This window comes from Xenopus laevis, chromosome 8L (genome assembly GCF_017654675.1).
Source record: "Xenopus laevis strain J_2021 chromosome 8L, Xenopus_laevis_v10.1, whole genome shotgun sequence".
NCBI classification, from domain to species: Eukaryota; Metazoa; Chordata; class Amphibia; order Anura; family Pipidae; genus Xenopus; species Xenopus laevis.
In genome coordinates this window covers 123,798,370-123,870,458 of record NC_054385.1, presented here as the reverse complement: position 1 = coordinate 123,870,458, position 72,089 = coordinate 123,798,370, and the positions used below count along the sequence as shown (strand labels likewise).

The window sequence follows — 72,089 nt, the reverse complement described above, 5'->3', positions numbered from 1 at the left end:
TACCCTCCATTGCAATATCAACAAAAACAAATTCTCTGGAATTTTGTAAATAAATTGTTAAAATACTTATAAAATTAAGGTAGGAACTCCATGGGGCGGCTCGAGACAACACGTCGCCATGCAACGAAACGCATGCGACATGCCAGATGTTCTGAAGATACAGGAAGTAAAGGAGAAATCGCAGCTAAGAACTACATTTATCCGACTGAAAACGCAGCGTTTTGGCTCGAGCTGCACCACAAGTTCCTTCCTAACACATTATCAGAAATCTTTCATTGAATTTTTGAAATTGTGAGTCACTTGCCTTGCCTACTGACCAGTCACTTTGTGAATTGCCATTATACAGGTATGGGAGCCGTTATCCAGAAACCCGTTATCCAGAAAACTCTGAATTACAGAAAGACTGTCTCCGATAGACTCTATTGTAAGCAAATAATCCTAATTTTGAAAAACATGATTTCTCTTTTCTCTTAAATAATAAAACAGTAACTTGTACTTGATCCCAACTAAGATATAATTAATCCTTATTGGAAGCAAAACCAGTCTATTGGGTTTATTTAATGTTTACATGATTTTCTAGTAGACTTAAGGTATGAAGATCCAAATTACTGAAAGATCTGTTATCTGGAAAACCCCATGTCCAGGTTCTGGATAACAGGTCCTTTACCTGCATACTCAATCATAGAGCCAACTAACTTATTGCTTGTACCCACCTAATGATACAAGTAAAGGTTCTATTACCTGGAATTAGGGATGCACCAAATCCACTTTTTTGGATTCGGCCGAACCCCCGAATACTTCATGAAAGATTCGGCCGAATACCGAACTGAATCGGAACCCTAATTTGCATATGCAACTTAGGCGTGGGAAGGGGAAAATTTTTTTACTTCCTTGTTTTCTGACAAAAAGTCATGCAATTTCCCTCCCCACCCATAATTTACATATTCAGATTTGGTTCGGCCAGGCAGAAGGATTCGGCTGAATCCGAATCCTGCTGAAAAAGGCTGAATCCTGGCCGAATACCGAAGCGAATCCTGGATTTGGTGTAGCCCTACCTGGAATACTTGACACCTTGGATTTTCCGTAATGTGGATCACCATACCTTAAGTATATTAAAAACAGTTAAACATTAAATAAACCCAATAGGATTGTTTTGCCACCGTTATGGATTCATGCAACTTAGTTATCATCAGGTACAAGTTACTGTTTTATAAAAGGGAACAATTTTTAAAAAATTTGAATTATTCGCTTAAAATGTACTCTACGGGAGATGGTCTTATTATAATTCAGAGCTTTCTGGAAATCAGGTTTACAGATAAGATATCCCATACCCGTACCAAAATTGTCTCCTGGTAATATGACTTTAGTGTAACTGCTGAGCCAAATATTTGGTGCCCTCCATTGCAATATCAACAAAAAGAAATTCTCAGGAATTCTGTAAACACATTGTAAAAATATTTATAAAATGAACCAAATTGGTTTATGTTTAGTCTGAGACAAGGGGTGTCTTTTCACAGAGCTATTACATAAAATTAGTTCTTAATTTAAATAACCTTTGTACAATTTGTAATCCTTATTTTTATACTGTATAAAAATAAATATTTTTTAAGATAACAATAAAGTTAATATATATTTGTTTTTATTTTTTATTTTATGCAAAAAAAATGAAAGCTCAACACATGGCAAGTTGTTAGTAATAAATATTAACAATAATGTTGCTTAGGGATTTGCGGAGTCCCCTATTAAACATACAATTCATTGAGGGAAAATAACCTCTTGTTTAACAAGTAACAGGACTTCGGAGACAAGCAAATGCCAAAGGGTTGGTGGTGTAAATTTGTATTAGGAACAAGCCGGAGGTCCTAATTCCACCACGAGCAATGTCCTGGGAATAATGGCTAGACGTGGAATGATACAAAAGACAAACTATCATTGTGTGGCATTTTATGAGGATTTAAATCTATTCGTCATCAATGAAGTCAATCCAAGTGAAATAAACTTTAGAAATATGGCAGACGAGAGAAAAAAAAAAAAGCACCACTTTATCAGAGAGAGAGCGAGAGAGAGACATACTGGCCCTTTTATGAGTCTATAAACGGAGAGTGTGGATATACGCGGAGATCTGGGGTTGAGTACATCTGCCAGTAGCACAATGCCTATTTTATCCCTGGCAAAGATGGATGCAATGCACAATTGGACCGTCAATCCGAATAAGGCATAAGGCTAAATAAATCAGAAGTGGGAAATGTTGAATAAAAAAAAGAGGAATTCTTTCCATCGAGAATCCAAGTCAAGGAATGACTGGATGCTTTGTACAAATTTGCCTCGTCCAGTTTTGCTTCTGATTTTTGTTTTTTTTTTCTTTTGTGCAGATTCCTTTTTCTGGGGGAATAAAATTGGACAGGCCTTTGTTAGGAAGGAAGAAGAGAGAAAATGATTCTTTAGCTTTACAAGGGGAGAGTTTTCTGTAAGTGTAACGAAGGAAACAAAAATCTTAATTCTTATATGTCTGTCTTTGACTAAAACCCATCTTTTATTACTTTTATTCGTAGATGGGTTTTATAAAAAGGCTGCTCCTAGTAATCCAATGTTTTAATATACAAAGGAAAGGCAATACTGAGCTGAAACTTTTCCACCAAGATGGGTCTATGAAATTCTTTACTTTGGGATGGAATCTGCTTGTCTTGAAACACGTGGCTATTGCTCATGCTCACACTTAGGGGCAAATTCACCAAGGGTTGAATATCGAGGGTTAATTAACCCTCGATATTCGACTGTGAATTAAAACCCTTCGACTTAGAATATCGAAGTTGAAGGATTTTGCGCAAAATACTTCGATCGAAGGAATAATCGTTCGATCGAACGATTAAATCCTTTGAATCGAACGATTCGAAGGATTTTAATCCAACGATCGAAGGAATATCCTTCGACCAAAAAAACTTAGCCAAGCCTATGGGGACCTTCCCCATAGGCTAACATTGGGTTCGGTAGCTTTTAGGTGGCGAACTAGGGGGTTGAAGTTTTTTCTTAAAGAGACAGTACTTTGACTATCGAATGGTCGAATAGTCGAACGATTTTTAGTTCCTTTTTAGAATCCTTCGTTCCTTCGATTCGAAGCCGTAGTCGAAGGTCGAAGTAGCCCATTCGATGGTCGAAGTAGCCCAAAAAACACTTCGAAATTCGAAGTTTTTTTACTTCGAATCCTTCACTCGAGCTTGGTGAATTGGCCCCTTAGTGATGGGCGAATAAATTCAGCAGGCATGAATTCACAACAAATTTCTGTGTTTCGTGCCTGTGAATAAATTTGTGAAACTGAGATGAAAATTCGCCCCAAACAATCTGCTGCGACAAAATAAATTGTCGCTCATAAAAATTGTCATGACGCCCATTGACTTTAATGCATTTGGACCAAATAGTCATGCTTATAAAAATTGTTGCTTGCGTCAAAATTATTTTGACACCCATTGACTTTTTTTTCACCGTTTCGCAAATTATTTCATTGTTTCTCAAATTTTTTGCCGAAGCAAAATGGTACAGATTCAATCATCACTACTCATGTTACACTGGTTTCAATTGGAACAGTTCATTACTGTTATGTATTTATGACAACAACATTTTCTATATTTGCAAATTTTATATATGTTTTTGCCCTTTTGAGATTATAGGGGATTAAGATCAAGTAGATCAGTTGCCAGTGTGAATTTTTAATTTTTTTTCTAGAAAATAAAAATGACAAAAAAAACAGTTTGAAAATGAGGATTCTCTTTTTGCTCACCATTGATAAGTCTTGTGATGCCACTCATCACATAGAGAAATGTCTATTATGTTTATATACAGCCTTATATGGTTATTTGACCCATAAAGCTTACATTCTGAGTTTGGAGTGACCTGCACGTGGCCACAAGGTCAAATCTTCATGAGCCACAATCTAATGGTTTAAGCTTCAAGGTGATGCTTCTCCCTTTGTTGAGAGCATCATTTTGCTTGATCTGCTTATTAGCTTATTAGGGTTTGCACCAAGCTTCTGCCGAGATACATTTTCTAATGTAAATTATATTTCTGAAAATGCAGTGGGTGGCAGGTCAACATAAACTACTATTTATAGGGATGCACAGAATCCTGGATTTAGATTCAGACAAATCAAAGGTGATTTTTTTTTAAGGACTCAGAACTGAATCTTAATATCATGTGACTTTTGACCATGCAAGAAGGTGATGATTATTTTTCACTTGCTGTCTTTTTAAAAAAGGTTTTTGGACTTTGCTAATCTGCATATGCAAATTGGGGATTGCATTCATTGCAGGATTCAACTGAATCATTGGTAGTGGATTCAGCATTTGGCCAAATTCTAACATTCTAAATTTGGCGCATCCTTAGCTGTTTTATGCTCATGTAGCAAAGCCCTAAGTAAAATATAAAATAATGTATTTTCCTGATGGGTGGGCATTCGCCAGACTACCATCCATAGAAATATCAATAAAACTTCTTGTTTTATGGGATGTAATTAAAACTATGCTTGACGCGTTTTGTGTCTAAGCGAAAACAAAATAATCCTGCTTGTTTATTCTGAACACCAATTTTCCCCGATTCGGAGGGGCCGATTCACTAAATTCGAGTGAAGGATTCTAAGTAAAAAAACTTCAAATTTCGAAGTATTTTTTGGGCTACTTCGACCATCGAATGGGCTACTTCGACCTTCGACTTCGAATCGAAGGATTCAAAGTAAAAATCGTTCGACTATTCGACCATTCGATAGTCGAAGTACTGTCTCTTTCAAAAAAACTTCGACCCCCTAGTTCGGCAGATAAAAGCTACCGAAGTCAATGTTAGCCTATGGGGAAGGTCCCCATAGGCTTGCCTAAGTTTTTTTGATCGAAGGATATTCCTTCGATTGTTGGATTTAAATCCTTCGAATCGTTCGATTCGAAGGATTTAATCGTTCGATCGAAGGAATAATCCTTCGATCGTACGATCATAGCATTTGCGCTAAATCCTTCGACTTCGATATTCGAAGTTGAAGGATTTCAATTCCTAGTCGAATATCGAGGGTTAATTAACCCTCGATATTCAACCCATAGTGAATCAGCCCCTAACTGTTGTATTACCCCCTTTGTTTTACTCTTTTCTTCAGATCTAAAATTGCTAATTCAAAATTCCACCTCTGGTGGACACAACTAATGTGCTTTTTCAAGGCAACACTGCACACATCAGTGGCTGGTACAACACTGACAGCAAACATTACATTTTACTCTTATTGTAATAGTGTAGAGTTTTTCACATTAGAGAGATAATGTGGGATTTACAGAGTGCTTTCCCTTTGTCGGACTCAAAGCACTTTACATCTGTCAAAGCCATCTTTGGACGTACTAACTATGTTGGGATATGAGACTGGGATTATGTGACTTGCCCAAGGTCAAACAGAACAAATATCAGGGACTCCACCTTGAAATTAATTTGTAGACGAAGGTCACTAAAGTGCTTGGCCAGCTTCTTTAGCTGACAATAAAAACTTGACATGTCTTCACACATAATCATGAGAGCAAGCTCATTGTCATCCTGCTATTGCTAATGACTGGTGGAGGACACTAGGGGAGCATCCAACAGCTGGGGGCTATAAATGTAGCATCCTGAAACTGAATGGTTTAAGACCAAGGTATAAGGTTTTAAACCCCTTAGTACCATAGAGAAATTTGCATTGTATTCCAAAAACATTAAAACTAGACATCCAATATTAGCAGCCTTTGTTTACCAACCAATAAAAAATTCTCCTGAACTGAATCATTTGGAAAATGAATGTATATTTGAGTTAACGGGCGACTGCCATTGATGCCAAAGGTCCTAAATTGTTTCCTAAAATGTAGTTTACAGTTATACCATGGGATACTAACGCTAACTGGATCAAAACAATATATAAACAGGCTATACAAGTAGCAATAATATCTCTTGTACCTACAGTATTATACCTGTATGGTGGCACACCTATCCCAACCAAAATCCAGAATTGGGCAGGTTTCATGTTTTTATCTGCTAATGTTGGCCAATTCATGGTACACTGGTAGATGAGAGAGTAAAGCGGAGCCACAGCTCAAGATTGTTTGGATCGATAGAACGGCTCCCATTCAGCCTGTTCCCCCTCATACGCCTAGGCTGATCAGAGTAGAATGGATACTCAGTTGACCCATGTTTGCCAGGAAATCATCCTTTTATTGTAGAGCGCATTACAGGATGACTTGCTGATTCACGTGATTCTCCAGAGTAAAATTGTTGCTAATTTGTAAAGTTTGGAAGGTCTGTGGTAGCTGATTCTGTCTGAGGAACACAATTATTGGAATTAATGGTGGGAGAATACTGATATATTGGCCCATGTGTGGCCTCCTGTAAATCCTGGGTCCTCCAGGAGGCTACCAAATCTTATTGGAGTAAAAAATATAGAATAGTCAATCGTAGATCGAGTAGATGTCCTCTGATTCACGGCTGAAATTCACAGGAGTTTTTGCAAGCTGTCATTGCAGATCACATCCCACAAGTCAGATGTAGATGTCTGTTTAAAAATAATATAGATGTAATAGATATTACATCTATTAATATCTGATTTGTAAACTCCGTGAAAGACTTGTCATGTTAGGTAACATTGTTGAAAGGTAGTGTGAATGCAGCTTTTCATCAGACTTTTGCTTGTCTTTAACATACCTTGACAGTGTTGATTTTATATCACAGCATGGAGGATCTTTGTAGCATCCTACCAAATCTGGTGCTATCATGTGCAGTTACATAACGGATTTTGTAGGACAGATAAGTCTACCCAACCACCAGTAGCTCAGACCTTAATCTACATGGCCTTCTTTGAAGGTTTCTGTAATGTTGCTACCACAAGGGCTCCCTTTAGTCCAACATCCAAGGACCTTTTGTCCTTCAACAATACTAAAATTCATGGACCCCCTTTATTTCAATATTACACAGTAAATGTTCAATTATGGTGTTGACATTTTATGGCAGACTTTTAAAAATACTCTGTTAACCTCTTGGCCACCTTCAGATCCCTCAGCAGCCAGAGGGTTAAGAAAATGAAGCGAGCTATCGGGACTGTAGAAAGCAAACAGCAACAAAAGACCTATTGAAAGCCTTCCAGACTGAAACCCTCCAGCTCAATTAGTTAGGCACACACAGGCACAAAAAAAGACTCCTATTCAGGCCATCGGCTGGACACAGAGGACAAGGCAAAAGAAAAGATTGCTCTCCACAGCTTTTGCAGGGTGTCATAACAAGCAGAAAAACCTCTTATACAAGAATTATTTGAGCTAAGAGCTCAGAGGGGTTGGGACTGTAACTGGGATGGATGGGGGACTGTGTTAACAGCATCTAGGCTTGAGCCCTACAAGGGATAGCATAACCAAAGTAAAGGAATGAGTGGCCCGAAGGTATTATACATAAGGTTTAAACAGATACAGTGTTAGATTTCAAGTTTAAGAGTAAATACACTATTCATTTACCCAAGATTGTTCCCAATTGATGAGCAGTCCAGATTACAGATGGAGTGAAGAGTATGGAAAACCAACTTGCAGAGCAGATGTTCCCAAATCTTTGGGTGGGGTTGCAGCTTGAGGTCAACAGTTTATATATTATAATTTATATACAGTATATTACTGGGACTTCTGTATGTCAACCATATTCACATATATCTGTAGAAGAATGTTTTGTTGTTGAAGGAACCAATGTCCCATGGCACAGGTGTCATGTAGATCCCATCAGTGCACAGTAACAATAGCTTTTAATAGGAAACAGATAGATAATACATAATATAAATATATTTTGTGGCTATAACTGTTGTTCCACAGCTAGAACGGGAATATAACTATGGGCACATTGATAGTAAATTTTGTGTACAACAATTTATTTGTAAACCATCAGTTTATGGCAGGAAACCCCAGCTCTTATACTACAAATAAGATTAAATAACAATAAAGATTATCATCAACCTGTCACCTTATGGCCTCTTGCCTCCAACATTTCAACCACTATAGAATTTTCCTTAAGAGGTAATCACTAGATATTGATTTAACATGGAACAGGCTAACTGTTTTCAAATCAATAGCTATTAGAAGAAGTCTTGACTTTATCAGGTAGGGCTTTCTGAAAGACAAATCGGCCACTTAATGCTTGGCATGATTGCTCCCTTCTAGTCAAAATATGGTCTTGATAAAATGACAGGGATGTATCAGTTTAGACAATCCAGTTCAAAGCAGATATTAAAGAACATTCAAGGCAATGCGATATGGCTTCCATATTGTTAGTGCAACAATGTACACTGTATTTATATAAAAATATTTATATATGAACAGTTTATGGTCGACTCAACGTAGGCACAAGATAAACATTCCTAATTAAGTGAGATTACCATGAAACATCCTAGTCAAAATTCTGTAGATTTTAGTTATCTGAGAATGTCGCGGCAAAAATTCGCCTGTTTTTTCGAAAAAATATTTTTTGACGCTGGCGAATTTTTGCTGCGAATTTTTGCTGTGAATTTTCGCGGGCGTTTTGCGAATTTATTCGCTGGCGGCGAAGCGCGCAAATTCGCCGCGAATTCACGCCTGGCGAATAAATTCGCCCATCACTACTTCTTGTTCAAATATGGCAATTTAACCAGTCTCTGAATTAAGATTGTACTTTATTATATGTATATCAATGATGTCAAAGCAGGTATTGTCATAACATAACTAGAACCTAAGGTGCTCATATATATAGGGAAAATATTGACAGCCTATTGGGCAGCATACAAACTCAAGATGATCCTCTACATGATTGATATCTGACTTATTAAGGCAGGGATCCCCAAACTTTTGAACCTGTGAGCAACATTCAGAAGTAAAAGGAGTTGGGGAGCAACACAAGCATGAACATTTTTTTTGGGGTGCCAAATAAGTGCTGCGATTGGCCATTTGGTAGCCCCTATGTGATTTATCAACCTACATTGAAGCTCTGTTTGGCAGTACAACTGGTTTTTATGAAACCAAAACTTACCTCCAAGCCTGGAATTCAAAAATAAACACCTGCTTTGAGGCCACTGGGAGCAACAGCCAAGGGGTTGGAGAGCAACATGTTACTCATGAGCTACTGGTTGGGGATCACTGTATTAAGGGAAAGGGTAAAAACTAAAGGGCAAGAAACACACCAGGACTTGGATGTCATCCACAGCCAAGAGATTTCAATAAAATTCAAATATACTATTTTAGTGGTGAATTCTTTGTGTGAAATCATTGTCTAAGCAACTATATTAGTGGTGAGTTCTCATTGTTTATGCAATAGGAACTAATAGCAGGACACAACGCTATGAGAAAGGCAAACCTCACTTTGAACCTCAGCTTGAAAATACATTAGTGAATGTGTCTCTTTTGACATTTCAGAGTGTTGTATAACTTTCACTCCCCAGACTTATTCCTGTCAACATGCATGAGACCACAAGAGATTCAATATGAATGCAAACTGTATTTATTTGTTTAGCCTTATTCATGGAGTTAAACAAAGGTGAAAGCAACCCTACACTAGCAGAAATCTGTCACGGCCGGCACCCAACACCAGAACAAGTGCTCGAATCCTGGGTCTGAGCTAAACTTCACCAGCGGTGTGACCACCTTTGAGCTTCGGGAGGAGCCCTCAGCCTAATCGGGTGCCACCTGGTCTTACGAGAGGTTCAAGCAAGTGTTCTGGCAGGCAATGGGGCACGGCTGGTAGCTAGAGTCTTTGGGACCGAGGATCACGGTAACAGACAAGGATAAGGCAGAAGGATCGTCAGACAGGCTGGGTCGTGGCAGGCAGAAAGCAAGGGTCGTCAGGCAGGCAAGGGTCAAAACCGGGTATCAAGCAGGAAGGGTACAAGCAGAAGAGTAGTCGGATATCAGGCACTGGTCAGGATACAGAATTCGGGATGGTCAAGGTACAGGCTGGGTCAAACACGGATAATCAGATTCAAACAGACAAAATAGCACAAGGCTTCAGAACAGAGCACCAGAAACAAGTTCTATCACGGGCAGTTTGCTGGGAGTGGAAGTGGCCTATTTATACCCTGTTTGGACGCCAAGGTTTTCGCGCCAAAATCGGCGCACACACGCGTCAGGATCGACGCGCGCGCGTCCGCGTCAATAAAGGAAACGAGACGCGGGCGCGCGCGTCCTAAGGAGGCAAGATGGTGGAACCACGAGGCGGGCGTCCCCGCGGCCGGCGTGGCGGGCGTCCCCGCGGCCGATTTACAGCACCCCCAATCCCAGGTAAAACAGATTTCCTTACATTCACACTGACCCGATTGTTACGCAGGTTAATTGGCTCTTAATAAACCTAACCACAGTCTGTCGGAATGGGGAACTTAGATTGCAAGCTCCATTGGGGCAGGGCTGATGTGAATGATGTATTTTGCATTTAGACTTTTACCTGACTCTTTATTGCTAAAGGGTTGATGTCCAGGTTATCCCCTGGTTGGATATGGTCCACACAAATGTCCAAATAGAGTATGGACTGTCACATGGTCCTTATGTGCTCAATGGAATGGGAAAGTCACTATCATTTTCCAGTTGTGCTCGTTTTGTATACATAAGGTTATTACAGAATTTTCTGCTTCCCAGAATGGTCACTTACATCAGATAACTGGAGCAAGCTCAATCCTTTAGGGACACTTTGGACAACCTGATCCCCCTTATTCCTCTACCCTTAAGAAGGTATTCAGGCATTTTTTTTGGAATGAATTAAACATACAATATTAAGCCAGACGAGCCGCGATGAGGGTTATGCAAACACAACGGGCACATTTGCCCAAGTACGGTAACCCATAGCAACCAATATTTAGCTTTTGATTAGCCTTGTGCAGTTGGAATAATGAAAGCAAATGTCTGATTTGTTGCTAGGGTTACTCAAGTGGAGCAAATTTACCCCAAATTCTGCACAACCCCCATTCAGGTTTTATTGGACTGTAGGGTTTTTATGTACATTCTACAGTCTGCAATTTTTTATCCTCTCAATTGTTTCTAGAAAAAAATAATTAGGATAATAATACAATTTTGAACAGGCAGCTCATGGTAAAATTGTTTTGTTTATTTTTTTAATAGTTACATTTTTATAAATGTATATTTTGACCTGCAAGGAAATACCCTTCAACCCCTACTGCATATGTATCCCCTGCTTAAACTGGATCATGTGAAAGCATTCTAAAATATATAAATGCCTGTAATGAGAGATTAGGATGAAATAAACAGTATAAATAAACTGTGGGCATGAAATTGATCAGTGAGTCAAAATGGCTCTTTTTCTTCCGTCTTTCTTTGCAGAGTCTGTAAGCAGATGCTTGATATAATGCAATTATTCCTTCCAGAAATAATTACGATACAAAGTGCAGGCGTAGCTCCGCCATTCACAAGGGAATCTGATACATAGTCCAAGTGAAATCAAACATGTAGATCATTACAGGGAAACACAGCTTGTGAGCAAACTACATTAATTTAACATACATTCTCTATATCTGCTTTATTAAACCCCTTGCTGGTAGCAGTATAGACTGTGTTTTTTTTTAATAAACAGCCCATGTCTTTAATTTTAATATTTATCTATGTTGATCTATCTCTATTATCTCTATCTATCTATCTATCTATCTATCTATCTATCTATCTATCTATCTATCTATCTATCTATCTATCTATCTATCTATCTATCTATTATACTATTATTCTTTACAAGTCAATACAACTAAAGGTGGCCATACTCGGGCTGATAAAAGCTGCAGACAGACCGAGTCGGCAGCTTATTGGCCCGTGTATGGGGCCCTCTGACGGGCTTCCCCGATCGATATCTGGCCGTAACTTGTCCAGATGTTGATTGGACGGGACTAAAAATCCCATAGATCGCGCGACCCGACCATCCGTTTCCCATAGTTAGTATCCGATCGTTGGGCCCCAGGGCCCACGATTGGATCAGCCCGATATTGCCCACCTCAAGGTGGGCATATCGGGGAGAGATCTGCTCGTTTGGCGACATCGCCAAATGATCGGATCTCTCCGTGTATGGCCACCTTAACTACAACTGATCTGGATTTATTAACATAATGAAACCCAGCATCCATATACACATCCCTCCCTAATTTCACACCCATATCTATACTAACTATAGAGTTTAGTATCACAATAGCCTTTGATATTATGTCTGTCCAAGAAATCATCCAAGTCCCTCTTATAGTCATTAACTGAATCAGCATCACAACATCACCCGGCAGTGCATTCCACAACCTCACTGTCCTGACTGTGAAGAACCCTCTATGTTGCTTCAAATGAAAGTTCTTTTCTTCTAGTCTAAAGGGGTGGCCTCTGGTACGGTGATCCACTTTATGGGTAAAAAGGTCCCCTGCTATTTGTCTATAATGTCCTCTAATGTACTTGTAAAGTCTAATCATGTCCCCTCGCAAGCGCCTTTTTTCCAGAGAAAACAACCCCAACTTGTCAGTCTCCCCTCATAATTTAAGTCTTCCATCCCTCTAACCAGTTTAGTTGCACTTAGGAGACAGTTTCAATGCACACTCCCATGATTCTATTGGATTGCAGTCTTTTTAAAGGAATACTGTATCAGCCAGGGAATCTTTTCTATGGAATGATTCCTACAGTAGATCTCCTGCCTCATTCCACTGCAATCCATTGGCCCTAAGGAGTAGATCGATGCTGTACTGTCATGAATATGGATGTCCAAGCCAACTGGTTGGAAGTGGATCAAATGGTTGCATTTCACTGTATGTTATCCAGTCTAAAGCACTCTTTATGGCTGCACTGGCTGCTTCCTGCAGATGTTATTTATACAACTCTAAAGGAAGGCTTTTCTATGTGTATATTACCATCTCAGTTGCCATCCATCGTCCAAGTTCAGATTTTTGCCTCTTGTCCAACTTATCCTGGATTTATAATTCATGGTCTCTTAATGGACACTACTGACTATAATGGGAAACCAATTTACAACACTGATGGCTTGAAATGTAATTCTAAACAACAATTCTATATGGTCTTAGATTCATCAGTAACTTTAATTGCAGGTGAAACCAGTATCTGTCTGTCACTTTGTCCCATTCTTTTCTCTGCACTGCTGGTTCTGACTCTTTGGACAGTGTAGTAGAAGCCAGATGATTAACAGACCTGTAAAGAAGCATGTAAGGCATTTTGGTAAATTTTGTCTTGAATTGAGTAAAGACGTTGATGGTTTTTCATCAAAGGAGAAAAAGTAAAAAAAAACATACCCCCCCCTACCCTACATAGACCCCCCCCTCCCTCCTCCCCCCAGCCTAGCTGCTACCCCAGGCAAATACCCCTAACTCTTAACTTACTCCTCGGTGCAGATTCTGTCCAGTAAGTGCCATATGGCCCATGTGCAGTTGGAGCAATTTTCTGTTTTGCGACAACTATGCATGCGCCGAAAGTCACGGAAATTGCTGAATCGCCGCTCTCATTCTGAAGATTACCGAAGAGCCGGGAGATGGCTGCCGTGAACTCCAGAATCTGCACCGAGGGGTAAGTAAAGAGTTAGGGGCATTTGAACGGGGTAGCAGCTAGGCTGGGGTGAGGAGGGAGGGTGGTCTATGTAGGGTAGGTGTAGGGATTTTTTTACTTTAGGGTTGAATTTTCCTTTAAGGACTATGGTAGCAGTTGATGGTCTTGCTTTCCCCATCCTTTCCCTATTCCTTTACTTTACTTACTATCTCCTCTTGTTGTCTAACTATAGCTCTTCCTTGATGTACTCCTCCAGCTCATTTCACTACAAATGACCATTCCTTCCCTATCCAAACGGCTTTTCGGGAGGATAAGTGCAGAGATTAAAATGTAAACAATGTTAATACCGTTCAGAATGTAATGTATGATGAATCATTGGTACACTGAGCATACACATGTTGCTGTGCATTAGAACATGACAATAATTGTAGCCTCCATTCTAACTGCAACCAGGCCAATTCTTTTACACTTTGTTTTATAATAAGCACCAATTAGATAATAAAAATGGACCTTTAAAGTATGCAGCTTGTGACAATTAAGGTATTGATAAAATTGCATTAGGGATTCCATGCAGTATACAAGCACTTTTGTCATTGGATTCAATACATTGTCAGTTAATATCTTTATATAATGTATTACCCATTATGCACGTCTAAAATCAAGATAGGAGTCCTCAATGGGAAGATCCATGCATTAAAAAGGTGGTCTGTGGTCAAATCCGGCATTCCACCTCAACCTATTTTTTGACTGGTAGGATCATGAGTCAAAGAGTTAGGATAGCCAATTGAACTGAAAAAGGCATGAATAAAATGAATATACTAAACATCTGAGTTAACAATTACATTGATATGATGCGGGATCTGGGCAAAAAAAAAAAAGACAAAGATGAAGTAGGACCTCTGGCCTTTAGGAGCCATCTGGTCAATATACGTCAACCACAGCTAAAGAGCCATAGGTGGAGCAACACTGATAGATAGTATCACTGTCCTCGTCTTTTGCTACTGTTGCCATCCTTTTTGAATGCCACCATCTTGCCTTTTAATACCTGCAACTGCCCCACTCTTCTACTGCTGCTACTGGAGATGCACCACAATGTACAATGCCTTGGGCAAGTTGCTCCACCATAAACATCTCTGGGTGAACATGCATAATAATGACTTTCCTATCATTGCTCAGTATATAGACTAGGGAAAGCATTTCCTTTCCTCGGCCTATGTTAGTTAGTATATTATACAAGAGAAGCTTTCTGAGTTTAGGGTCCCAGCATGAAGCTCCTGTTTCAGATATTCCCAATAAAAAATATGTTGGTTTAGAAAGAATTGGCTCATTAAAGACATCGCACAACAGATTTAGGGAAACAAACTCAAGATTTATTAAGTTTAGAGTCAGTCAAATTCAGATTAATTATTTCTACCGTCCAAGGCCGGACAAACGGTTGTACAGAACATTCTAGAAAAACAGCCTTTAAATGAATGTGATGAAAACAGCAATTTTACACGTGATAACATAGAGTACAATGGAAAATATGAATTGTTTAAGATTTTTAAAATTGTGCACGGCATGAAAAACAAGAAAACATAGAATTATATAAAATTAAAATTAATAACGTTAGCATAGAAAAACAATGCAAAACTTGATATAAAATGGAAGAAAATGTTCTATAAATACGCTCATATTAAAATGCTAGACATGCTAAGACGAACCTCATTATTTATGTACAAGTTATCAGCATAACACAATTTTTTTAATTTTTTGTATTATTCTTTCCATTTTTTTTTTAAATTTAAAACCCCCATATAAGTATTTGTTTATAAAAGTTGTGGGTACCTGGATTTGACCTACAACTAAAAACCATTTAAAAGTTCTGGCTTGGATTTTGTTGACCCTTCAGAGAAGTTCAAAGCACAGGAACATGAAATAAATAAACCACAACGGCTTTTAAAGACTTTAAAGATAATAGAGTGTATTTGGGATTCTACAAACCATTTCATTTAAGAAAGGTCAACTCCAGGGTTATTCAAAATGTAAAGCCTTACAGCACCCTGAATGGTTATGGGCCATAAACAAGTACAATGCTATGGTGGAGTCCATGACAAAATAATGATAAAGACTGACAGTTTACAGGAGCCTTGAAACAGAAACAATAGCGTGGCTCAACAGTAGAGATGGCCACATGTCACCTTGGGTTCTAAACACCATGTAGTGGAGTCTGATGATATTAGTCCCACCACTAAGTGGTTAGATAAGATATTTTATAATTTTTATTCTCCAACAGATTTGTCTAAATATGGCAGTTTTCATAATAAAGAGGTTGTATCTATTGAAATAAGCCACTTTTTTCACTCTGTAATTAACTCCTCTGTTGTAATAACTTCAGAATTACTTTTATGATCCCCGAAATTGCCCTATTTCTTCCTTCTTTTTAAATGTTTCCCATAATTTTATATTAAGAATGCTTAATCGCTAGCAATCCAATTGCAAGTAAATAACAACGCCTATCAGACAGCTGCTAGCCAGCTTACAATGTTCCCTCTTCAAGTTCAAAACCAGCTAATGGATTGGAGAATTCTTGATAGTTTTCAAATGTATAATCTTGAATGAAATTGAAGTCAAGGTATGTATAAATGTTTGGTGGACCTCAAATAACATAAACAACGTGTCCCTATGAAGAAGATTAAACATAAATATATATTGCTGCTTAATAAATATAACAGATAACAGTAATAGTTTAACCAGTCCCTTTTCAGGTCACTGGAATGTCTAGAAAACATTCTAACATGTTTCATGCGTAACTACAACATGGTGGGAGAAGGACACCCCTGCACTAGACCATACTGAATTTAATGAGATGGACTGCAAGTTAAGCAATTGCATTTGAAAAAGAGTGCTCACGCTTTAATTGGTTGAATTTAGTGTTTAACTCCATATTGATTAAATGCGTGTCCTCTTTTCATGTAAGCTTTAAAAAGAAGTCTCCAATTATATCAGTAACTTCTAAGCTTGCTCCCCTTGCCCACATAACCTCTGGGCTGCCAGCTCTGAGACATGAATCTCTTATGTTCAAATTATCCAGCACCCTTTAGGGTTGTGTTTTCCATCAAACTGCCACTTTAGAAGATCCCATGCTTAAAATCTTCTTTCAGGAGGCCGAACATTCGATTGTTATCATCTTAAACGCCTAAAAAGCTTCCCTCTAGACAGACTTTGCCATTTAATTGAAAACAACCTTAGGCATCATTAAATATTCTATATTTTTATAGATCCAATTCATTTACAAACAAACATGAAGACAATTCTTCAGTCTAAAGGTTCCTGGTATGATGTGAAATCTCCCAAATACTCTTTTCCTTCACATCAATATTTTTTAACTCCTTTGCTTGTATAGAGTTAAATTACTTTTCTCCATGTATAGTTCCCCCCCCCCCTTCCCTTAAACAGATCTTTTTCTATTTTATGGCATTTGCTAAATGCATAATCCTTTCACTTGGGCATGGGATTAAAACTCAATCCTTCTCAGCAGGCAGTGACTTCTGGTCAAATGTTTCTTCCATGGAGTGAAATTTGGGAAAAAAAAAAGTTTTCTTACAAACTCATTCTAGTGTAAAACAAGTCAATTACACAAGCTAAATCGCACAGGAGAGAGAAGCACAGTTCCCTCTGTCTGAAATAGCTCAAAGCGCCTACGAGAGATGTGTCGAACAAAACATGCACGCAGGCTTAAACAAATCTACATCTGCAGCCCAGTGTCTTCAAACATTCTGGAAAAAATATGGTGTGCTTGGCTTTACAAAGAAATCGGTTCACTCTATAAATGGGATTTCATGTTAGACTGGGTTATTTCAGAGGCTGCACCTTTAATCCTTGTTACGTTGCTATCACCATTATTAATGTCTTAAAAATAGCAGACAAAATTTCTGCAAATTAAATCTTTTAAAACCATATTTTAAAAACACCCACAAGAATCGGTGGAAAAATATCTAATTTTAATAAAACGAAAACATTTTAAAATTTAAATAGTACAAAAACTTTTTTTTTTTTTAAAAAAATACATCCCTCGCGAATGTGCGTTTGTCTTCTGCCCAAAATCATAGCTGTAGACATAAAAGATATTGCTAATAAGGTGTCACAGGAATATGATCCAATCAGATGACTATGTTAGCCAAAAGGAAGCTACCAGTCAATGATCTGGTTCAGTACGTTGAGAGCTTAGACACGTAATCCAATTGTCAAAAGAGTCACATCCATATTTATTAAGTCTGTGTTGGAAAGTTGCCTTTTATGTTTGACTATTTAAACCAAGTCAAAGACCAAACATGGCAGGGATGTCTTGAGAGAGTCCACAGAACATAGCAGGAAATTCATAAAACCTCATAGAAGACTGATGATAAAAAAATCCTACCTCCAGATTTAATTCAGGGAGCAAAGTGAGATATTTTTTCGTGTTCTTTGTCTCTTGTTTTTTCTTAAATTCTTTAGTCTTGTTTTTTTGGCAGCCATGTTCTTTTATGTTGCCGTGGGCACAAAGACCGCTGCCAATGCCAAGGAGTGTAATGGGGTTATTTTTACTTTCGGTTATCTAGCTTTATGAAGGATTGACAACACTCATACAGCTAGATAACCAAAGATAACAACCAACCCCTGCTCATCCCACCACCGCCACCATTTTCAGCTACGTTGAGTCTTCGGTCTTCGGTCTCCTGCACGCCGCATGAATTCTAATTAAAAAATACAAGCATTACCATCTTATATTCCGTTTTTCACATTCTTTGAAAACAAATCTGGTCTACGATATCAAAGAAAGGCGTCACAATTTCTCACAAATATGTACATTAAACAGTTCAACATGAGTGTTTCCTAATATAAGAAAGAGGGGTTATAAATAAACCATAAAGAGTGTTAGAAACTAGAACATTTTCGTTAAAATAAATGTCTGTTAAAAAAAAAATCCGAGATTTTGCTGGCATTCATAGTTAAACGTAACTAAGAACCGTCAATTACACTTTACAAAAACAAACTTTTAGGGTTTTTTATTCAAACAATACAAACGTATGAGCCCATACGTGAAACCCTTTGGGGTTAGCGCTCATAAACATGTATACTGTGAGTTTGTAGTGGGTAATGCTATAATACTTGTATAATATATATATAAATATATATGTATGTTATAATGTTGTAATATTTACCTGACCTGCATTCATTTTTTCCTCGATGGCTTCAATATTTAGACAATTAAACAACAAAGGTAAAAATAAATAAAAATAAGGCTTTGCCTGCTTGTCTTGTTTATTGGGGGTTTCAAGAACCACCGATTCCCAGAATCCTGTGTGTGGGTTTAGCATGTATCCCAAAGCACAGCAGTCCTTTTGAAACTTGCTCGCTCCTATCTTGCCACAAAGGTTCTGCCTTGCGATGTTGCTGTATTGATGCATCTCCTGCTGTAGAGTCTGCTAAACCACTGCACATCCATTCATTCTTTCACACACCCCTCCTTTCTCTCCATCGGATTGGTCAGTAAGACTTGTGATGTCAGCATCTCTGATTGGCTGCTAGCTGCCCGATATTAAATTTCATCAATGGGGGGATGATTTAGTGAGGAGGAAAAAGCTGGCCCTTGGACAGCATACATTTTATTGTGTCTTCTTCCTTAATAGCCTATGGCATGGGCATTTTCATATTTTTGCAGCTATCGCATTCCAAATCATCTCCAGCCAACGTCTCCATCTTTATAAAGGCACACTGCTCCATCCTTAGTGAAGTTACAACATTTATCCTTAATATTCACCCTTCACCAGTGCAACATTGTAGTTTGTATATGTAAACCATCATATTAATTATCTCAGAATGCAAAAGTGAGCCCTTTTGAAGTAGAGGGGGTTTCTTCATTACGTTGTGCCAAAGGCAGTCTTCGTTAGACACAATTCACACGGGACCCATAAAATAATGATGAAAAATAAAATTCCCAGCATGAACTTCATGGGGGAAATCTATTTTGAAGACGTGTCTCATCAAGTTCAAGAATTTCTCACAACCATCAACCAGAATTTTGGAAGAATGGAAAATATTTGGGCTAAACTCTCTGCTGATATAATTGTATTATGTAAGAAAGGCCAAAAATAATATGGAAAATTTTAGATGCAGCATTATTCTTACATTTTGGGTTGAGTTCATCTGGCCACCTATGTTGCTATGGTTTTCCAATTCTAACAAATTTTGCCAGCCATTCTTGGTGGCCGATTGAGGTTTAGAAATACAATGTATAAATAGCCAATGTGATGGTGTTTTGTAAAATGCTGAAACATTATTTTCCAAGCCTTTTCAGACATGCTGATGGTCTGTCCATGTATGGTGCCTAGAGGAATGTTTTAGCAGCCTGATTTGAAGAGAACAGAACTTATCCCTCCCTGACCAAGAGGGACGATTCCTGACCAATGCTGTTGGTTGAGGACACATTTGGGTATCCTCAGATTGTCTTGTGCTCATTAACTTCCACAAGCAGCATTCACTGGTCATTTTTAGGGACCCTGGTGAAGGCAGAGGGAGCTAAAATAATAGTGTCAAAATGTAATTCTTTGAAATATTGACATACACCATCATACTGGTCTGTCTAGAGAACAATTGTTCTGCTGACACAATAAGCTTTATGCTGTACCGTCTAAAGGGAAACAATATGGCACCTCCCACTGCGGCGGATAAATACAGACAAGGAGGAGGAACATTTTGGAAGAATAATGTTGGTAAATCATATATGTTAGTGCTATCTGCACTGCCAGTCATGGGTAATTCAGAGCAGGGCAAGGGGAGACTATACCTATATATCTATAAGCGGTTCAACAGAACCCCTTCAGAATAGCATTGTTTGTGTTTAGAGCTATTACATCAACCAGCCTCCCACGTGCCTGTCCCAGCATTTGTGTTTTATGTGCATAAGTCTAATGTTTTGCATCATCTTGTCGTCAGCACACAACCACGGTATTGTGGTATTGATACCCTAGTGACGAAAAAATATGGCTTATCAGACTTTGTTGAATTACATCTCCCAGCATCCCTGACTGCCAATAACTGCTGCATACTCGTGCATGCTTCTGCCATCTGTAGATTGTTACTGACTGCTGTGGCACGTCCGATGAATTGTCTTTGGCATTTCTATCCCATTTAAAATGACTGATGTAGGCTATTATGCGAATAAATGTATTATTCTATATAAAGATGTATTACCATTTGCATATCATTAGTATATGGATTTTTTTCAAAAGAGGCGCAATTAGCTGAATTTTATGCAATGTGATCTGGAGACCACCAATAAAATATTCTATGTTATTAATTATTTCTGATCAAAGGGTTCATTCCGCCCATCCACACCAAACTGCATTATGCATGATTGGCTGTTAATATATGTACATACTGTGCACCACTACAATATATAGGGGCTACTTATAAATGAATGGGTCTGAGTTATAAAAAAGAGCAGAATACCTGGAATATGTGTCACTTGTGTATTTCCATAAGCGCAGATATTTAAAGTCTGAAGTCAAATGTGTTGCACTCCCAGAAGAGAGACAAATATTGCCCGTCATAATTAATTTTTTGTGTTTTATCTGATACATTATCTGAGACTTTCCTATGAATTTCAACTTTAAGGTTATATAATGCTATCCTAATCCTAATCTCTTAAAAGGTAATTTTATAAAAGGAGCAGTTCACTTAAGGGTGAACAGAATTTACTGTTTTTGGATCTGGCCCATCACCAGTCCTTCAGAAGATCCTAATTTGAGATTTAAATCACCTAACAGTAAAAATTTACTTTTCCACTCATTCTAAACCAAATCAGAAACTAGCAAAAAATTCTGGGATTAGCCTATTTTCTAGAGGGAATCCTGGTTTTGGCATTCCTAAGGTCCAACTAACCTAGCAACCAGGCAATGGTTTGAATAGTTATAGAAGAAGAAAGAAACATTATAAAATAATACAAATAAAAACTAAATCTAACTTCAAAATAAAAATAGATGAGATTGCAGATTTAAATATCAATGTCTTCATCACATTTAAAGTTAATTTCAAGATGAATGTCTCCTTGACATAGAAAGATAATAGGGTGTATAATTCTATTTGTACTTTAAGAAATTCCACATAATACAATAATAGTCTCGAAAAGGACCAGGAGTTTGGATCTGCATCCAGTGTTTTTTTTTGGCCCTGCAATCCCTCTGAAGGTGGAGCCAAAGATTTTATTGCCAGGATGCTTTGTCCTCCATTGTTATATGAAGAAAATACAAATCCTAAAGACAACTTGTTTTTTTTTTGGCCTATTAAATATTTGCAAGGCTTGTGTTATGCAACAAAGACTATTCCATTCATGGAAATCACTCTCCAGAAGAACGTGCAATCAAATACTGGTACCTATGGCATAATAAGAGCAGCAAAAACTGTTATCCTGCCTAATTCTATTGCTATTGATAAGCAGTCTCATATAATAGGATTTTTGGGTGACTTCTATTTCATCTTCTTGAGGCCTTGGGCCAGGTAGATTAGACCTCTTCGACTAAGGCATCCAACATTCATTCTAAGTTATTTGGGACCAAGACAAGAAGGTTATAGGGATAGATTGTCTATTGGCAGCTGTTATTAAATAATATATTAATAAAACAGAATTTGCATTTTTAGCAATTATTTCAAATTAAAAAATGTTTTGTTTTAAAATTAGAGATCTATTTATTATAATGAATGTTAGATACAATGCATTTTGTATGCTTCATTTATCTTGAGTTTAGTTTTGGTTTTGGATGAAAAAAATGTCTACAGACCTGTTATTTACTCGAAGGCATTCTGACCTCAAGTATATAATGCCTTGCAAGGCTCAGATTTGGTTTTATTGATCTTATTTTGTACCTGACTACAGATTGTGAAGCAAGGACAAAGTCTCTTAATCCTTTTATGTCAAATTCTAAAGCCAGTACCCCTCCCCCTCTCTGTAATAATAGTCATGTTTAATGGGCGTTAAGATATAATAACAGGATTTATCTCAATCCACTATCCCACCAATACACTTGATATACCCAGAGTGATATTTTTTCTAGGCGTTTTAAATTAAAGTTGTCTTAACTCGGCTGGTAGTAGTGGTAGTCTAGTAGTAGTGTCTAGTAGTGGGATATGTAACATATGAAATTATATTCTCTTGGGGTTAGATTATAGGGTGTCTCTATAAGTATAGTGCTCTGTTCTGTTATGATGCCCTGGAAATTCACTTGCAAAGAATATCGATTCCTCCCCCCACAATTCAAATATTTTTTAAAAAGAAATTAGATTAAATCTATTTAAAAAAATGAATAAAAAACTTTTTCACAAAAAAATTCTTCTGTTGGGTAACTATTTTTCTGCCTAATTTTATTCTGTGTTCCTACTAGAAAAGTATGTTTCAGAAATAGCAAAAATGAAGCTTGCAAGCCTTCCTCTTCAGCCTCCAACAGCATCTCCACCACCAATATCAAACAGAACTGCAGAACACAGCAAGCCTGCTTTTGTGTTGGTGTCAATGGAGAGTGTATGAAATGAGATTATTGTGTGAGTGCTGTATAAGAATGCTGGGGAGTGTGGCACAGCTGCAAACATGGGGGTGTAGGAACAAAAGCAGAGCCTGGTTCAATTTGCTCCTCTTTTGAAGGCCTCTGGAAAGGTTGACAGTTCCTCCTCGATTGTGCTTAAACCAAATAGTGTTGGGATCAATATTTTGTAGAACATCCCCTTACACTTAAAAAAAGTATTTCATAAAAGCTCACTATAAAAGGAATTCTATTAAATATTAGGTCCTAGTTGAAGTAGTTGACCTATATGTTCAAACATTCCTTTGATTTATATTGAAGTTCTAATGTATCTAGAAAAAATTGAATTCATCCACTTTGACAAGCAGAATTCTACTCTACTCTGCTCTATTCTATTCCCATGATTATTATATTCTATTCCCATGATTATTATATTCTATTCCCATGATTATTATATTCTATTCCTATGATTATATTTAGCACTTCTTCCTCTCCCACTTTATTAGCTAACAGTACAAATAGAGAAGGGCAGATGCTGTATAAACACCCAATAAAATAGACTATAGTCCAATTATCTTGCAAATGTTACACAGCTGAGGTCTGATTAAGTATGAACATATTAAACAAGAGCCAAACTATACACTGCCTGCTTATGTATTGTCTGTCTTGGCACCCCCCACTATGTATATTCATCTGTGCCAATAGATGTGGCCAATAAACCTATATTTGCACACTCAATTATATATACATATATTTTTGAGTTAATTGTGAAATTTCTCCGTATATATATATATATATATATATATATATATATATATATATATATATATATACAAGTGTGTTTTGATATTTAGATGCATATCATTGTAGGATAACACTAACAAAATGGCACCCTATTTTAAGGCTCACTTACACTCCACAGGGACAATTTATCACATGTGTCTTCCACGTGTATCTTATGCCCCATCGCCTTCATGCCACATATTGCTGCTACCTGTGTATATACATGATAGGGGTTTATTGTTGAACCTTCAATTAGAAACAACACATTCTGAAGGTCCCTTTTGATTTTTGTTCAATACTTCTCTTGCCCTTAGTCTCAGTTGCAGGCTTTATAATTTTGTTTCTCCAACACTTCTTTCTCTTTGCTAATTCTTCTTCCCTCTTGTTTACGTTTCCCATAGTATCGAGGTCTTCTTTTTAGACGTATTCTAATATAGACTACGCTACATAGAATTTGACCTTATGCAACATTTACATCTCACCACTACAGACATAGAATTAATATATATATATATTTCATTATTAATATAGTGTGTGCAAAAAATAGAAAATTGAGTGACCATACCTTATGCATCTGAAACTCCACACTCAAGACTCTGAAAAAATGGATAGGAAATATGCTTGTTGAATATTTCTTTGCTTTTCTTTTAGTAGTATGTAGTACTGGTTAGTATGGATAACCTGGTCTATAAATAATAACACCATGACATCCTATTTTACCATTTCAGCCTCTAATATCAGGAACAACAAGTCTCTGTATAAAGACGAAAGTCTGCAAATTTATTTGCTATATTATCAACCTTATATTAAGCTAAACAATCACTCTTTATCATCCTCATCAGAAAAAAGGGCCTATTGGTAAATATTTCCAGAAGAACCCCAAAAAAAAAAAAAATTCTACCATCCATGACATGGCTTGTACAAATTAAAAATGTTTTTAATCCATTACAATTTTAAAGATGCTCCTATAATACAGTTCCTGGGGTTACTTAACGTAATATTATAAATTTTTCGACCTCTGTAGGATTGATTTTTTTAGGGAAAAACAAAAGAAAAAGTGTATCTTCTTTTCCCAGAAATAAAACATACTTGTATTTTCCATTTTACACCGAAATCCATTTTAACTAAATGCTTTTCTATCATGATGTATGGTGACAGCACCTGTTCAAGGCCTAAATTAAGAATTCTTGATATTTGTATTTGCTTATTTATCTGTACACACCCACACAATTTATTTGTATTCGTACTCCAAAATAGTAAAATAATCTTGTACAGCTTTTAGAAATATTTTAAAATCATCAATTTTCTTTAGATAACAATACAATTCTAAAATAAAATTTTTAAATCTGTATTTTTTAAAATATAAAACTTTATTTAGACTGCTTTTATTTTTTGTAATTTTAGCAAATATTTACATTTTTAAAAAAAAAAAGAAAAATCTTTTGCCATCTAAGAGTATTTTTATTTGATTTATTTAATTTTTCCACATTAACGTCTGTGTTTGGGTGTGTGTTGCTTCATTTTTTTTTTTAAAGATGCTTAATATAGTTCTGCGTTTGAATGTCTTAAAAAGAGTCACCATTTTTGTTAAGAAATAGAGCTGTGATATTCTTTGGCAGCAGATAAAATGTGAAACCTTTATCCGAAGGGCTTGTAGGCCTTTTCTTTATACATAATAGCAGGCCCATTTTCACACACACACAAGCCGAGTTTTGTGTGCTTCCTTCATGTCCAAATCCCCTTAAATTAAGACGATAAGTACTAGCTTGTAAGAACGTACTTGTCAAAAAGATCCTGTGATTGGTAACTTAGCTATTATTTCTGTCTACAAAGCAACAGAAGGCTCTAAATCTCTACCCTTCAAAAAAGGACCATGTTATTAATGTTAGAATTTATCTAATTGTTCAGAATTTAAAAAAAATATATATTTTTTTTTGCTTTGTCAGTTCACACTAGCCAGAATCCTTGGAAGATTAAATCCCTCATTTAATCCTTAGAAAATACCAGTACCTAGAACATATCATTTGACCTGATGTATAAATGTAGGTTTGTCATGTGCTAAAGTATTAAAGGCTAACAGAGAATTAAAAATAGCTCCAACTCACCATAAAGTGCAGGGTTTTTATCCGAAGGATGCAGCATTCTTGCGGATGATAAGGAAATGAGTCGCTTCCCCTGCATCCTACCCTCTTGTGGCTGTTGGTTGCATCTCTTAATGACGTAACATGGTACTGTCCATTCAGAATTTTTCTTAGGCTGCAACTCGTGATTCTTCCTTTTTCTCCTTTCTTTTTGCAGACGCATTCAGCCTGAAGAACCAAAAGTCAAGCTTTTGCGCTGAAAGATAACGATGTTCCCAGAACCAAAGCACCAGCACCAAGACCCACAATGCTTAATGTTTTTTTTCAAGAGCCTCTCCACCCAAACCTGATTACAAAAAAATGAGTGAACACAATCATCACAGGATCTTTTCACATAAATACTGCTTTATCCTCTGGCTCCTCCTTGAATTCCTTTGAGTTGGCACCTAAGAAATTGTTGATTGGGACAGGGTTGAGAATGGAGGAGTGGCCGTGTTGTTGAATGAGGTATGGGATGTCTTGAAGACACCCCTCCTTTTCCTTCTCCTCCTCTCGCTTCACTCTGTGCACTCATGATTTTTTTTTTTAATGAACTCGTTATTTTTCAGTATATGAAAAAACTTCTCATCTTATAATGAATTAAACAAATACTCAAGTAAATTAAAATATATTCATCCATTTTAACTCAACATTTAACTAAAACTGTATGCAATGGGCTTTCCTCCTTTACAATTAAAAGGAATATGTCAAAGATATCCATTGGTATTACAAAGCACATATCTTACTGCTGTGTTTAGAAAAACAGACAATTGGGCTAGGTCGGACAAAAACACTGGGCCTCTAGATATTAAATTTTATTTTTTTTTGTTTTAATTTAGCATGTATTTGCCATTTAAAATATGTGTTTAGCACAGTTATTCATTTCCTATGGGGAGAGTGAAAATTGCCTACTTCATATGTCCAATTCTGCATTTTTTGAAGTCTGGTTTCCAGGGCTGATTTTGAGGCTCTCTTTGGAAGCCAGTCTAATGGTCCGTAGAAAATGCACAATGAATTCACTTTTCTGTCTTTTTGCATGGGAACTCAGTACGTCCTGAACTTGACAGGCCATCTCCTGCATGTTAATGAGATGTCTCAAGTTCATTGTCAAAAGGGCCTTTGCAGACACACTGTTCTCTCCCAGAGACCAGCCTTCAATTCCAACTCTTGTTTTGTTCCAATGAATAAACCCCTATGCGTATGTGTGTGTGTTTTAATGCATTTCAAGTACCCAGACTTCCACACTGGCATAATTAGCCAGGACAATTTGCATGGTCTCTCCATTTACTTAAAAAAACAATTCTCATACTTACGCCTCCAAAACAACAGCTTCTGCCAAACAGGAGCACGTATCGCCTCTACTCTGTCTCTGGATTGCCACCCCTCCCCAAATAAAAGGAGATAAATAATATATAGATAAACTGACAATATATTTAGATTTTTTAAACACATATTATTTTGCAGCAGAGAGATATAAAAAATGATCCTGTTCATTAGAATAACAGAAAGCTTTTTTTTTCCCATATGGATTTTCCAAGCTGGACGATAACAGATAGGTAAGTCTAACATTTACTACCAGTAATATATTATTTTGCAAACAATATTTTTTTTTAACACTAGTAGCCTTTGTGAAATTCAATGATTTCATTCTAAAATACATTACGACTGATATGAATTTTTGTACTTTTAACTGAATTGAAAAAAAAGAACCTTTTCAGATAAATTCTGCATTGTGTTACCCCCTCCCATTCTTTTAAGCTCCCTCCTTTTTTCTAAGGACCCCTCCTTTTTGTTTAGCTATGTGTAGTAAACCAACACACACACAATGACACACACACATGCACAAATATGAATTAATATTAGTTTCTCACCAGCTTGGATAAACTGAGCCTCTGGTCACCATGGCTTTTGTTCAGACAATCTTTTCATATTGTTAGTACTCCCTGGGAGCTGAATTTAGCACGCCCTCTCTAATACCACGTGATGCCTCCATCCTCCCCCCCCCTTTAAAAAATGCTCATTAGCAGAAAGGAAGCTAAAAGGGGGATAATTATAATTAAAAACACCTCTTGATTGCTTTCTTTCCCCCCCAAAAAAAGAACATATTTTTATTAAGATGCAATTGGTGGAATTAGCAATTTTTCTCTAAATTCATACATACAAATCTCTTAACTTTAAACTTCAGCCAATACCAATATTTTTATTTACAATGATGCATCTCTGGTGCTGTTTATATGGCACAGAGGAAAATCTCCTAAGTGTCCTCACTGCTTTTTGCAAAGCTCCATGCTTGTTCTTCTTTGCCACTGGTTTCCAATGTTGGTGAATTCAACAGCTCTGCTATGGCTGAATTAACAAATAAGGGTTATTCTGCAACCTTACCTTTCCCAAAGGGATGCACTTTACAAAATGATAGGCGTTGTATTCTCAGCTCAGCTCCAAACTGCTCTATGCTCCTATTTTTCTATCATCCGAAGGGAAAAGATCACCAAGAAACTGGGATTTCTCTGAAGAGGGAAGTGAAGCACTTTGAAAGAAAAGAGAGGAGACTGGCATGGCGTAAGGATACAAACACTACAAAGGGATACTCCACGTAGTCCATACGTAAAGTATACGTATTATATTTAAAAAAGATGATATGCAGATGTGGAATGAGCAGCCTGACCTGCTGCATTAAGGAATTAACACAAGGGGAAAAAAAATCTTGAAAAATATTTTTCCACCATTTTCATTTGTGGAATCCCGTTGCAATGCATGTTTAAATGTTAATTATTAACTCATTACCATATATGCAAATCACAAATCTTGTACCGAACATGATGTTCTTATGCACTATTTTTTTTGGCAAAGCTGCTATGGCTTTTCCATGTATTCTGCCGCCATCAATATATATTTTTTTTTTCACAGTAGAAATTGAAAAATGCTAAATATTTTTGGCAAAATTGAGGCTGAAAAATTATTTATTACACTAAGCACTCCAGACCATTTGAAGGCATTCTAGTTAAATGTAGACTTATATATGTGTATGTATCTGAGTGTATGTATGTTAATATAATACCAATATTTACATTAGACTCATGTGACAAATCATTCTGGAAAGTATCAGTTATATGAACTATAAAATTATTATTATAATTATTTTTTTTTATATTTTCATATCGGTTTCAGATTACAGAATAATTCTATATTTTATCTAATGGAAAAAAAAAATGTCCACACTTTGTAACATGGTGTTTTAGTCAACAAAAATTTACTATTATCTTATACTGCCGAAAAATGTTTATACTGAGATTTTACTATCTTAAATATATTCTGTTTTAGCCAAATGTAAAATTAAAAATTGCCTTACACTCATAAAGATTAGTGTCTCAATCTGAACATTTTCTTTTTTCAGGATTTTAAGATAAATTCAAAACTGGGCATAAATAGTGGAATCTAATAAAGGGACTTGTTTGTTTAGCAATCATTCTTTTTAGGAATATGGTTAATGGAATTTTAGTGGAATTTTTTTATAGTTCTATACCACAGAATAATGATGAAGTCTATATAATTTCAAAAAACAAGAAAGAGCCACAATATTTTTTTTGCAAAAACACCAAATACAATCTAGATGGCTTTTTTTAAATATTTATGCTAATTGCAGAGCGATTAGAATTACATTTTTTTTTTCAATTTAAAAAAATGCTGTCATTTAGACGTTAAATGCAATGCAATTCCTATTTGCAAATCTTAAAGCTATGCTATTGGAATTCAATTCTTTATTTGGGATTTTTGATCAAGCTATTATAATGGAAATGACTGAATATGTCAATAGTTCAAATAAATAAAATAGGGATTAAATGTGAAAAGAGGACTTTTCAGTTGTCTGTCAGGACAATTTGGGGGTATGATGTCATGAAGGATGTCCACGGAATTTTATATATGAATTAGAAAATTGAAATAATCAAGGGATGCACGTTTATCGCCATCAAGTCATATTCAATCACAGCCCAAAATGACTAATTGTGACAATGACATTTAAGGCTTTTTAAACAGATTCAGTAAAAAAACAAAAAAACTCCCTTCTTGTATTGACATTCCATTAAAGCATTACTATGCATGCAGACTGAGTTCTGAATCAACAGAGATTCAGATTTGATAATCAGCTAGGCTACTTTTAAAATCTTTTAAAAAGAAAATAATCGATTAAGAGTTTTAAAAAATTATGTAGTTTGAAAAGTTTTTTTAATTTTTATCAATTTTTTTTATTTTTCTAGAAAATTGTAAAGTAGATTTGTTTTACATTTTTTAAATTATTATTTTTTTTAAATGATCTTAATTTTAACGTAAAGTAAAGGTATTTTATAATTTTCTTTGTTATTTATAGACTGGTCAAACAACTCAAGGAAAAGGTTGTGAAGGAGCCATGTATAATATTAAAAGTAAAAGGATAAGTAAAATACAAAAGCATTTGAAAAAATGTCACATTTTATCATTGAATCTTAAAAATTCTAGCACATTGATGGAGGGCTTAACTATTTGAATTACATTTAATGTATATCAATAAAAGGATGGAGCTTTTACGTGACGTCACATTTCTAGATTCATATATTTTTGGACTGGGGGGTTTGGTGTATGTGAAGTGTTCAATATCTGTATATAAATTTAGCAAAATGCTTGTCTATAGGGCATATGAAAAAAATCATATGAATGATGAAGAACAACTAAGCCAATCAACAGGAAGAATAATGGTTAATAATGGTTCTTGCTGTGTATGCTCCATTGGTTGTATTTATTATTTTAATTATATAATACCAGTTGGTTGTTCAGAAAAAACAATTCAAGGTATTTATAGTAGTCTATCAAAGAAAGTGTAAAAAAAATTGTTCTGTTTTATTAGAAAATGCTGTTATTTCTTTATCTTTGTGATTTTCCCTTTACATTTAGCATGTATTTAGCAAAAAATTAAAAAAAATGTGTATGGTGTAAAAAAGCTCTATGTATAGTAACAGGACTATATTGTATTTTTTGTTACAAAATGATATTTTGACCATTATAGTGGGTATGCAAAACAGTTTTTAGGCAGACACTTAAGTTAAATGAAACCATTCTTCCTAGCTACCTTGTTCTTGAAAATTCAAGGGAATGCTCTGCTCTTTGTTCAATTTGTACACGTAACTGAATGTGTTATCAATGAGCTTAAATACATAGCAACTTTAACCCAAACATTTGCTTTATTTTGTAAATAGAGATGAAAAAGAACTTTTATAGGAAAAAAATTAAATCTGAAAAAAATAGCAGATGAGACATAGCTGATGTTATCGACATTAAAACTTTAGATATATGTATTAAATGATGTATTATTATTTATGAAATATCACCAATTGTAGCATAAAAATATAATTGTTTTACACTGTATGTAGCACAAGTGAATAGAGGCTGTAAAATCACCTATAAACAAAATGCGTTAAAAATGATTTACTTATACTGGAGAAAATACATAATAATCAGAATTTAATTAATTTGTTTTAGTACATTGAAGATTTTGAAAAAAATAGAAATTCATCAGACATTACTCATGCCTAGTTTTATTCCTTCTTACCAAATAATGGGTTAAGGATTTAAGATGTATCATTATTTAGATACAAAAGACTTAGATTAGAAAGATCATGGAAAAACTTTTCACTAGATGTTTGTTATAATGACCATGAAAAAGTTTTGCTTTACACATATTTAAAAACTTGGGCAAATCATTTTGAATAGGTTTTAAATATGGCCTTTTTAAAACGTTAATTACAAATAGATTAAGGCATCGACACAGCATATCATCTAACAGACCCTTTGTGTGCCACACTGCATGTGTATTCAGACCTTCACTTAAAAATGCTGACAAAGCTGTGGATTTTATAAATGGAATTATCCAAAAAACAATATTCTGCAGGTATTTAGATAAATACAATCTGATATGAATACTTACAAATTTAACACCTGAGAAGCAAGGGTGATTGTAAGGGAAATTTAAACTGATATGGTCTAAAGAGAAATTTTATATTCTCTTGACATTTATAAATTAATGTAAACTTTAAATATAACTTGAATTTTTAGAGGATTTGGAAATAATCCAGATCATGATTTCTTGACTTTGTTCATACTAATTGCAATATGGTTAGAAAAAATAATGCATTTTAATCAGGTATTTAAGTTTTTTCATCAACTGTACTAAAAAAGTATATATATATATTAAATTTGAAGTAATGCTCCTTTTTTCATGAAAGGCGCTGTAGAAATTAATCGGTTATATGTTTTTCAATAAAAGGAAATATTCATGGAACAACCTATTATTTTACTTGAATTATACTTTTTCTTAATTTATTTTTTAAATTGAGTTTATCTGTTTTATTTATTATGCTGACCTAATGGAACTGAGTTTTGTTGTTTTTTGTACAGAATTTTAGAACCTCAAAGTTGCCTTTGGTAATTCTGGATCTGGTGCGTAATCCTGCATATTATGTTTTAATGATAAAATTAGACACTTTTATAAATTGGAGATGATTTTATTACATTTTTTTTAAATGAAAAACATCTTAAATTTCTATGAACAATAAATATATATCTCTTCTGGTTTTGATGTCCACATTTATGTCCCGATTTATTGATGCTGTAAGAATTCTGTGTATCTGGTGTAAAAACACAGAATTAGTTCTTTTGAGGTTCTTTTTTTTTAAGAGATAACCCTAACAAAAATAAATAATTTCTTTGCATAGAAACATTTTACATTTCTAACTATAGAGAAGCGCTGATCTACCAAAACAGATTTCATAAATTTTTTTGTAATGTCTAAAATGCCAATCAATATCAAGATGATTCAAGAAGAACGTGAGGTGTATAGAAAGAGCCTTTAAAAACACGAGAAGGAATATGAAATTATTTTGTTGCAATACCACTAGTTATTTGAGAATTAACTGTTCCTTTTTTCAAAATTGAAGTCTGGATGTTATTTAATGTAGTAAAAGTTTTAATAATTTATGTTGTATTTATGTTTTTTAGAGAGACACACAAAATAAATGAATAAACATGCTATTTTAGCCTCTTTTATGGTTTGGAATAGAACATACTTTACACGACACCCCTTGAAGAAAAAATGATCAACCATAGTTCATGTATACTCTAAACATGTTCGATTGTGGGACATTTATATAAAAATGTGTTTTATTTTTTGTATACATTTATTCAACTTCATTGGTTTTTGATATGACATTTTTCAGCAGCACTAAAGTAAGTACTGAACGTTATCCGTAATAATATAAAGGCTTATCCTTCATCAGTGTTCTATTGTCAGCACAGGGCAGTTTTCCTTGTCCTCTTGCCCCGCTAACTGGAGATATTTAGAGATTTCCACCCTGTAGCAGAAGTGGATTAGTCAGTAACACAATCAGATCTGTCAGGCTTCCCATCCACTTGCTGATCCACCTGGGCTGCTCTCTGATTATCCACTAAAACATGTACTTTTTAGGCTCTTGGGAACAGAGAACAGCCATGGGAACTGCATTTACAGGGAATCATAAAAGGTTTTCTTTTTCAAATGCTACATTTATTTTGACATTTCATTTTTTTTTAAAATGTATGCATTTACAAAGAACATGGCACCTTTCATTATTAAATGATCTCATAAGTTACGACATTATTGTTGGCAACTGCTGACTTTGAGTGACATTTATAATAAAGGAGAAAAAAGACGTGTAACATCCATAACATTTCTTTTTTTCTTTAAAGAATTTTGTGTAACATTGGGGGGTTATTAACTAAAACTCCAATGTATCTCATATTTTTATTAATCCAAGCTCGACTAAACTCCCATCCATGATTTTTAGGGATGCACCGAATCCACTATTTTGGATTCGGCCGAATACTGAACCGAATCCTAATTTGCATATGCAAATAAGGGGTGAGAAGGGGAAAACAGTTTTTACTTCCTTGTTTTGTGACAAAAAGTCACGCGATTTCCCTCTCTGCCCCTAAGGATTTGGATTCGATTAGTCCGAATTCGAATCCTGCTGAAAAAGGCCGAATCCCGAACCGAATCCTGGATTTGGTGCATCCCTAAGGATTTTATCTTATTTATCAATAAATTAACTTGAAAAAGTCTGGTCGGATAAATAATGGATAAAATTGATCGAGACAAGCCCAAAAAACCCAACCATAAAAAAATCATGGTTTAGTAAATAACCCCCTTGGAGTTTTAGTTCTTTGCATAGTCATCATAGAACAGAACCATAAAACCAAGAAAGTAATAGCACCTTTGGCAGGCTAGAGACTTTAAAAATCTCTTGGTGAAACACAACACAAGTCTAAAGGTTGACACCACTGGTTCACTAAATAAAAAAAGGGTTTACATTTTCATGTAACTACATATGTACATACTACAAATCCACGTGGAAAATTTGAATTCGATTTTTCTATTCAATCTCGAAAAGTACAATTCATTATTTGATGGGTACAATGGTAGCAACCCAGCGGACCTGATATTCTCATTACTTCAGCACGTTATCAAAGGCGCATCGCTGCTAATAGAGTAAGTATTAAAGCCATTGACTTTTTAAAAAGATTTTTCAATCAGTCTATTTGTTATTTTTCCCTTGATTGCGATTATCAAGTCTTTTGGCCTGAGGGCTTCCATTAATAGCCTGAGAATCTTCAAAACTGCCTGCCGTCATTGCTTGTGCAGGTGGAAACCCAACCTGATGAATGAACAAAGCACAAGTAGTTTGGATTAACAACTGCTTAACGGGTGAAAATGTGTTTAATTTCCCACAATCAATAGGTTAATCACCCATTATCAGATTTGTGACTCACAGACTTGTTCAGAAGATTGTCCCATGTGCTTAAAGATAACTCATCACGTAATTAACTGCACCCTTAGAAAATAGCATACCGTCCTTACTTTACCATAAAAAAGGCAAATGTGGTTTGTCTCAATCATTTTCTTTCAGTTAGAAAAACATATGGACCAATCTAGGGATTTATTTTCCCTTTAGGGACCCTTGCTTGAGGAGAAAGTGCTTTCGGCCTTTGATGGGCTCCTTCCCACCCTTGAATAAACTCTTTCAAACAGGATCACCTCCCAGATTGGTTGAAGATTGTCTTTTTAATATAAAAACACTTTGGGGGTTTCTTACTAAAACTCTAATTAAACTCAGTTTTTTTTATGAAAACAAAGTCGACCAAATACCCTTCCGCAAATTGATCAATAATTTTTCTCCAAAAAAAATCAGAGCGACAAAACATTGTGACAAAATCAAGTGTCAATTAGTATTGTACTTTTGGCGCTTTGAAAACTTGACTTATTTGAAAAATTTGAGAATTTCCAGCGAAACGGCGCTAGCGTCTCGTTTTTGACACTGGTGTCTGTTTTTTGATGCCGGCACAAATTCGCTGCCAAAAATGCGCCGCCGAATTTTCGCTGCAGTTTTGCGTATTTATTCACCGGCGGTGAATCGTAGGAATTCGCTGCGAATTCGCACCTGCCGAATAAATTCGCCCATCACTAATCACGATGTCTAGAAACCACTTCAGGGACATCTGCCATTGACGTCTACATGACCTCGACACGTTTGAGATGGAGTATTTTCAGATTCAGATTTACAGCAGCTTTGGGGTATAATAAATCCCTAAACATTTGAGTTTTCTTTTTCTACAAACAAATTTGACTTTTCCCCTTAAAATCCTCAAACAGATAACTTTGAGGTTTAATAAATGGCCCCCTAGTGTTCTTTTTGGTATTATATTAAAACTACTCAATGACAAAGGGAACACATATGAAGGTAATGTGATGGGATGGGAGAGTGCTAGACCTTGTTGCTGCTTGATAAATTACATGGTTAATCAATAAACATGGATAAAGTTCCAGTTAGTCTCTTTTGTATATGAACATGTATAAAGGGGAGTACAGTGTATCAGGTTTAGATATTTGGTCGTCACCAAGAGTAAGGCAAGTTTAGAACAAAACCCAACAATCTCAATCAAGAGCTGTGCCACCTCTACATACATGTTTTTGTGTAGATGTATTAAGGACAATCTTAGGTTGAGGGGGAATTCTGCTAAACAGGGATGACAACATTGCATGATCCAATAAACAGAACCACAAGCTCATTGGTTAAATCACATGGTAGAAGTCCAGCCTGTGCATTTTCAAATTTAAGAGTTCCATGGCCTGTGTAACTCAGTGTTCAACCATGTGTCTTAAAGTTGACAAATGACTCCTCAATGACTTCTAATATCCTTATCATTTACAGTAGGGGGGTACATTATCCCTTATAATAAATGAGTGATACTCAGAATTCCCTGTATCACTCAACCTGCAGCCTTGTGACTTTATATGGTCACAGAACCCCTCAGTGACTTTAAATATCCTTATCATTTACAGTAGGGGGTACATTATCCCTTATAATAAATGAGTGATACTCAGAATTCCCTGTATCACTCAACCTGCAGCCTTGTGACTTTATATGGTCACAGAACCCCTCAGTGACTTTAAATATCCTTATCATTTACAGTAGGGGGTACATTATCCCTTATAATAAATGAGTGATACTCAGAATTCCCTGTATCACTCAACCTGCAGCCTTGTGACTTTATATGGTCCCAGAACAATCCCTCAGTGACTTCTAATATCCTTATCATTTACAGTAGGGGGTACATTATCCCTTATAATACATGAGTGATACTCAGAGTTCCCTGTATAACTCAGCCTGCAGCCTTGTGCCTTTATATGGTCACAGAACAACCCCTCAGTGACTTCTAATATCCTTATCATTTACAGTAGGGGGTACATTATCCCTTATAATACATGAGTGATACTCAGAGTTCCCTGTATAACTCAGCCTGCAGCCTTGTGCCTTTATATGGTCACAGAACAACCCCTCAGTGACTTCTAATATCCTTATCATTTACAGTAGGGGGGTACATTATCCCTTATAATACATGAGTGATACTCAGAATTCCCTGTATAACTCAGCCTGCAGCCTTGTGTCTTTATATGGTCACAGAACCCATCAGTGACTTCTAATATCCTTGTAAATGACAATAGAGGTTAATTGTTCCCTAAATAAATGCACGCGCTTAATACTGATCCCAATTAATTGTAAACCTGGTATTATTAATGATCCCAATTAGTGTTAAAAAAAGGTTTCTGTTTTAACCTCTGCAACTTTGTGGAATTGGGGTAAGTAGTTAGATATATTGACGTTTTGCACATAATTCAGCTTTGCTGTTTGAAGATGGTAAAATATTTTAGTCTAAACTAAAACTCCTTTAGTACATTTTTTGCATTTCAAGATATACATTTTGTCAACAGTAGGATCAGGGATCAGCTGGTAACGTAGGAAATCCATAGTCACCAATTAGTAATACTAATAAAATAAAATTGGGGGGTGCTCTTCCCATTGCTCTCACAGTTGGTGAGGTTTTACAGGTATATTTGTAAATAAGACCCTCAGTATCCTAGTTAGATCAAAGATCCTCTATAATCCAAGTTAAAGTTGATTTTAAAAATAATCCCAATGACGCCATTTGTTTCCCACCTTAGATGCTCATTATAAAATCGTGAAGCTTTATCATTTGTATGAAATAACAAATTAAAGGAAATATCCAGTTCCTAAAAAACAAATCATGTTTTTCTATTAAATCTATTTTCATTTTGTCCTAATTGTTTTTTGTTTTTTTTTTCTTAACCTTGTGTAATTTCCGTTATTTTGGAGTCACTTTTCTTTTCTCCAGAAATCCAATTGATTACGTGCCCTATTGTTCTGAAATGGGAAGTACAAATTTGTACAAGTGTTTCCCTTCTTTACTGCTTGTCAAACAAACATTTAAAATAATCACTTTCTCTAATAAACTGCAGTTATTTGTCTACCAGTCTTCTATTCTTCTCCGGCCATGTACGTATGTTTAAAAGACTTGTTAATCTCTGTCTTTAGGGGAAAAAAAAGTCTCTTCACTCCATTCCCTGTGGGACTATAGGGAAGGCGGTACCTTATTATTTTATCAGGTTTCTTAAAAGAGTCATCGACTAAGGCCACAGGACAATGTGAGAATTCCCTTTCAGCTGCGTGACCTTGCTCTCAATCCGGTGACCTCTGGGCTTCTACATAGAAATACGAACACCCGTTTGACTTACACAGCCCTGAATAAAGGATAATGAAAGGGGAGCAGGACTTAGGTATAAAAAAATCGGTTGGTCAAATAGTAAAGTTAAGTATTATTTACATTTTTTTTTTTAAAGAAAAAAGAAAGAAAAAAATTAGAAAAAAAAGAAAGAAAAAGAAAGGAAGTTGACTCACTTTTTGGACATTTTCTTCTTCTCTAAAAGGTAAAAAGGAGTAAGGATATTAGAAGGAAAGGGTGCTGTTTATTTTACTTCTTGGGAACAATACAAGCAGATGTCTGTTGATAGGATTACTTTATTCATCCTCCAATTATAGTAGATAGACAATGATCCATTATTTGAAAATGAAAGAGGGAGAGAAACAAAATTCAAAAATACATGACGAAAAAAATAACCGAAGTGTTCATAGTGGATGGGCAATGGTCCATTATTTGAAAATGAAAGAGAGAAAAAAAAATGTAATTAAAATAGAAATGACAAAAAAATAACCAAAGTCTTCATGGTCAATGGGCAATGAGCCATTATTTGAAAATGAAAGAGGGAAAAAAATGAAATTCAAAAATAAATGATAAAAAAATAACCACAATCTTAATAGTGGATGGGCAATGGTCCATTATTTAAAAATGAAAGAGGGAAAAAAAATAAAATTAAAAAATAAATGACAAAAAATAACCAAAGTTTTTATAGTGGATGGGCAATGGACCATTATTTGAAAATGAAAGAGGGAAAAAAAATGAAAGAGGGAAAAAAAATTGAATTAAAAAATAAATGACTAAAAAATAACCAAAGTGTTCATAGTCGATGGGTAATGGTCCATTATTTGAAAATGAAAGAGGGAAAAAAATTAAATTCTCAATAACTCAAAAACCACAAATAATAAAAAATGAATATCACGTGTTTATAGTGGATGGGCAACGGTCCATTGTTTGAAAATGAAAGAGGGAAAATAATTAAATTTAAAAATAAATGACAAAAAAATAACCAAAGTGTTTATAGTGGATGGGCAACGGTCCATTGTTTGAAAATGAAAGAGGGAAAAAAATTAAATTCAAAAATAAATGACAAAAAAATAACCAAAGTCTTCATAGTGGATGGGCAACGGACCATTATTTGAAAATGAAAGAGGGAAAAAAATTAAATTCTCAATAACTCAAAAACCACAAATAATAAAAAATGAATATCACGTGTTTATAGTGGATGGGCAACGGTCCATTGTTTGAAAATGAAAGAGGGAAAAAAATGAAATTCAAAAATAAATGACAAAAAAAATAACCAAAGTCTTCATAGTGGATGGGCAACGGACCATTATTTGAAAATGAAAGAGGGAAAAAAATTAAATTCTCAATAACTCAAAAACCACAAATAATAAAAAATGAATATCACGTGTTTATAGTGGATGGGCAACGGTCCATTGTTTGAAAATGAAAGAGGGAAAAAAATGAAATTCAAAAATAAATGACAAAAAAAATAACCAAAGTCTTCATAGTGGATGGGCAACGGTCCATTATTTGAAAATGAAAGAGGGAAAAAAATTCATATGTAAAACAAAATGCAAAAAATAACACAGTGGATGAATAATTAACCATTATTTGAAAATGAAAAAGGAAAATATATTTTAATTAACAAAAGTACAAGAATATAACCAAAGTTTTCATAGTGGATGGATAATGAACCATTACTTGAAAATGTTTCATAGTAGAAAGGCAATGATCTATTATTTCGAAATGAACGAAGAAGAAAAATGTTTGAATATAAAACTATTTTATAAAATAAACAAAGTTTTAATGGTGGATAACAATAAACCATTATTTGAAAATGAAAGATGACAAAATATTTAAATTCAAAAATAAAGTACAAAAAATAACCGAAGTGTTCATATTGGACGGACAATGCTCCAGTTTTTGAAAAAAATATTTTAAAATAAAATTACAAAAAAAAATTACCAAAAATGATCAATAAATGTGATCAAATTAGTTTTAAATTGAATTCATTCAAATAGCTTACCACCATTAATCAATATTTTCGAAATCTACATAAAAGTCGCAAGCATTTTATATTTTATTCATAATATTTGTATCTCGATACTTTCATGCATACATGTCTGTTTTAGACAAAAATTATGAACACAATTACATTAATACTAATTGCTCTGATCTAATGTTAGTACAGGTATGGGATCTGTAATCTGGAAACCCATTATCCAGAAAGCTCCAAATTACAGGAAGGCCATCTCCCATAGACTCCATTTTAATCAGATAATTTACATTTTAATAATGATTTCCTTTGTCTCTGTAATAATAAATAATGATATGAAGATCCAAATTAGGGAAACATCCCTTATCTGGAAAACCCCAGGTCCCGAGCATTCTGGATAACAGGTCCCATACCTGTACAATTTTTTTTTTTACAATTTTTTACATTATTTAGCACTTCTTCTTCAATACACTCTTCAGCCAACATTCCTAAATGTATAGAAAATTTTAAATCAGTTTTAATTGCAATGCAGACTGTCAATCTAAATTCTGGCTGAACAGAGCTTTGCTCCATCCAGTGGAGATTTAGTTCAAGAAATTTCCAGGGTAATTCACATTTGAAATCCACGTTTAATTTTTTTAAAAGTGTAATGTAGGTCCAAATACATTCAGATGTGTGGGACATATAGAGGTATGGGACCTGTTATCCAGAATGCTTGGGACCTGGGGTTTTCCAGATAAGGGATATTTCCGTAATTTGGATCTTCATACCATTATTTATTATGCTGGGAGTTTCCGGATAAGAGATCTTTCTGTAATTTGGATCACCATGCCTTCTCTACTAAAATATCATTGAAACACTAATTAAACATTGTTTTGACACCAATAAGGATTAATTATATCTTAGTTGGGATCAAGTACAAGGGACTGTTTTATTATTACAGAGAAAAGGGAAATCATTTTTAAAAATTTTAATTATTCGCTAAAAATTAAGTCTATGGGAGATGGCCTTCCTGTAATTTGGATCTTTCTGCATTACAGTTTTCCGGATAATGGATCTAACACCTGTGCAAATATATATATAAACACCAGCTCATTAGTTCATCAGAGAGAAACCCCCCAAGTTCACTAATGACTTGTATATAATTTTAGGGGCTGCAAAGAGAATTCAGTCTATTTTTGTCTGTTGATTGTTATGCCTCTTAAAGGAGAACTAAAGCCTAACTAAAGAAGTAGCTAGAAATGTTATACATGATGTTTTGTGCTTCTGTACCAGCCCAAGGCAACCACAGCCCTTTAGCAGTAAAGATCTGTGTCTCCAAAGATGCCCCAGTAGCTCCCCATCTTCTTTTCTGCTGATTCACTGCACATGCTCTGTGCTGCTGTCACTTACTGAGCTTAGGGACCCACTCACAATATACAGTACACATAGAATAGAAATGTCACAATATAAGGCTGATTAGTAATTAATACAGATAATTACTACATGGCAGCACAGAAACCAGTGCAATTAGCATCAGAATTTAATAATCAGCAAACCTGTAGCATCAGCTTATATTACAGGGGAAGCTCATTTTCTGCTGGATAATTAGTGACGAGCCCTAAGCTTAGCTTCTCAACAGCCAATCAGAGCCCACTGAGCATGTGAGTGTCACAGACACTTTCCAAGATGGTGACCCCCTGTGACAAGTTTGAAGTCCTGGATCATTGCTGCTATTGACAAGCTGAAACTTTAGCTTCGTGCAATAAGTTCACTATATAGAATATGGTATTTTTAGCCACATTCATTTTTAGGGTTTAGTTCTCCTTTAACTATCCCATACAAGTGAATGCAGAACTGTCCTTCAGTTGGACTGGGGACCCTTAGATAAATATTCCTCTTTGTTGCTTTACATTTACCGTAATTGAAGTGAGCAGGAGCCGTTTCACCTCCTCTATTTGTATTTAATCTGCATGTACAACACTTACCATTTTGCCCCAGTTTGGGGGCCACGTTGGGCCCTTGTTGCATCAAAGATTTTCTATCAATTTGACACAGTAAGTTGTCAACTCGATTACGAGAGGCCGATGTCTGCATTTGAGAAAGCGTGGGAAAATAAATGTTACAACGATGTCTTACAGCCAAACACTTATCTGCTTCAGACCCAAATCCTCAGCTGTTCCTTGAAACCATGTTATCTCTGTAGATTGTTAGCTCATAGGGACAGACATAGACAGGAGCCTTGTCTTTTGTATTTAATGCTCTTATCTCCTGCTGTCAGCAACAGGGCCGGGGGCAACTGGTTGTACAGAGTGTTTTATCCTTAAATTCCAGTTTAACAACCCTCCCTTTAGAAAAATCCCAACACATGTGACATATGGAGGAAGAGGAGAGAAGATCTCAGATGAAATGCTTTCACACTCTCCGCCAAGGTGCTAAGACTTAATTAGACACCAGATTCTCACAGTCAATTAAAAATAAATGCCTCCAGAAATCCAACCAGCAGGGACAGGAGATTTAAAGGGGAGCTCCTGCCGAAATGAATGCAAAAGTTAATCCTGATCTGCTTAAACGGGGGGTAAAGGTCTCGCCGGAGTTTTGATAACTCTTCCCTCTTGCCCTTGTTTTGGGGATGGCACAAAAGGAAAACTCAAAGTTCCGTTTAAATGGAAAGAGGGGTCTGGAAAGGGAGGGTCCACGGAAATCTGCTAAAATATGCCACCTGTATTGAAAGGGGTGGTTCCCCTTCAAGTTAACTTAAGCAACTTTTCAATTGGTCTTCATTATTTATTTTTTATAGTTTCTAGTTTCTTCTGACTCTTACCAGCTTTCAAATGGGGGTCTCCGACCCCATCTAAAAACAAATGCTCTGTAAGGCTGCAAATGTATTGTTATGGCTACTTTTTATTACTCATCTTTCTATTCTCTCCTATTCATATTCCAGTCTCTTATTCATATCAATGCATGGTTGTTAGGATCATTTAAACCCTAGCAACCAGATGGCTGACATTGCAAACCGGAGAGCTGCTGAATAAAAAGCTAAATAACTCAAAAACCACAAATAATAAAAAATGAATATCACGCTCTACATCATTCTAAAAGTTAATTTAAAGGCGAACAACCCCTTTAAAGGGCCCTTATCACTTAGAAAGTGGAGGTGTGGGCAAACAGAACCTGCATTTTGGGTGGGAGAACAAACTGTAAAAAGGTGGCCGTAATATCTCTGAGCAATATGGCAGCTCCCATAACTGATAATATTTAGAGAATGCAGAGAAAATCGACTGCTGATCATCCCAGGACCAGCACTTCCCTTTGTGAAATTCTTCAACTTTAGATACACATGTTTGTGTCCAACGTTTTGGCCCTTGTTAGGACCGATGTGCAAAACAACTATCTATATATATACTATTCAAATGAAAAAAATAACGTGAGGATACACAGACATGTATATAAATACATAATTTATGCCTTTGTACTTTTGTATAAATCAGCCCATACAGTAGGCAAGTGTGGACTGGGTTATATAGACTGGACTCTAACAAGCTGAATCGCTTTATTGCCATCTTGTGGTCATACTGTGAACTGTAGCCACAAAGGGAAAAATACCAGAATTAGCAGAATGTTGGCGTTTAGAGTCATTATCATCATTTAATTATATAGCACCAACAAGTTACGCAGTGCTTTACTCTAGTTATAACAAATGGGGAATAACAAACAGGGGTTTACAGAGTACAATAGGATTAGAGGCCCTACATGTGAGATTTTACAAACTAAAGGTTAGGGAACAATTGAGATATTAGGATTTTAGAAACAATATGTGATTTATGATACAGCAATGATTGATTAATTAAGGTACATTGAATAAGCTTCATTAAACAGAAGGAGAAAGTCTGACAGCTGGAGGCAGAGAGTTCCAGAGAAAAGCAGAAGCCTGAGAGAAGTCTTGTAGATGAGAATGGACAGAAGTGATCAGAGGAGAAGTGAGGCGAAGATCAGAAGCAGAGCGTAGGTTTCGTGAAGGAGAGTATTTGGAGATTAGAGATGAAATATAGGGAGGGGTTTCATTATTAAGGGCCTTAAATGTGAGTGTAAGTAATTTGAATTTGATTCTAGAAGAGATTGGGAGCCAGTGAAGGGACATACATATGGGAGCAGCTGATGTTGAGCGGCGAGCTAGATGAATGAGTCTAGCGGCCGCGTTTAGAACAGATTGGAGTTGTGAAAGGTGACTTGTTGGAATACCTGAGAGGAGAAGGTTGCAGTAATCAAGGCGGGAGATGATGAGAGACTGAATCAGTGTTTTAGTTGATTCAGAACTGAGATATGGTCGTATTTGGGCAATGTTGTGCAGCTGATTATGACACAATTTTGCAAGTGTCACAATAAGTAATGTAGTAGGGTCATAGGCTGAGACAACAGGAGATACTGAATGAGCTGTAGTGGGTTATGGGTCACTTTAGGGTACAGGGAGCTTTGTGATACACTTGTAAGTACATTGGGCAAGTGATGTTCTATTGGGGCACAAAGTGCTATCAGCATACCTCCCAACATTTTGGAAATAGAAAGAGAGACAAAAAGATTTGCTGTGCGTATCGTGTTGAAAAATTGTTGACCAAGCCCAATTAAAAAAATTGGCAGGTTATCAAAGTTTGCCCTTTAAGCTGCAAGTCAGTTTCCCAAGAGACCTGCTTATCGTAAATTGTTACACTTGTTTCTTTGCTTATCTTGAATTGTTATAATAGTACTGAAGTTCACCTGCTGAATGTTCTGGGCTCTCTGCTAAAAGCCAATTAAGTTTTAGAAACTTTGTATCTTTTTCTGGCCGTTCAGTGCAGGAGATCAAAGAGAAAGTCAGGACATTTCAGTAACAATCCAGGACTGCGGGCTGAGCTTTCAAAATCGGGACTGTCCCACGAAAAATGGGACAGTTGGGAGGTATACTATCAGGGCCAGATTTAAAGATGCCTGTGTCCCTATGCCCCTCCCACCTCTCGTGAGCCCACCACCACTCTTCCTCCAGCCGGCACTGCTTCTATGCGATCCCTTGATGCAGGCAGCGGGAGGCATGACACCCCCACAACTTTTGCAGTCCAAGGCCTGGGTCTTTGTGGCCTGCACACAAATCTGGGCCTGGGTGCTATATGATGCCATTTGGATATATAAAGAGATTAATATTATAAACCAGACATGTGGCGAGGCAGTGCAGCTGAAAGGACCCTAAAGCGGTAGTAAACCGTAAAAATAAATGAAAAAATTGTAAATTTTTCTCAAATCTTTCCTAAGCAGAAAAACATCAGATCAGCCTCTTTCTTTCTCCTGACAACTTCCTTGACTACTTGGTGGTCAGACTGGTGGGAAACTGACCAGCAGGTGGCGCTGTTGTAACAAAATTCATTCATATTAACAGTACATGTATCCCTTAATATCTTGGAATTAAATTAAAATAAACAATGAATGTAAATTAGAATAGAATATCAATTTTACATTCACGTATTTTTAAGGTTTACTTATCATATAAGAAGTGGGAGGATGTTTATTACTTTGCATGCTTTGCACCATGAAGCCCACTACAGCATACATGCAGAATCCTATTGGACACCCAATGAACCTGTTAGTGGCCAAAACGTTTGTCTATTCCAAAAAGATTAATTTGCACCAATGTCAGTAGGAGTAGGGACTGTGGTGGTGGAGTTCCAAAACAGGGGTCACTATGTGCTGGACCCCCTCAGTCTGTGCCCCCCTCACCGTGGTTGCTGGGTCTCATCCTACCTAGTTATGCTACTGAATGGAACATTATACGGATTCAGATACTTAGTCCTCATTTTTCAGCTCTGCAAAACTCAAGCAAATGTTCTACCATCTTCAGAATATATTGACCACTGGAGGGAACTATGTTATCAGAGCCTGTGGATAAGTAATCAGATGGCCCATTTATAGTGATGGACAAATAAATTCGGCAAATTTCCACGTTTTGCCACCGGAGAATACATTTTTGAAAATTCGCAAAATCAACTGCGTTGCGCGCATAAACATTGTTGCATGTCAAAATTATTCAGACGCCCATTGACTTTAATGCATTTGGCCAAAATAGACTCGCATATACCAATTGTTGCAGACGTCTAAATTGACACGCGTCAAAATAATAATGTGTTTTGCAAATTTTTTGCCATTTTGCAAATTTGGTGGGAATTTTGCAGATTTTTCTGCGTAGCCAAACGGGACAAATTCGCCCATCACTACCCATTTACAATGCCCTACCCAGTGTGCAACAATCTGTCTGCCACTTAGTACTCCCATTCGTGCAGTCATAAATGTTTTCATCCAAGAAACACTATGGCAGCTCCCATTGTGTCGGTAGGTGCGTGTGTTTGGGCACATTGACCTTGGATTCATCAAAACAACATGAAGGCAGAGTCTTTGGTGTTTATTCCAGCATGCTATTCCAATATACACAGTGTAAGCAAAACACAAAATACCAACCAACATGGAAGAACTAGATATCACTTTTAATGAGAAAAACAAGAAATACACATTAACCGAAAAAAAACATCACACTTGTCCATGACATGTCAGTTTAGAATATCTACCTACCTAAATATTTTCTATTAGAATATATGTTGTAATACCACTATCTATTCTATCTGTACAGCCTATATGATTGCTTTAAAAAAAGGGGGTGGTACATAGCATGTTTTTTTTGGGTGGGGGGGCAGGAAAGCAAATACATTGCATTGGGATAATGTAAGGAGGACCAAAGGACAATGCACAGTGTCTTGGAAAGCCATAGCAACTGGTAAACTCTTATGGGTCATCTGTATGAAAGAAAGCATCTGATTGGTTGTATAGGTTATAATATCTGCTCCCCAGGATTTACACTGGGCTGGGTGGAACAAGGAGCTGTGGTCGGAGCATAACTGGGCTGGTCTGTGTGATGAGACATGTTCATAACTGGATGTGAGAGTTGCAAAATTTAACTGAAAACCACATCCAGAAAGTTGATGCCTCTGTTTGATATCCACCATTCCCCGAAGATCTAAAAGCCGTGCTTTCTCTCCCTAAAGGGTATATCTTTTAAGGGTACAAAAAAGGCTTTGGGTGTCTGAACCAATCACAGACAAGAAACATGAAAAAGGATTGATTTTTTTCACACTTCACTGGAGTTTGGGTATGAACTGGACAGGTCTTCTTTAGTCAAGTGTTGTCTAGAACGTCCCCATTTATATATCAGGAATTTATGGAAGGCATAATATCAGATACCCTTGCCTCGGGTCAGGAGAATATGGCTGGTAGGGTGTTCCTGAATTAGATTGGCAGCTTGACTCGATGGCGCATTTCTATTCTGCCAATCTGCCTAGGTGGTCCAGTAATGTGGTCCAAAACAACAAGTGAGCACCACTGGAAACATGAGCAGGGCAATGCTTTGTTTAGCTTTAAACTCTTTTATAAAGCAGAGAAAAGCTTAAAAGAAAAGTGAAGATTGACCCACAGGAATAGGGGTGCCGATATGTTGAGTACCCCCAAGTTATTTGAACAACCAACCTTGTGCTCCAACCAACCTTGTGCTCCAGGCTGGTGCTCTTCTTCTATAAAAATCCCACAAGCCCAGGGTACTTTCTTGAAGAGCACCACACTTCCATCTTGCTTCTGATTACCCAAGATTCCCCAGCGCCCTGCATGTATAGTATCATACTGGCTTTTCCAAAAGAGACAACAAGTTGCATGCATTAGCGTACCTACAAATTGCGCTAATGAAATTTTCATAAAAGTGTACGGCAATAAAAAAAATGCATGAAAAATGTATTGTGTAGATCAGGGATGTCCTCTATCCTAGAGTCCTTTTCTTGGTTGAATCTTTGGAGCTACAGTTGGTGGCTTGGAAGTTGGTTGCACCAGTAAAGCTGAGCTGATATAGATGATACATAAAACACATAACATAATAGCGGATTTCTTCTCGAGGGACAAGAAGGCTCTGCTGATTGTAGAAGCTGCACAATATACACAGTGCTCTGTCTCACATTTGGGGAAAGGTGGTATGAGGGAGGGGTGGCATAAGGAAAACTGGTAAATACTTGAAAGTTCACATCTGAGGTTCAGTTTGACAGCACCAAGAGAATGATGATATTCAGTGGCAGCTGCTGCAATTGGCAGTGGTGGAGCAACAGCCATGAAGACCACTCTGGAACCATGGAAGAAGTACGGCAAATTTCATATCTTCAGGGTAAATTTACGCTTGCGTATCCGGGTCCTCGTTGTTAACAACAACGGTCAGTTGTTGGTGCCCCTCTCCTCCTGGTACCTGTGCAGGGAAGAAGGAGAAAAGTCTCCATGACTACTGTAAATAGACAGATCTAACAGGGAACCGAGAATCGAATGACAAGAAAGTGTAGCGCAGAGATGCCAGCAGGCTTGAAAGACACTATAGCTTCATCTGATTGGCAAGGAACATTTGCATAATATTAACCTATCAAGGAACTAGAAAAGAGGTTACTTAACTGCGGGGCAATGGCAGGGGTCTGAATGCCTCACCTCTTTGATCTCCTAGATACACCTAAAAGTTTTTGTCAGATTGGTGAGTACTAATCTGCTGCTCCCCTAGATATTCTTGGACCTATGGATGCATGACTAATGTACCCTATATCTGTAACCTTAATATTAACTAAGGAAGGGGAGCTGACCAAAGGTTTGACCTCCAAGGAGGGTCTTGACCCAAGAATGTGCAACAACCAGTGAACTAGAAGCTAGCAGGGCTTGCAAAGAGCCTAGATGAAGTGGCTTATGTAACATCTTGGGGATCAGATATTAAGAGATCAGCCTCACCAACACTGTTCTGTTTTCTGTCCACTTAGCCCCTTGCACCACCATGTGTAACAAAGTTACCTTATTCATACTTGTTAACAAAAATTTCACCCGATTTGCATTCACAACTTCCCAAACTGAGACAGCAGTGCTTAACTCTTAAGGGGCTAAAGTGACCGCTCAGCTGCGCCACCATCATTTATTGTCCCCATATTACAGATCTTTGCCTCCAAGTGGACACATTTTAGTAATTTGCATTTTGTGTGTGACAGGGTAAGCTGGACATTTTACCAAGTAGAGAAACAGGCAGTAATTATTACAGCAGATGCTAATTAAGGGATCCCAGAGCTTTAGCTAGTTGTGAATAAGAGGCTGAACTCTAGAATGGGCAATCAGTATCCCACCAAGGATGGAGGAAATTACTGTCAACATTAGTCTCAAGTTTTTCAGTTCTACCACCATCTGCTGGCAAGAAGTAGTAATGTAGTACAGGACTAGAAACCTTGAATGAAATACATAACTATGAGTTGTTTCTTTAAAGGCAGCTTTGAGGTTATTGGACAGCCTGGCACATGGGCATTTCAGTTGGATATCACCTGACCATCAGCCCAGTGGATCACAATGACCAACTCGCAATGAGTTCCCTCCAAAAGATATTTTCAGCTTTGTTAAACCCTCTACTCCCTCCACTTTGGCTTCCACAATCCCTTACCTCCCAGTATACTGCATCTTCAAAGCACTCGGCGTCAGAGGGTGTTCCAAAGAGCGGCAACTTCAATATGAACCCTACAGGGAAAAAGCCATATTTGGTGTCATTATAATAGAACGGGAGTGGGATTCTGAAAATTAATATGAAATAGCCCTAATAAACAGCATTAATTGTGGAAGTTAGGGGCAAGTCATGCAATTAAGAGGACTGCAAAAACCAATCAGTCGATAATTGCTTAATGCTGTTTATGATGAGCGCATTGTTACCTGTTTGAGATATATGGTTGTTTAAAGCCATGGACATGTCATATGCAAATACATGTAATTGAGCTATTGCTCCAGATGTATCCATAAAAGCCTTCATCCATAATATTGATCTGCTTTCGGCTTCCAGGTAGCCCCTGTGGTCCAAAGGCTTCCTACAGGGCATAACATATCAAAATACCCCCACCAATTGATGATCTGTTGTTCTACAGAAGGCATGTTAAACACTAAGAGGGTGACTACAAAGGACCACTATACCATCATTAACTGTATTGCCCTAGTGGGGTTTCCTATTTATTTCTCACTAGCTTCCATGGAGGCATGATAGATACTGATGCTATTTTGCAGTTTCAGCCTTGCCATTGTTTCCATGGACAAACATTCACTCATTAATGTCCTGCTCTTTAAAAATAACCATTCTTGCAATAGCAAATGGCCCAAAACAAGCTTATTTTTGGAAAATAAATAATTTTTTACTGTGTGTCACAGAGCTCAGCACAAACCAGTCCAGGCAGACAGTGAGAAAATCAAACATGGCTCATTCTCAGTGATTATTGATTCAAGGATCTCTTGAAATATTTGCGGACAGGCACATTAGAGATTCCAGTGTCAATGAAGTGTTTCCACCTTGTGTTTCCTTGACATACGCACCTCCCTAAAATCCCTGAAGTCATATTAGGGACAGCCTTGCACTCCATAACGTGCACAAAAGGGGTACACCTACATGCCTCCCCCCACAGGCAGCACTGTATTCATGGGACTCTATTCTGTGCTCTATTTTAGAGACCTGTGGCAATTCTTCTATGTGCAGGACATGTAGACCAAGAACCATACTTCACCAGCCATGCTGAAATGGTTAGATGTTACTCTGGAGAACCATCATAGTTCTAAACAGAGGCTCTCTGGATTATAAGAAAATGAAGTCAACTGTAATTTGACTCTATATGCCCAAACCACTTACCTACAACAGTTCCTCCAATGATGGCAAATCCCAAAGCTACCAGCAGTGCCAGGAACTGGTAGAGAGATTGTTGCTTGGCTGTGCGACTGCCATCAAATATCATTGGGAAGACATCGTCCATCCTGGTAAAGACAAGAATCTCAGTCTAAGAATAAATTTACCACCAAAGAAAGTTAAGGCAAAAGGAAAGGGACTGAGTTATTTCAGGGAAGATGAGACCCCTAAAAATTCAACCAAAGGGAAAGTGTGGCACCTCAATAGTTGTTCAAGTACAATTCCCACCACTGATGTATGTACTAATCAGCTGATTAAATTCATTAGGTATATGTGTCCTCATGCAGATAACCTACATATGGATTAGACATAAGGAATGCCAGGAGGACACAGTTGGTATTCGATGCCTGTCTGGGGCTTAAGAAGACTCACCCATCACCATAGATGTCTGCCGTTGCAAAGAGCGCCACAATAGCTCCAATGACTGCACCCAAGATTCCTGGCATTCCATGGAGGTTGTGCACCCCACATGTATCTTGAATCTTCAGCTTGGAGTCTAGAACTGGCTGTAACCAATGATAAAGTAGATGGAGGACTAATTAGTAATGGACATGTGATGTGATCCATCTAGCACACATGTAGTAAACATTTGCTCATGGTAGTAAATTCTTATTTTCAAATAAAATCGAATTAAAGGCAAAATGAAGTTTGCTGTAACTGTGGTTGTGTACCAATATGCACAGGAGATACAAGGGCTCATTTATGCCCCTCATTTAAGTGAGTTCCTGTATACTGCCCCTGATTGGCCGAATATTGTTAACTTTTAACTGGAAGGCACAAGGAATGCAATTTTTGACTGACAGTGTCTTAATAGTGACTTAATAATAGGGCAAAAAAGCCAGAGATGCCATTCTCAGTGTTGACCTGGGATATACGGATCACTGAACATACCAAGCATGGGGCCTACTAATCTATTCCTTGACCTTCTATATCAATTATTTCCTTTTTGCATCTTTGTTCTCTCTGTTTTTTCTGTTTTTCTCATTCTCTTTTTTTTCTGTTCTCCTCTAGAAATTCTTATTGTTGTTCTTAGGAGTTAGATAAATGCTCCCCCATTATCATTACATTAGAAGTAATGCTACGATTCAAGTAATTTGGAGTAGTAGGAGTAAGGGTAGAAACATGTACAAGTGCAAGTAGTAAATCTGAGTTGGAACCTAAATACATAGGTATAAGATATGATATCAGTGTTGACTTGGGCTGGTTTCTAAGGCATTTTTCTTAGGGATTCATAGCTACTTCAGTTTATTTTGAGCAAACTGACCCATTTTCTGAGCACACTGTGATTGGGCAGGAGGCCTAATAGTGAAACTCCAGGAGGTGCCTAGAGAAAGTTAGAACTATGGTTCTGGCAGGACATGTAGACTAAGTGACTGGGCCATCTAGAGGACTTATGCATGGGCTATAGATAGACATTTCCTAATGATCTCCTACCCATTAACCTGGTTAACCTACAGTTAAGTATTTGTATCCAAGGACAGAGACTATGCCAGCCAGTGTCCCTGCAATCATGGCTCCAAAGGGGGTCAGCATCATTTCACCGGACGTTCCAACTGCAACACCCCCTGCTAGGGCAGCATTCTGGATGTGAACCTGAGGAGAAGATAAGAAGAATCCAGGACTGTCAGTATTTTACTCTGCAAGGTATTACCCCATACATGAATGATTATGTAATAACAGGTGCAACATTTTCCATGGTCTATTAGATCACAACAAACAACCAATCTGATGTTTTCAAAGTGGTGAACTGTAAATTGCATTCTTATTTGTTTTTATGGGTTACTAGACCAGAAGTAGGAAGTAAGAAGGATTATGCTATTATACTGCTATTATACAGGACAAGAATCATAGGTAGGGTGCAGGTCTGGATTCATATAAGGGCTGGCGGAGCAGCATCTCTAGGGCCCTTTAAAAAGACAGGTTCATAAGACTTAAGACTATAACACAAAATGCTGCACAAGGTGGTCCATGAGAGGCCAAGACAGAACCAAGAAGTGTAAGGGTCAGTTGATTTCCTTCATTCCCCAAATATCCGGCCGCATATTCAGTCAACTGTATTGGTTCACCTGACTTTTTTATATGAGAATCTTGTTCTAAAGGGGCTTCATTTCTCCTTACCATGTCCAGCTTTCCTTCTCCATTAAGCAGAGCTGAGAAACCAAACGTGGCCAAGGTACAGGCAGCAAGTGAGTAGTACGTGTTCAGTACAGTGCGGTGTTGGTCATCTCCATGAGCTGTGACGGCGGAGTTGAAGCTGGGCCAGAACATCCAAAGGTAGATAGTCCCTGTGTTCAGATGGAAGCAGAACATTATTAATGGAACCCTCTTGGTTTGCCATTACGGTTTACAGAAAACTCTTGGTCTGTGGCATCATCTATTTACACTACAATAGATATTCAGAAGACCAGTATGACTGCCCTTAAAAGGGGGATTGAATTAAAAAGTAACTACTGTTTTTAGTGTTTTTTCCTAGTGCTGGCAAGCAATTCTATTTGAGGACAGAAAGCTTCTTCTGCCCCAGGCTTTTAGGGTTATACTGCCAACTAGAGGAATGGAACTGTGTTGCCCCAATGCATTCTCTAATGCACCTTAGCAGATCAGCCTGTAGGGTTAGTGCTTTTGTCAGGAGAGACTTTTCCCAAGTATATGCAACAAGCCTGGCCATTCAAAGGGTTGGATTGGCCCACAGGTGAACTGGAAGAAAACCTTATGGGTTCCCAGTCCTGTTGTGTTCTACTGGGCTAAGCACACCAGCAGTCTGCATGGTGCAGTAGAGCGCTAGGGGGCCAGAATGCATTGCATGATAATTATCTGCACTGGCTCTGATATTCATGGGTACCTGTGGGCCATTAGTTGCAGAGGGGCGAAGGGCAGGGTGAGGCCGGAGTGGTGGGCTCTTGGTTCGGGATTTCTACCTACCCAAGTCCAACACTGACCATACATATTTGGTTACTAACAACCCTTGTTTTAGGAAAAGTATACGCAGGCAAGAACATATTTATCAATGGGGTCCTAAATGGCTGACCCCCAAAAGTGTGGGTCATTCAGCAAAATGGTTTGATTTCAGGGAAATTAGTGGGAATAAGGTTAGTGAGGATCTGGATGGGGTCTAAATTGTCCAAGTGTATAATATTGAAGTGTTGAGTATGTTACTAGTAAAGCACAGGGCCATAGAATGGTCATTGATCAATCTCCTTTTTCCATTTTTTGTGTGTGTTCACTAAACTTTCACCAGACGAGTAGCCCTTCCAAATATCAACTTTCCAGGATGTTTTATTCCCCATCTTGTTGTAACTTGACCTCACTCTTTGCTTTACTGCTGGGGTATAAATATGTGTGACTTCTGAAAAATATGGATGGGTCTAAAGGATGTTGGGACTATAGGAATGTGGATGGGCACATGGATAGCTTTAGGAGTGAGCTAGATGCTTCAGAGGTTTGGGTCTACTGGGGGCATGGACAAAAATGCCCAAAATTATTTTGGAGGGGCATATTGGCTAATATGTTACTAAATAATATTTTTATACAGATATAGGCTCCGTTATCCTGAAAGCTCCAAATTATGGAAAGGCCGTCTCCCATAGACCCCTTTTTAGTCAAATAATCCAAAGACAATTAACTTTTTCTCTGTAACAATAAAACAGTAGCTTGTACTTGATCCCAACTAAGATATAATTAATCCTTATTGGAAGAAAAACCAGCCTATTGGGTTTACTTAATGCTTAAATTATTGTTTAATAGATTTAAGGAATGAAGATCCAAATTACAGCAAGATCCATTATCCAAAAAACCCAGGTACCGAGCATTCTGGATAACAGTTCCCATACCTGTATAATAACTTAATGACTTCATTAAAAGTCATTTTTAATATGGCTCATTTGCACACTCCCAGTTAGAATTTCATTCCCTGTGCCAAGTCGTTTTGTGTGAATGCAGTGACTTCTATTGTGCAATGACTGCAGTAATACCAGCTCTACTGTATGGGATAGTTGCAGGTCCGGACTGAGAATTAAAATAGGCCCTGCCATTTCAGGTACACAGAGGCCCAATCAGCCTACATAGAGGCCCAAACAGCCCCCACCAGCCCACTAAATACTGACTTTCTATGGGACCTTATAGCAGCCCCTCTGGCATTTGCCAGAACCCACAGATTGCCAGTCCGGGCCTGGATAGTTGGCATGGACAGGTTTTTAGAGTGGGGATGGCTGCAAATAAATCAGTAGGGATTGAGGGATTGCTCAAGGAGACAATTACCCATCGATGCTAAATTAAAATTTGTTTTCTCACCAATCATAGCGAAGAGGTCAGAGTGATAGACAGATCCTTCCCTCTGCCGACTCTTATCCAGGTCCGCTCTGTAGAGAACTCTGGAAACAATCAGACCGAAGTAGGCTCCAAAAGTGTGAATGGTCATTGATCCACCAGCATCCTTAGCCTGGGAAATGGGGGTGAAGTTCAGTAGCAAAAACCATGATTGGTTCATCTCAAAGATGTTATCAGATCTTATGGGTAATAATAATAAAAAGTAATAAAAGGTGAAAAGTTTGCTAAGTGATTGGTTACTATGGTTTATTAGACCAAGGCATAGCCTTGTGCCTTTATATGGTTACAGAAGCCATGCCATTTAATATCCTTATCATTTACAGTAGGGGGTACATTATCCCTTATAATACACGAGCAATACTCAGAGTTCCCTGTATAACTCAGCTTTTATCATTGTACCTTTATATGGTCACAGAACCCCTTTATTGACTTCTAATATCCTTATCATTTACAGTAGGGGGTACATTATCCCTTATAATACATGAGTGATACTCAGAGTTCCCTGTATAACTCAGCTTTTATCATTGTACCTTTATATGGTCACAGAACCCCTTTATTGACTTCTAATATCCTTATCATTTACAGTAGGGGGTACATTATCCCTTATAATACATGAGTGATACTCAGAGTTCCCTGTATAACTCAGCCTGCAGCCTTGTGCCTTTATATGGTCACAGAACAACCCCTCAGTGACTTCTAATATCCTTATCATTTACAGTAGGGGGTACATTATCCCTTATAATACACGAGTGATACTCAGAGTTCCCTGTATAACTCAACTTTTATCATTGTACCTTCTAATATCCTTATAATTCACTATGTATAATCATTTTTTATTTTATATTGTTAGATTGTATTTGCAACCCATGTAAATACATTAGTTCCCAATGCATGTAAACCCCACTATTTAGACAGAAACATGATTGTATTTCACAGCAACTCTTACCCCGACAATGTTCAGAATGATGTATTCATTGATACCGAATAGGGTCACTTCAATCAAGGTCATTACGATCAGTTGGACTGGGCTGGTCTTCCCTAGGACTGCCCCGAAGGAGATGAGGACGGCTCCAGTGCAGAAATCAGCATTAATCATGCTGCAAATATAAGGATCAAGTTAGTTCACTGGTGACACATCAGATACCCCCATCAGATGCAGCATCGACCTGCCAATATATCACATGTCCCACCTCTCCCCTTTTACTAATTCTTCCCCCTTTTTAATTCCATTTTTCTTATGCTGAGGAGGTACAGATGTTCTGCTTCTCTACCAAGAGCTTATGAAGACCAGGCCCACCGGGGTATTTCCGGTATGCCAGTGGGCCAGTCCGATACTGACAGAGCTGCCTTGTGCCAGTAGTTGGCTTTGTGCTCTGCACCTACAACTGGATTTCCAATCTGACTCCAGATGCAGAGAACAGGCAGAACTCAGACTCCATTGCTCTTAGAATGAGCACTCACACTCCCCTTAGTACACATGCACTTGCACCTGAGGTCTCTGTACTTGACCCCTTATGTCTCCCAATACACCCGCGCGTAATATGGAAACAGGTTGGATTTTTCCAAATAAAAAATATCTAAAAATAATTTAAGAAGGAACCAGTCACATGAAAATATTGTGAACTATATGGCCAGCACAGCTGATGTGTAGTGATGGGCGAATTTATCCCGTTTGGCTTTGCCAGGAAAAAAACATGAAGCTCGAATATTGGAAACTCAATTTTGACGCTGGTTAAAAGTTAATGGGTGTCCAAAATGTCTTGACGCAGACGAATTTCCGCAGACGAATTCTTGCGAATTTATTTGCCGTCGACAAAATTCGGAAATTTGCTGTGAATTTGTGATAGGTGAATTTGTTCGCCCATCACTCCAATACTCCAGTATAACTGGGGAGGCTGAGGAGGAACATACACAGTGTGACTTTTGTGTAACAGGACAAAGAGAAAATATTCCCCTTTGTGTTTCAGTGGAAATTCACTGACCGTGGGGCATATACACACAAGGCTGGGCGCCCTGTTTGCATGTGACACTAGTTTCTGTGCTATTTACTCCCCATCCCTTCCATGACCTGCGTGATTTGAATTATTTAGGACACAAGGCAAATACCTCCACCTTGTCACCATAATGTGGGGACGAGGGACTCTTTGTTGGATTACCATACCTCCCAACATTTTGGAAATAAAAAGATGGGACAAAAAGAGTGCCGCAAATTTTTTTGACCACACCTGTTTTTGTGGCCACACCCCTAATTGCCATGTTCATTTTACAAAATGTTGGCAGGTTATGAAAGTTTGAACACATTTCTGTGTTTTTTATGTGTTATTACAGTTTTGATAATGAAGGTGAATTGCCCTTTAAGCTGCAAGTCACAGTACCCCCAAGAGACCTGTTTATCTTAAATTGTTACAATTGTTTCTTTGCTTATCTTAAATTGTTACAAATCTATCAAAGTACATCTGCCATGTATTCTGGGCTCTCTGCCAAAAGCCAATTGAGTTTTAGAAACTTTGTATCTTTTTCTGGCTCTTCAGTGCAAGAGATCAAAGAGAAAGTCAGGACATTTCAGTAACAATCTGGGACTGTGGACTGAGCTGTCAAAATCGGGCTGTCTTGCAAAATACTGGACAGTTGGGAGGTATGGATTAGAGGTCTCATGTACTAAAACCAGACCCAAGCCTATCAGCATGCAATGCACTAATCATGCTGGTGCAGAAGTTGCCCATAGCAGGGGTTGGGTGTAGGGCTCCGGAGAACCTTTCTAACTCTGAAACTTCTTCCTTGTGCTTCATAACCAATGTTCAGTTAAGAATTTCCAGGGGGGGCACATATCCCCTGTCTGCATTATTTTGCCCAGTTGTAATAAGCTTAACAGTAGGGTTTCCATCCAACCACTGGTATTACAAATTTACCACCAATGTATTTGCCAGTAAATTTCTAACCCACCCCCATCTGCTTCCTCCTCAATGCACAGTCCCATCCCAAATCCATCAGGTCACCTCCATCCCCAATCTGCCCAGTCCGTGCCTCCGTGCCTCCATGTATCTGGATGGTAAAAGGCTAAACAAAAGGTGGCACCCTAACCCATACTTTTTGCTGTTTCTGAACCTTGGGTCTCCAGATGTTGGTGGGCTACAAATCCCAGAATCTTCCAACAGTGTGAAAGTGAGAGTTCACAAAAATTCACCTGAATGAAATGATGCTGCTCTCCATCCCCTTGTATCAAAGGGTGGACATAAACAACTTTTGATAAAAATGCCTCGAAAAAAATGAACAAGGAGTGGTGACATTTCTCAGTGGTGACATTTCTCAGTGGTGAACTGTGGTGAACTCTTTTCACTCTCTGACAAATATCTAACATCTGGGGCCACAAGCTTAAAAAACAGGGAACTAAAAAGTACCTATAGAACCTTCAAGTTGTTTTTCTGCATTGAGATTTTTCTTTACACGGGTTGAAGAATAATTTGCCCTCAGGTGAAAAATGATATCCGCCTGTCCTTACATGTCAAGAGAAGGCAGACTTTGTTTTTTTGTTTTTTTTTAAATAAACAATTAAACAGGTTGTCATAAGTAGAACATAACATATGTCTCCCATTACAATCAGAGATTAATCATTAAGACAAGCTTGGTTGGGATCCAGCTCAATCATTTCATTTGGAAATGCTCTGCAGAGAAGATTCAATCCTTGGAAGATTGGGAGAAAAGAAGAGGGAAGGACGGGAATAATCTGAGCCTGTATACCAAATTTTATTTGGTCTAACAGAAAGATCCACTGGCCAAACAACCAGATCTTGGACACCCAAGTAGTGGTTCAACCTGTAGAACAACAATTGGATCTGATCCATTTCTGTAACTTACTGCCTGGAGTTGAACCAGTAACCAGGAATTTCATGCTGTCTGCATTAACTCTACTCTCTATGAGCAGACAGCTAAGGTCCTGGTTCACTGTTATAGGTACCCTTGTATAGCCTGGTAGGCATGGTGAACTTAGTTGTTATTAATATACAGTATATATAACCCCTGCTCTGCACTGACTCACTGCCTGTTATTGGTCAAGCGTGCTTGGTTCTAGGTGCTCTGTTTCCTGTGATTGCTGTTCCTTATACTCTTGCTACCTGCTCCTGTATTCCTGACCTTGAGTTTTCCTTGCAATTCTGCTCCTGTTATCTAGTTCTGACCCAGTCTGTCTGATTACATCCAGCTCCTTCCTTACTGGCTCCTTCCCAGAGTATATGTTTGGACCCCTTCCCTGCCCCTGTGGGATTACAGGATTCTCATGCGGTAAGTCCTGGCGGCACCCAAGTAGTTAACAACCAGGTCCAAAGTAACAGGTTGCTGTTATAGGCAGAAGAGCATGCCTAGACAGGAATCCAGTCACCCCCCTGGGGTTTGAGTTTGCCATGCATGATAATATCTGGACGAGTCCCAATGCTTGGGCCAATAGCTGCTAGATAAAAGTCTAAATTAGCAATATCTGCCTGTTTATCTGCACCTTAAATGTCATCTACAGTCTTAGAAATAATAGCATTTGCCAAGTTGGAAGGATCTTCCTTCTGAAGAACAGATGTGTTGCTCACAACGGCACAAAGAAACAGTGTTAAACCGAGGTCCTTGAGGTCCACTAAACTTGTAGGAGCCATTTAGGCTGAAGACAAGCCCCATTTTCCTCCATGCAACAGCTGGTAGGAACCATGAATAGTGGTCTATTTACCCATATGGCAACAATTTTACATTTCTAGTGCACCGATCCCCATTACTCCAGTACCAATAATGAAAGTTTGCGTGAATAAAAGGGATTGAACAGGGGCGGAAAACAGCAGCGTGCCAATGGAAATCTGGCTCTGACTATTTTAATTAGGTGGACAGTTGTTCAGCTCTAAATTTTTCTTTTTAGCCTTGCAATTTTACAATACAAACTTAACTCCACAGCAATGACCTGATGGATCTTGCTATCATCCAAAGAGGACAAAGAGGATGTCTTCTTCTTCTACTTACCTCTCTATGCCAACATGAATCTTGCCATCATGAAAACCATGGAAAAAGCCTTGGATGAGGGTTGACCACTGGAGGCCGAAAGCTGCTATGAGGAAGTTAAAGGCCACACTGCTGAAACCATAGCGCTTGAGGAATGTCATCAAAAATCCAAAGCCAATGAAGATCATCACGTGGACATCTTGGAAGCCTAGGAAACAAGTACTTGACATTACAATTTACACAGATATGGAGGAAATCAGCTGAGAATTCCACCCACAAAACACTGCAGCATTACTCCTATGGAGAGGTATAACAGATTGCTGGGGTCAGAGACGCCTAGAATCCAAGAAGAAGCTCAGTGGAAATATTTGTTGCTGACAACAGTGACCCAAACAAAAAACCCCACATTCTATAGGATGTATCGAGCGTTTAAGTTCTGCTAAATGCTAAAACCTCTCTTATCTCTGCCTTGAGCTGTCGTACTACCTGCTCAGAATAGAATTTGGTGAAATGCCAAAATGCAGTTTAGTAGAAAAGGCTCTGTTTCTGCTCCCAGTTAATGTTTTCCCTCTCGCAATGACAAACAAGTCACAACAAAGTTCTTGGACCATGAAACAGCCTGTGAGAGCAGTTTATATGAAGTTTACTACTGTTAGAAATGCTGCCTGTTTATCATTAGGGCCACAAACTCATATCCACGTTAATATAATTTGAATTTTTTTAAAGGAAGATTTGCTTGTAGAGTGGACCACGTCTATAGCTTCCCAATCAATATCTGGTGTTCAAATTGGAAAGTTAGCCGTGTATTTTTGCCCACCATGCACCATTTTACCCAGCATGCCCCTGTAATTGCACCCACTGCAAATCACACCCAATTTAAGAGGTGTAAAGATTTGCATTCAATAGAGAATAATGTTAAAGTGAGGGCAACTTGCACTCTCTGTGAAAGAAATTGGGCAGTTCATGGGCGTTCACATGCACGTCACTTACAAGTACACTATTCATTAGGTATCAGAAATATAACTTAAGGGTGCAATAGGTGCCCTCTACTTAATGCAGAACTCCTTTGGTGCACTAATGGGTGTAATATGGTCAAAATTGCACCTACCATTCAAAACAATAAATATAAATTCTAGTCTTGTCTTCCTTTTTGGTAAGGGTCTCGGATATAAACTTTGAGTGCAAGCTCTTAACTCACAAGGGACATAGAAGGATTATTTACCTGTAGAATTTTTTTATAGCGCTGTTGTCTGGAAACTATCTTTATAAATGACGAAAGCAGAAGAGACAAGAATTCTGGCCAAGACATTGAAGTTTTAAAATATACTGTACATAAACAGGTATATATATATGAAAAATTGATTTATAATGGGACAGACATCGCATAATAAGCTCCTCGCGGGGTTCAAATGAGGCACAAAACTGAGTTTCCTTGGAAAATGGTTTCAGTGCTAAGAAATATGAATAAAAATCTTGGCAAGGAAAAGGAGCTCAATCTATTTGTCATTTGGGAGGAGAGTCAGAGTCGGGCTTAGTTTGCATCTCCTTCCAGTTATGACCTGTATTTTTAACTCAAACACCCATTCTCTAAGTGATATTCTCTCCATAAATCAAATGTACTTTTGGCTGAAGATCTCACGCTCACTGAGGAACAGCTGTAACACCCAGGGACACCCAAACCTCCATGTTCCTACTATTCCATGCCTGTACTGTATGGATACACCTACTCCAGCTCAAGGGCACAACTAATTTTCACTGCCAAATGGCTCATATTAATGTATTCCATATAAGACGCCTCTCTGCATACTATGTTGGATTATATTATTCCTTGGATTCCAATATACCTTGGATTCCCCTTGCTGTGCCGGGTTCTGGAGTCCAGCCAAGATCTCCTACAAGGTTAACCAGACTTTTTGCTTTGGGTTCTATTGATGATCAGAATCTCTCACAAAGTTACATACTGAAAACTGGAGTATCCACCCATATTGGACAGGCCAACGTTTCCACAGAAAGTCCCCAGAGATTTTTGGCTATGGGCCTGATCTGCCTAAAATTTATCTCATCCTGTTACACCCACTAGTAAAAATGCTACTGCCTGGGAAACAATATGGCACATGTACAGGATAGAGAAGAAATATTCTGTACACATTGCAATTAAACCCAAACCTTACTGATAATAATGAGGGCATACATCCCCTTTAAGCGCATGCTTTTGCAATGAGAGGATTGTGCATATAACATACTGTCATGGAATCTCTTGACTTCATTCAGCTGATCTGCGACATATCCATCTGAATAGATCATAGTACCAAGGAAAAAAAGGAGTTTCTTGTGACTCCAAAATTAGTTTAGCTGTGAATAATTTGTTTTCTATGGAGCATTGTGCGCAGGGGGTTGAGAGGCATTTTCCTTTGACTTTAAAGCAAGTACATTTTAGCCACAGGCACTTAATGATCAGAAAAGCTATAAGGTATTTTGCTTTTGTATCAATGATCCTGGGACATGCATAGGTTGAGAAGGACACTTTCCAAAGCAAACCTCTTAGTGACTAATATCCTTATCATTTACAGTAGGGGTTACATTATCCCTTATAATACACAAGTGATACTCAGAGTTCCCTGTATAACTCAGCCTGCAGCCTTGTGTCTTTATATGGTCACAGAACCCCTCATTGACTTCTAATATCCTTATCATTTACAGTAGGGGGTACATTATCCCTTATAATACATGAGTGATACTCAGAGTTCCCTGTATAACTCAGCCTGCAGCCTTGTGCCTTTATATGGTCACAGAACAACCCTTCAGTGACTTCTAATATCCTTATCATTTACAGTAGGGGGTACATTATCCCTTATAATACATGAGTGATACTCAGAGTTCCCTGTATAACTCAGCCTGCAGCCTTGTGCCTTTATATGGTCACAGAACAACCCTCAGTGACTTCTAATATCCTTATCATTTACAGTAGGGGGTACATTATCCCTTATAATACATGAGTGATACTCAGAGTTCCCTGTATAACTCAGTCTGCAGCCTTGTGCCTATTTATTTAAAATGCAAGTGCTGTTTTTCCAGAATAAAAGAATATTTTTTTAATTCTTGGAGTTTCCCGTGCGTGCATAGGGGAAAATTACTACTTGCCCCCCCCTTTTTTAAACATAACTTGTGTTTTAGCTAAAAATATTTTTTTAACCTGCTGTTGCCAACACTGCTTCATTGGCTGCTCTCCCTATACCATAAATCCCATTGTTTTCTGGGGGAAATTATCTCATGCTACACTGGGAGGGGAGTGCAGAAATGCCTTCTATTGAAGGGATACAGATGATACAGTATGGCTGGGGCTGATATAAAGGGGAATGTTGGAAGAGTTACACACATATGTGTAGAAACTGTACATTTTGTAGCCATCTGCAGATCTCCCACAATGCATTGGAGTGCTGTGGGATTCAAAATTGCTGCACTTAAAGGGACACTTCTTGCCTCTTCCCTTGTTTCCCTAGCACCTAGGATAGAGCTAGTGGCTTAGATTATGGCTTCAGTCTTGATAAAGTGGGTGACCCCCTTAATCATTCAAGGAAGCCTACATTTGCACACAGTTTGTACAGAAGGATCCCATAAAATATGCCACTCTTGGTAATTCCATGGAGTATGCTTAAGGGTGCAGTCTATTGTTGGTCAGAGGTCCTCTTTTACTAGAGACCCTTGATGCTCACAAGAATGCATCTTGTCTGAACAGACAAGGTCCATTCTGACCTTTGTCCAACCACATCTAAAGGCTGCTCTGACATCACTAAAGGGAAAACGTCCTTTCTGGTTATACTCAGTAAGAACATGGGAGTCACTGCCAAGGAATATGCACTTGGGGGGTACAATACCCTAAAGGAAGAGCCTGACACATTTTTGAAAGCAGCATTCGTAACAGTCTAAATGGCTTTAATTAAGCAACCAGAGACACTAAACAATGGTATCTGATTGCCAGACCTGGGGCTTTGCCAGGAAACCTCCTTTCCTCTAAAATACAATAGCAATTAGAACGAGGCGCTTAATTAATACTTTAAACCAGTTCTTGGCTGCTAAACTGACCACCAGGCAGAATCCAGTTCACCTGAGAAAAAGCTTATAAGACCCTCAATGTTCTTTCTCTTCAAATTGGTATTTCTACATAGAATGGCGGCGGCCATATTGTTTCCTTCAGACAGTAAAGAGGGTAGAGTAGTTTATTGAGAGAACATTCTTTCTTTGCGACATTGTTTCCCTTAGTCACTCTTCCATCTATGGCCACTAGAGGTGCCATTATTCTTTCTGCCACTAGATGGCACTTTCCATAGTGTCACCTAAGGAGAGCTGTCATATAAATCAACTTATAATAGCATTACACCTTCAGGCAAGTGTGACTAAGGACTCAGTTGCTCCTGTAATCACCTTATTCCCTTTCTTTCCAATAAGTCCCTGTGCAACCAACTTTAAAGACAGAACCAACCTGTACAGAGCCAAAAAATTGGCACAATCACTGGGATACCCCCACCTTTCAGTATTGACATCGAACCCTCAATTTGTATGTTTCTACTAGGCAGTTTATTATAAAGATACCACATTTCTTTAGCCAGTAATCTGCAGCCAATTATGTGCAGGTAGCAGTAAACAGGGTGGCGTCTACACAATGACCCCTAGGGGGGATTATTTCGAAATAGAGGATTCCTAGTCAAAGAACCAATCGGAAATTTGCATTCATTATTTCAACCATATGAGTTGTAAGAACTACTGTAGCTGTTGGTTGCTATTGGTTACAAGACTAGGAACTTTGCCCAGATTCATGTGCAGCTACAAAGGACCTTTAGAAGAACTAATTGTTATATAGCACTATGGGAGGGGGGGGGCGATTGTTGGGTTCTAGTGAGGAACACATCACACTTTTTTTAATAAAAAACCCAATCAGACTGCACTCTAATTACTCATATATGGATGGGATCAGGCACCGTTAGGGAGGGGTTAGCAGTATTACATCACCTGCCACTCAAACCCCTCACCTTCTTGGCCTAAACCTACCCAACCTGCAAGTAACCCCAACTGGTCATCCTTAGGGCTTTCTTTAGGAAGTCTTTTCCTCTCTAGTTTTTGTGGTGGGAGGAGCAGTAGAAATGCATTTGAGAGTAGTATGTTGGGGAGTTTCGGCACTTCAAGCTGTTCAGATGCCCCCCACCTAACCCCGTTTTTCTGCACCCCAAAAAAAGTAGTCATGGCCTCATAGCAGGAGTTGCTCTCAGAGAACCACCAGCCGAATACTAAAGTTTTGTCAAAGCCTGCATACCTCTCAAGATTCATGTTTGGAGAATCATTACTTTTGTAAGCCACACCCTAATCTACGTCAAGCCACACCCCCATGCCAACAAGCACCTCCTCTTCAGGTTTGTAAATCAGGACTGCCACACCCAAACAGTGCCAAATAAGAGCTGCAGAAGATACTGTACCAAGTAACTGTACAAGCCTAGTTATTCCCTCTACTTAGCATAGCTGAGAAAATGCTGTCTGTAAGTTTGCTGATCACCCCAACAGTTAAACTATGGCAGCATAAAAATACCCCTGTATTAAGCACAGTCTAGCAGGAACAGCCCCCTAGGTTTGCTCATAGTCTGTACAGAGAGATCCCATAAAACTATGGCAGCATAGGTATTCCCCTGTACTAAGCACAATTCAGCAGGAACAACCCCCTAGATTTGCTCATAGTCTGTACAGAGAGATCCCATAAAACTATGGCAGCATAGGTATTCCCCTGTACTAAGCACAATTCAGCAGGAACAGCCCCTAAGTTTGCTCATAGTCTGTACAGAGAGATCCCATAAAACTATGGCTGCATAGGTATTCCTCTGTACTAAGCACAATTCAGCAGGAACAACCCCTACGTTTGCAAATAGTTTGTACAGAGAGACCATAAAACTATGGCAGCATAGGTATTCCCCTGTACTAAGCACAATTCAGCAGGAACAGCCCCTAAGTTTGCTCATAGTCTGTACAGAGAGATCCCATAAAACTATGGCTGCATAGGTATTCCTCTGTACTAAGCACAATTCAGCAGGAACAACCCCTACGTTTGCAAATAGTTTGTACAGAGAGACCATAAAACTATGGCAGCATAGATATTTCCCTGTACTAAGCACAATTCAGCAGGAACAGCCCCTAAGTTTGCTCATAGTCTTTACCAGTTCAACCATAAAGAACAAGGTTCTTCTAATAACAGTGGAGTGCGCAGACTGCAAGGTGCAGTTTTCCAGTGTATTCTGTATTAATAGGGAGGCGTGATCCTATCAGGTATATAGAGAAATGGCACAGTCAGGTAATTACTGCATAGCAATGAAACTGGAGACTAAAGGAGTATTGAAGGTTTTATACAAGGTGTCTCCCCTTTATTCTCTTCTCAGACTCCCTCTGATCTATAACTCTCCCCAGGAGTTTGACAAGAGCCAGCGCTGCAGCAGAGCTTTTAACCCCACGTGCTGCACTGCTATTTGCATGTCCGGGAAGTGACTATTTGCTGATGTATTTCATTAACTGCCATTGCAGCGGCTGCTGAGTAATTTATTAGCCTGGAATAAAAACTACACAGCAGGGAATAGGGCAGGTTGCCTGTAATAACCTTAGCAAAGCACAGGTGCCCCACTCAGGTGCCCACATTGGATGGGCAGAAGTAAGAATTCTGCTAGACTTTTTGGCAGCCAGTGTAGATACATTGAGCATGGCTGCATAGATAGAAGTGCAGCTTACACAATGCTTCTTAGACAATTGCTAATTAGCTCAGCAGACTGCAGATTCATTATGTGTCCGGTGTTAAAGGGGTACATTGGCAACCCTAGCCCTTGCATGCAGTGTACATTAGAAGTAAAATGTTGAAAGGCTCAGGCTCATATGAGAATTGGAGGTGCTGTTCAGGCAGGAGGCTGCCCAACCAATTCTCCAATATATGTGAACTCAAAAAGTAATAAAGTGGATCACACACTCTGTATCAAATATTATAAAGTTTTATTAAACAAAAAGAAGAATTAAAAATCAATGCATCCGCCCAATGCGTTTCGACCGTCTTCATCAGGGGCATAGAAAGTGAAAATCAACAAAAAAAGACCTTTTTTGCAGTGTGCAGTGGTTGCTACGGGTTATTAGACCATAGCAACCAAATAGCAGTTTAAAAGCCAAAATAGCTGCAGGACAAAAAAAGACCATTTGCAATGTGTATTAGAATATCTGTTTCATACTGGGGTGCTGCAGGCTGTGTTGCAAACAATTTGGCTCTGCACAGGCACAGGGTAATTTTTCCTGCCCCTGTCACCAATAAGGGCAGCCACAGGTACCGGACACACAGCAGCCACAACTTTCCCTTTAATGCATGATAAAATATAGTCTGTATGTGTCCTATGTTAAACGAAAGGTCTGGCTGCCGGATACAAACATTCCTTGCCCACAAGGAAAAATGCATTATTTTAGATTGCTAGCTCTTGTGAACAGGGGGTTACCATTTGAGTGGGCCATACTTACTTGGATAGCGAAAGTAGAAGTCGTTGTCTGCGTTGGCAGTGCTGTGGTTCTTCAGTTCATCGTGCCAGCCCCTGGCATCGGACTCGTGGTCGTACCTCACGAAGACAGCGAAGAGGATGATAGTGATGAATTGGAGGATGAGGCAGAATAAGGGCAACTTAATCCGCATGTTGGTAGAGTAGCCGGTCATGTTGGCAGAGCTTTAGTGCATAGGAGCTGGGAGCAGAGGGAAGGGACCAGTCTTGCACACAGGACAGATGAAGAAGTGAGGGTAACACTGACGAATACAATCATATCACTCTTGGGCTGTTTTTTTCTTTTCGAAGCAAAATCTTGTTCCCGCCCTGTAATAGGACTTTCCTGTCCCACAAACTCACACCCACTCACACCCACTTGCACGAAGAAAGTTATGCACCGACGAGACTCCAAAGGTCTTTGGGACACAAACTCAGAGGGATACTTTAAACTTGCTGCTACATAGTATATATATATATAGTAGTATAAAGTACCACTGTGATATAATCTCACCTTTAGATTACACAGGTGTTAAAAATAATACAGTTTGTGTTTGTGCCTGAAACAACAAGGTACGTGTCTTGTCCTGTCCTGCTTTATGGCAGCTGAGATTCTAGCTATCTGTATAACAGAACATTCTGTCCCAGGGGCTGCACAGATCCTATCTGATCCCCATTGTAAGCAGCAGTCCTGTCCTGCTTTATGGCAGCTGAGATTCTAGCTATCTGTTTAACACAAGATTCTGTTCCAGTGGCTGCACAGATCCTATCTGATCCCCATTGTAAGCAGCAGTCCTGCCCTGCTTTATGGCAGCTGAGATTCTAGCTATCTGTATAACAGAACATTCTATCCCAGTGGCTGCACAGATCCTATCTGATCCCCATTGTAAGCAACAGTCCTGCCCTGCTTTATGGCAGCTGAGATTCTAGCTATCTGTATAACACAAGATTCTGTCCCAGTGGCTGCACAGATCCTATCTGATCCCCATTGTAAGCAGCAGTCCTGTCCTGCTTTATGGCAGCTGAGATTCTAGCTATCTGTTTAACACAAGATTCTGTCCCAGTGGCTGCACAGATCCTATCTGATCCACATTGTAAGCAACAGTCCTGTCCTGCTTTATGGCAGCTGAGATTCTAGCTATCTGTATAACAGAGCATTCTGTCCCAGTGGCTGCACAGATCCTATTAGCAGTAGTCCAATTCTATATCTTTATATCCCAAATACGAAAGTTTGGAATTATTTTATTCCATTACATTTGGAAGTTACTTAAGTAGAGCTGACATCTATCTATTGGGGTCTTAATTTATTTTGTATTTTGAGAAACTAAAATTAGCATTTGGTTTCTGTCGTCATTGGTTCTACTAACCAGTAAGCAAATTTAACATGTGATTAGTTTTGTTGGAAATGTATTTTTATTGCCATCATTCTGAAATGAAAACAAATACCAGGTGATTGGGGGTCAACGTTTGCATTTACAACAATAAAAGCTGCCATATTGCTTGCTTTAGCAGTGATGTGTTCAGTTCACTAATGGTGTTCCTAGTGGTCAATCTAATGTATTTTTAAACCATATGCTATTTATCCCAGTGTAGAACCATTTGAGCTCTTTTGCTCTTTAAAGCTTTACAATTTGTGAGACATGAGATTGCCCCTCTTAGTACTCACTGTAAATAAACAGTAGGGCTGTGACTTCAGCAACTACAGTGAATTCAAAGGGGTGTCCTCAGGTGGTTGGAAAGTTTTCCCTACAGATGGGCTAAGTCACCTCTTTGTTCGGACTTGTTAGATTTGGATGAAATACTGCCTCCAATGTTTCAAATTCCTCCAGGTCTCCCTAAACCCGTGTTGAACTGGGTGATCCAGGGCTCACCGGAGCTGCCACCTTAGGGGTGAGAGAGTCCGACCCTTCCCTGAACACTAGTAGTTGAGTACTGCATGGAACAGAACGTTATTAGTACCAAATAGGCCAATAACTATCAGGGAAATAATGTTGGATAGTTCTAACCCAAAGAAGTAAGAGGAAGGTTCTACTGTGGTAGAAATAGGATCTGACTAAGGGATGTGCTGGGAGTGGGACTCAGCCCACATTATCGGAAGAGGTTAAACCAGTTATCGGGGATATGTTTGGTTCCCGTGGGTAAATATTCCTTTGAGGCTTGGATGGATTTTACATTCCTTTTGCACTGATTAATGATAGTCTGTAAAAATATTTCCCTCTAGCTGGAGAAGATCTACAAAGCAGCAAACATTATGAGGCCTAAGTATGTAGACACCTGCCTGTCCAACATTTCATCAATAAGAAGCCGAACCTTCCTTTTGCTGCTGTAACGGCCTTTACTTTTCTGAGGAGTCTCCCACTAGATGCTGGAACATTGTTGGTGGGATTTGATTCCATTCATATGTAAAAGGTGGGGCACTGATGTTGAGGATCAGGCCTGGCCCACAGTCAGTGTCCCAGTTCATCCCAAAGATATGGTTGGTTTGAGGTCAAGGTTCTATGAAGGTCGGTCAAGTTCCTCCACTCACATCACATCAAAAGCATTCTATATATGCCATACTTTGTGCATGAGTGGCATTATTGTTCTGATACATGTTCTTATACGTATTCCATCATTCCCAGCATGACATTAGGATTATCTAGGTTCCTCTGGAGGGTCCAATCCCAGCCAGTGCTAGGAGATCCAGTTACTGCAGCAGAAGATGCTTTGTAGAACTAATTGTTTTGCCTTACTACTAGAGCGCTAATTTGCAGCCTCAAAAGAAAAATTCCATTTCTCTGAGAGAGACACAGTGTTGGAAGTGGAAGGAGTGGGACCTCATTGGGTCTTATTCCATATCTGGTTCTTCTTTGTAGTAGGAGAAGATTTAAAAGGTGATTTATATATTTTTTACCCCCGGCAACTTCCACTACTATACAGCAATCGAGGTTACTCATCCAAGTAACTCAATAAAAACAATTCATTGAGTATCCACGTAGGTCTAAATAGCCCAGTCTTCATTATTTAGTCCAGTGGTGGTATTTAAAGAATCCCTCAAATAACTCAATCACTCTTTCTGCTACTGCTTTCAAAGTTCTATCTAAGACAGTAAATACTGTAAATATTTATTCCAAATCTAGCTGGCCTTCAGGTTGGTCCTTCCAAGTGTATCTATAGTGCAAATAGGCATTGTCACCACATCCAACCATAACTTGACGTGAGTCTGGGTTCTATTCACAGAAATGCGCCTAAAAGTGGCATGTGCTCTTGTATAAACCTTCAGGACAGTGAGTGTCATGGGGTCCGTATGGTGTATTACATTGATGAATGTTATCTACTCCTTCGTTGGGTACCAGATGTTCTACAACAATCTTTACCATTAGTGAGCAATAAATATTACAATTTATTTAAACTAATTTATAATTAAGGCACCCTTCAGCCCATTACTCATCAGCCATGAACCTCAGCACCAGTACAATTGCCAGGGCACAAACTTAGCAGACTCTTAACGGGAGTTCCACACGTTTTGCAGATTCTATGAAGGATCCTCACATTCTAATTACAGAAAGAAATCAGCCATATCCATACACTTGTGTGTTACAAGTGAGGTGTTGACCCTTCTGCCTCTCATAGGTGGATTTGTCCCATGTAGGCGGTCCTCCAATGGGCTTTCAAAAATTGGCCATATATCGATCAGATAGGTTTAAAAATCCTGTTGGAGTGAGGACCACATTGGCTCATTGATGCTGTCCTGATATCGCCCACCTCAAGGGGTGCATATTGGGGAGAAATCTGCTCGTTTGGCAAGGTCTGGCATGTACGAAAACTCAATCCGTGTCATCATGTGAATCGAGATTTGCTCGATGGCATTATGACATGCGCAGATGCGCATTTCAAAGCCTGTGGCCCATCTTTGTTTTGGGTGGTGTTCTATTTTGCCTTTACTTCCTTTTTCCTGTGTTTTGGCGCCAAATCTCGCCATTTAAACCGGCTCATTCATTTATTCTCTGCCCAAGCTGGCTTCTGGTTGTCAGATCCTGCTAAAGCCTTGTTACTGCTTGTCTTTTGGTTTTGACCTGTTTGCCTGTTTTTTTACCACAATCCTTGCTGCCAGCCCCCGACCATTGCCTGTCTGGACTACGCCTATCCTGATCCTTGTCTGTACTTCGATATTGTTTATCTGACCTCTGCCGTAGAATCTTGGTTAGAATTGCAGCAGAAATCCAAGAGCCCCAAAAGTTGAAAAACGGGACTAGCCAAGCTCTCCTGCTTATGGAAGAGTCAGATTTGAACCCGTAGCCTCATCAAATGATTCCCATTTAACTAGTACAAGGTCTTTGTCTGTTTGCCCATCTTTAATCATGCCTGATATAGGGCCAGGGTCCTCTGATCTTGTCTTTCACGTGTAACTACTGTATGAACATGCCCTGTTTCCTTGTGTATTCAAATATAT

General features: G+C 38.1%; 1 protein-coding gene and 1 long non-coding RNA gene across 4 annotated transcripts; both read right to left on the bottom strand.

Moving 5' to 3' along the window:
• Positions 1-14,856: 14,856 nt before the first annotated feature.
• Positions 14,857-26,605, bottom strand: LOC108699394. 3 transcript variants are annotated; one of them, XR_001932769.2, is made up of 3 exons: positions 25,933-26,605; positions 24,393-24,423; positions 14,857-18,223 (listed from the first exon to the last, which is right to left on the bottom strand). It is a non-coding gene; the product is annotated as an uncharacterized LOC108699394 (long non-coding RNA). The 3 variants fall into 3 exon arrangements; XR_005963577.1 differs by lacking the exons at positions 24,393-24,423; positions 25,933-26,605 and adding an exon at positions 18,692-20,166; XR_005963578.1 differs by lacking the exons at positions 24,393-24,423; positions 25,933-26,605 and adding an exon at positions 18,697-20,166.
• Positions 26,606-46,529: 19,924 nt separating this feature from the next.
• Positions 46,530-67,919, bottom strand: rhbg.L (Rh family B glycoprotein (gene/pseudogene) L homeolog). Its single transcript, NM_001089705.1, is given in 10 exon segments — positions 46,530-48,338; positions 49,551-49,624; positions 50,772-50,893; positions 51,198-51,331; positions 52,281-52,418; positions 52,944-53,110; positions 55,113-55,260; positions 56,095-56,245; positions 60,141-60,327; positions 67,644-67,919. Coding segments are annotated over 10 exon segments (1,362 nt in total). The 5' UTR covers positions 67,813-67,919; the 3' UTR covers positions 46,530-48,266.
• Between the last annotated feature and the right edge of the window lie 4,170 nt (positions 67,920-72,089).